The 72,089-nt window shown below is 42.8% G+C and overlaps 1 protein-coding gene and 1 long non-coding RNA gene across 2 annotated transcripts; one reads left to right on the top strand and one right to left on the bottom strand.

Annotated features, from left to right (window-relative positions):
* Positions 1 to 30,255: 30,255 nt before the first annotated feature.
* Positions 30,256 to 44,560, bottom strand: ARRDC4 (arrestin domain containing 4). The gene is made up of 8 exons (XM_042941104.1): positions 44,159 to 44,560; positions 39,398 to 39,464; positions 39,000 to 39,147; positions 36,685 to 36,787; positions 35,469 to 35,725; positions 34,451 to 34,613; positions 33,725 to 33,879; positions 30,256 to 33,075 (listed from the first exon to the last, which is right to left on the bottom strand). Exons 1-8 carry the CDS (start codon positions 44,445 to 44,447, stop codon positions 33,019 to 33,021), a joined length of 1,239 nt encoding a protein of 412 aa, XP_042797038.1. The 5' UTR covers positions 44,448 to 44,560; the 3' UTR covers positions 30,256 to 33,018.
* A 112-nt stretch (positions 44,561 to 44,672) lies between these two features.
* Positions 44,673 to 51,737, top strand: LOC122221670. The gene is made up of 2 exons (XR_006203390.1): positions 44,673 to 44,759; positions 51,099 to 51,737. It is a non-coding gene; the product is annotated as an uncharacterized LOC122221670 (long non-coding RNA).
* Positions 51,738 to 72,089: the final 20,352 nt, after the last annotated feature.

Here is a 72,089-nt window from a genome sequence, read left to right as displayed (position 1 = left end):
AGGAAATAAATTCAGATAAATCAAAGAAAAAGGAGCCAAAGGGAAAAGAGACCTTACCTACGGGGGAACAAAAGTAACAATTACATCTGCCCTCTCAGAAACCGCGCAAGTGAATAAGGAATGCAATATTTAACCTGTCAAGAGGAAAACACCCACCGACTCACAACTTTGTGCCCTGCAAAATTCTCTTTCAAAGTCCAAGGGGAAATAAAGACTCCCTCAGACAAAAATTGAGGGAATTTACTGTCAGTAAACCTGTTTTTCAAGGAAAGTTAGGGAAGTTGTTTAGAGAAAAGAAACGTAATATAGGTCAGGTTTCTGGCGGTAGTCTCTAGGAAAGGGGCAGCAGTCCCCATGTCCAGTCGCGAGGGTAACACGAAGCCCCTACAGCAGCCCAAAAAGCAGGCCAAAGAGATGGACAAGGAAATTCAAACAGAAACAGAAGGTGGGTGGTGCCTGGGTTGCTGAGTTGGTGAAGCGTCTGACTCTTGATTTCCGCTCAGGTCATGATCTTGGGATCCATGAGATGGAACCCCTCATTGGGCTTCATGCTGACAGCACAGAAGCTGCTTGGGATTCTCTCTCTCCTGCTCTCTCTGTCTGCCCTTCTCCTGTTCGTGCTCTCTTTCTCTCTAAATAAATAAATAAATAAACTTTAAGTGGTGCCTGGGTGGCTCAGGCGGTTAAGCACCCAAGTTTTGATTTCAGCTTAGGTCATGATCCCAGGGTCATGGGATTGAGCCCCTGCATTGGGCTCTGTGTTGAACATGGAGCCTGCTTATGATTCTCTCTCTCTCTCTCTCTCTCTCTCTCTCTCTGTCTCTCTCTCTCTCCCTCTCTACCCCTCTCTTCTACTCGCACTGGCACACTCTCTCTGAAAATGAATGAATGAATGAATGAATGAATAAATAAATAAATAAATAAAAACAGCAAGAGGACCAGAAGAAACTCAAGGAGCTAAAAGCAGAGGCCACAGGGAAGGGCCCCCTGGCCACAGTGGAATTTAAAAATCTGGCAAAAAGTCAACTATTCCTTACGCCTGAGGTAATGGTGATCTATATAGTTCTATTCCTGCTTAAACATGTAGATTCCCTGTCATAGCATCTGTTGCTATCTAGAGCTAGAATGAAGTGTTGTCTTAGATCCTCTGGTACATTTAAGAATAGACTTTTGAAGAAAAAAAATCAGTCGATCTCACACAAGAAAGTAATATAGGACAGAAACACAGATCTTAAAGAAAAGCATCAGTGAAGAAATAAATGAAGGTAAAATTCAAAAAAACATGCTTATGTATGCTTATATTTAAGTGAAATGAATGATAGCTATGATTCAAGGCACAGAATGAAGATATTAGAAATATTTTGGTACTATATGTATATATGTATATATAGTACCAAAATATTTCTAATGTATGTATATTTCATTTACATATATATGCGTATGTATTTCTGCATATATATATCTTTGAATTTGCCTATATTTACAATTTTTATTTTAAAGTATTGAAGAAAATCGAGTAACGTATTTCAAAATGAGACTGGCTCCCTCTCAGGCAGACAAGCCAAATAGCTAGTTTTCTATGGGTTCAGTTTACATTTTAACTTTTATATTGAAGGTACTTGATCCCTTATTTTTTTGCAAAATTCACTGCTTGGAAAAATAGTCATTTCTGATTTTTCTCAAAGTGCGTTGGAATCAAACAATAAGGGGAGTGTTATTTTTAAAGAGAGTGGTGTACAGATAATTACAGTGAAATAAAATTAGATGAAAAATATGCCTACAGGGGAAAAAAGGTATTTTTAAGTAATTATATTTGGAAGAATTAATGTAGGGTCTTTATAAACTTCACTGTGGAATTTTTAAGCAGGATTCTGTCACCAGCTCTCTGTTCTCTATTAGCCCTACTGAAAAATTTTACAAGGGACTCAAAGTGACTGGAAATTATATCTCAAACATAAATTCTTGATTTTTAAAGTATAAAATGTTCTAGTTTGGGGCTCTTAATTACACAATCCCATGCCTTCAGACTGTTAATGCAATACCTTAATTTTAAACATGATATAGTTTGGATATATACGAAGGTCCATTTGAGCCCCTCAACTGGGTAGGTATTAAATGTGATACAAAAGAATGTGGTGACCAAGTGTATAGACCTACTGGGTGCAAAAAATGAGCTGCCCCACTAATAGAACTCTAAAATCTAGCTCTCAGTATCCCTGTCTATAAAATGGGAAAAAATAGTTGTGGCTATAAAATACAATTATTGAAAGGATTAGATAATTTAATATGCACAAAACCTATGGAATAGTACTATAGAACAGGACACATAGTAGGCCTTCAGTAAGTCTGCACAATTACAGTTTTTATTCCCACTGGACAGAGGAGGAACCTGAGAATCAGGTTGGTCAAGTGCCAGACCTCAGGTCAAGTCTACGGGGTCTCATCAAATGGTGAGTTTGAAAGTATCACTTGATATGTCCTGCATATGCCTCTTGATTTAAAAACATCAGTAACTTCTGTCAGAAGATCTATAATGTATGTTTACTAATCTTATCGTATGTATTATACAAATAATAAACTGAAACAAGTGAAATATATTATCATCATATGAAAATGGCTGGATGGAGTCTCAAGAAATTTGGGGAGTACTTGGGGCATCCATGTACTTAAAATATAGTCTCTCTGGGGGCAGGAAATTATATTTGGGGGACATGGGAGTCATTTTGGAGCAGCTTCAGCTGCTGAAGAGGGTTATCAAATTTACAGCTTGAGTTTGGAGACAGTGCAACTGAAAATACAGCCTTTGGAATTTCTTTTAGGTTTTTTTTTTAAGGGGCCCACCCTCCCATGTGAGCTGATGTTAAGACACTGCCAGATGCCCATGTGATCGCTGAGCTGAGCCATGTGGAACATGGGCAGAGAAAACAGGCAGTGGTTTCACACACAAGCTTGTATAGGAAGTCACAGGGGATAGACCCCATGGGGGAGCAGGCACAGGTTGGAGGCCCAGCTGTGGGACACCTGGAATTTAGCTACTTAATGATTGAACTGGGCATACTGGGGAGGCTAGCTGGAAATGGTAGTAGCATTAGCTAATACACTGAGGGCTCAACACTGGGGTCCCAACCACCATGCCGTTCCCTTTACATGCATGAACTTCTAATCCTGACAGCAGACCAATGAGGTAAGTGGAATTATCCAGTTATCCCCCTTGAGAAAATAGAGGCTTCAGATGATGGGGCACTTTCTCCAGGTGATACCTGGGGCATGGCAGGGACGGCAGACAAACCAAGTGCGTTAACTTTTCTATCACGCAGTTTCCTTGTCCATAAAATGGGCAAAATGATAGTAACGTTGTAGAGCCGTCATGGGGGTTAAATGAGTTAATAGCTATAAACTCCTACGTGATGGGCAGCACACGTATGATCCCACAGAATGTTAGTTAGTATTACTGAGACATGGTATTTCATGGTGTCTCTATGCTCTGCTTCTCTTGACACTCCACACAGCAGTGAGAAGATATCAGATGCTCAAAAAAGAGAAAATTTGATGGAGTTGCCAAATTCTTTTTTTTTTTTAAGTTTTTTTTCTTTCCAAGATTTTACTTAAATTCCAGTTAGTTAACATACAGCGTAGTATTCGTTTCAGGTGCACAGGACAGTGATTGAGTTTGCAAATTCTATACTGATTTTTTAAGTTAGGCAGAGCCCTAAATTTGAGAGTCCACCATTGAAAATTCCTTACAAGTCTGACATCATTCCCGTCACTTCCTTACTCTGACACCAACACCCAAATGATGAATGGCAAAGCTCAGAGCAGGCATGTGGCTGACAAGCAGGAAATGGCGACTTTGCCACAAGGACAGGAAGATTTCTTCAGGATTCAAAATGGCAGCATGCTTGGTGACTAACCTGGTCCCTCCCGACTCCGTCATGACTGTAATCCCTGGGACTGCTCTCCTCTCTACAGTGCTGGTTGTGCGGCATAGTCAAGGCATGTTGGTGTTCTGTTGGAGGTTACTAAAGAATCATGACAAAGGGAACATGCCTGCTAAGCAGGGGGGGTGTGGGCCATGTGTATAAGGCACCTCTTGATTGAGCAAAACTGATGAGTCAGGTAACTTTTTGTTCAGGTAGACAACCACCATGGTGGTTGTTCTTGTTTTCCCTGAACAAAAGAGGATTTCTTTAGATAAAGTGCCTTATACTCCTTGTTATACGGTGTGCCCATTTCTTTACCAAGTTGATCAAGGGATGGAGTTGTTCTTGGGTCCTATCGATCTGGCTGATACGGCTATTAACACTTATTCCCAGTTACATGTGTGCTTTTCACCAAAATAAATAGATAAATAAAATGTAAAAAAATCAGGTTTTGGGGGAAAAATTGGCTCTCTTTGGTAAGAACAAAGATTAAAAGATGCTATAGGAGGTTTGTGAGCAATTAGGAAAAAAATATATGTATATACATCTATTTACATGAACCCCCTGCTTCTTGGCACAGAGTTCCTAAATCCCTTGGCATTTTCTGGATGATCAGAGTGTCTTTTGTTCTAATGAGGTGACTCTTGGTGGGCTCCCAGATAGCTTCAAGATGGAGTCACCAGAAACACCAGCAGTGACTAGAAGCTTGGAATAGTCAGCCCCACCAACTATCCTCTGGGAAGAGGAGTAGCACTGGAGATTGAGTTAATGATCAATAATGCCTACATGATGAAGCCTCCATAAAAATACGCAAAGTAGAGGATTCGGATAGCTTCTGGTTTGATGAACACATCCGTGTGCTGGGAGTGCCATTTACCCCAACCCCACGGGAACAGAAGTTTCTGCACTCAGGACCCTTCCGGACTTTGTCCTGTGAATTTCTTTATCTGGCTGTTCATCTGTATCCTTTATTATATGCTTTGTAATAAACTGGTAAACATAATGTTTCCCTGAGTTCTGTGAGCCATTCCAGAAAATTAGTGAACCCAAGGAGGGGGGCCTAGGACTTCTGATTTACAGCCAGTTCGTCAGAAGCTGACAACCTAAGACTGTGACTGTGTCTGAAGGGAGAGACATTTTTTTTAATGTTTATTTTATTTTTTTAAATTTATTTTGAGAGAGAAAGCACGAGCAGGGGAGGGGCAGGGAAAGAGGGAGAGAGAGAGAATCCCAAACAGGCTCCACACTGTCAGCGCAGAGACTGATGCGGGGCCTGATCTCATGAACAGAGAGATCATGACCTGAGCCGAAATCAAGAGCCAGACCCTTAACCGACTGAGCCACCTAGGTGCCCCTGAAAGGAGGGACATCTTTATAGGATTGAGCCCTTAACTTGTGGGATCTGACGCTAACTCCAGTGTCAGAACTGAACTGAGTTATAGGATGCCCAGCTGGTGTCAGAGAATTGCTCGACATGTAGGAAAGCCCTCCCTCATTTGGTGACCCGATGGGTCAGAAGCGAAGTGTTCCGAGTACAGTAGTACTGTGAGAGTAAAGAGAAACACACAGCGAGTCTTTTTCCAAAACAGTATTTTAGAGTACTTTTGGGAGCCTAAAATAAAGAAAAGCCAGATGAAAAGAATGGCTCAGGGTAACAGTGCCATGTTCACTCATGAGAGGCCTTGTTACTTATCACTCTTTGAGCATCAGGGTCGATACTGGTCCTCTAAAAATGAGAGGTGGGTTGGCAGATGGAGAAAGAAAGGAGAAAACTTTTTAGAATAATTTTTCCACACACACACACAAAAGAAAAACGCTTCAGGTAACTGATAATCACCCAATCAGAGAGTTCTTTGACTCCTTCTCATTTTATGGAAATATTGTTATGTTTGTGAAACCCAGTTAATCCTCTCCCTATGTCAGCCTTTACCCTGGGTTTAAAATAGACTTTCCTCCCACTTACCCTGGCCATGGATGATGCCTTTGTTGGCTCATTAGTAATAGGCCTTGGGAACAGATTATTCTCTCCTACATACTAGTTGAATCAACCTTTGTGGGTGAGTAATTGACATGGCCCGATTCTGTACAATTATAGGTTACTGAGTGCCATTCATCATGATGCTTGGGTAGTTTCTTCCCCAAGGCAGTGGGTACCCTCACTAATTGGATTCCGTAATCTAGAACACATCCAGATTTATGTGTGAATTCCTGAAATTCAAAGCCCATTGTCAATGGCTTGTATCCAGGTAGACCTGGGTAGATTTGTTACATTTATCACCTCGAATATTCCCATAGTGCCCTGATTTCCTCTTTGCCTCTTTTAAACCTACCTGCTACAATTAAGTCTCAACAACACCCTAAATTGCAAATGTTACCACGCCTGCCTCTGCTCTGACCTGTCTGTCCACCTTGCCAGCTCCATATTTCTTCACCTCATGTGCTATGATTCTGTAATACCAAGCTCTCTGTAGTTCTCCCAAGTTTTCAGACCTTTATTTACCACCCTGCCTCTTCCCAGAATATTCCCTTCATTGGTGATCACCAGGCCAGGCCTTACTCATCATTCAGGTATTAACTCAGGTATGACACTCTCCAGGAAGCTTTCGTTAAACACCGGCATTAGTCCAGTATTGTTCTATCTTAGCACCGATCTCCAGATTATGTGCTCATGCCCATTTTCTGGATGAAACTGTAACATCCTCTTGGGCAGCCCCCTTGTCTTAATGAATTCTGCATACCTAGCACCCAACACAGGACCTGATACTTAGTAGACATTCAGTGAAGGCTTGTTGAACTGAACTGGTTTCTGACTCCCATGGCCCTGGTCATACATTCTGATTACATCCTTGTCAACAAATCTCTCCCCACAGCTTGCACAGCCCATGACCTCATGATGAAGTCAAGTGGGACAGGACCTGGGGTCTAGGTTTAATTTCCCTCTGGAACACCACACCTGTGCTGAGCATAGTTAAAGGAGAGTAACTTTCTGTTCTTTGGGGAGCGTGAGCAAGATATTTGATCTTCGTTTCCTCTAGGTGTCTGGTCAATGACAGATCGTTCTCTGCTGCTCTATTCATATGCTCTGTGGTGACCTGGTGCCTTCTGGCCGTAAGGGGGCACTTGATGTGACTGATTGCAGCACACCCCCAGTGCAGGAGACAATGCCATTCAGAACTTCCACTGGGCCTTGGTGAACAGACTTTGAGTGTGGACAGCAGGAGAAGTCATTCAGAGACTGTGCCTGAGTGAGGGAAGTTGCAATAGGGATCCCTTGTCCCTGTGATTACTCCTCACTGCCCGTTTCTTCTTCTGTCTTGTGCTTTCTGGCTGATGAAAGGGGATGGTGGCACACCCAGTGACTGCTGGGTGTGCAGACCTCACTAGGAAGAGGACATTGGATAGTTTCTGCATGTGAACAGGAAGGCCCCACTATTATCAGCCCAGAGGATGCCCTGGAAAGTCGTAAGGAAGCCATGCCTGTGCCCTCATGACTCTCACACATACATGTACATGCACACACACACACACACACACACACACACACATTTTTATTTTTGGCAACCCAACCCAACCCAACTCCTTGAGCACAAACGATTGGGGTTGGTACTTTCTCATGACTAACCCTTTAGAAAAAGAAGAGAACAGTTTGCATTTTCATCGGCTCCTTCGTTTTAGGAAAGAGGTGAAGACTGTCATAGGTCAGAAAGAATTGGGCATGAGGTTAATCTCCTAAGTGGCTCTTCCATACGGAGTTGTGTGTGTGGCTCTGTCATCTGGAAGCTTCTTTAGTCTTTGAAAGATCGTTAGCTGGGAGAGGAGAGCAGGAGGGGTGGATAGTTTCAGCAGAAATGAAGTCTCTTGGTGGAACTTTGCAGAGTTCTAGAACTAATGGATATTCTTACACTAGTTAATAGGGGAGTTGGTTGGAATAAACCAATATATTATTGGTTTGGATCCTTTGTTCCAAGACTTTCTTTGGGCTCATCCTGGGTATTCCAGGAAAAAGCCAAAGGAAAGTGCTGTTCTGTTTCTCCTCCATTCCGGGGGGGAACTGGACTCAGTGTGGATTTTTCAAATCCACGGTCTCAGACACGAATGACCCTTTGGAACCGGGCCCAGCCATGCCATCATGCTCACACACACACACACACACACACACACACACGGTGCTCAGTGTGGGTGTGCTGTGTCTGTGGTCTGTGACCATTATGAGATTTTTCTTTTCTTTTTTTTTTTAAACAAGGACATGAGTGGGACTCAGCCTGGCAGATGCCATTTGTGGCTTTCATCCATTGGAGACTTCATTGAGAAGGAGAGAACTTACTTCTTAACACAAACATGCCATTTTGAGGAGCTGGTACTTACTTGTCTCCCACTCTTATGATTTCGTTTAAAGACCGCTTTTATCAAGAGTCAGGAAGCTTTAGATTAGAGAGGCATTTTCTGCCATAACAAAATACTAAGAAGCCACTTCCTGTTAGAGCACTCCTTTCTAGGGAGTTTCCCAGACGCCTCCCTTGGGGTTTCATTAAGAGCAACGAGTCTGTGTGTCTGCTTTGCCCAGTGTGGCCCTGGGCTGGGTGTAATTGTGCTGTCTTGCCTAGTCCAACGAAGACAGAGCGGTTGCCCATTAATTTTCTCCTCTACTTCCTAGAGTGAATAGGCTAAAGTGGAAATCAGTGGTGGGGGATTTGGGGCTGGCAGAAATTGGCTTTTAAGTCGCCGCCAACGGTGTGTGTCAAGGCACAAAGGTGATCACCAATCTTCCCCACTGGCTCCAGGCGCTGGGAACTGGCCTCTTTCCCAGAAGATGGGATGGGAAAGTCCCCAGCACTCCAGCCCTGAGGCCGGCACTGAGCCTGTGGGGGGTTCCCAGAAAGCCCCACAGCAGCAGAACTCACAGGGCCGCAGATTCTTAAACTTGAGCTTTCATAGACTGCCCGAGGTGGTGCGGAGCCCAATCGGGTCCTCAAACTGAGTAACGCTGCGGGCGGGGCCAGGGGGAGGGTCAGAAAGCAGCTTCTGCTCAAAGTCAACACACATGCCTTCTGTGCAGACTGGAATCTGGCTCTCTAGAGAATTCCAAGAGAGGGTTGCAAAACTGTGAACGAGGTCCATGGGCCTGCAGAAATTGGTTAATCACTGAAGGCCACAGTGCCCTCTGTGTTTGAATCAGTCATCTTCCGGGTCTTCCTTGCCCTTCTTTTCACCCTTTCTTCTGTTTACTAAATAGCTTCTGTCTTCTCTTGAACTTCATTCTCCTGTTGTCTACTTGGTGGGGGAGAGAGAGGGGAGGAGCCGAAACCGATGTCAGCCGAGCCTCCAGGATTATCCCATTTAATCCTCCCCAAACCATGTGAGGATTCTACACAAAGGGAGAGGAATCAAGCTCAGAGAGGTTAAGTAACTTGTACAAAGTCACACAGCAATTAAAGAACCCAGCATGGCCAAGTTCATGCTTTTCCTATGACGTTCTCCTGCCACTTTACAGGACACCAAAAAACAAGTTCTTTTATTCCAGACCCAGTTTTATATTCCATTAGCTTTAGTAAGAGATCCAGGTGTAGGAACTTTCCAGAGTTTGAAGATTCATCAGATTTAAGGGGGAGTGTTGCTATTTGGGGATCAAACAATTAAAACAAAATTTTTTTAAATGTTTATTTATTTTTGAGAGAGAGACAGAGACACAGAGAAAGAAAGAGAGAGAGAGACTAAGCATGAGTGGGAGAGGGGCAGAGAGAGAGAGGGAGACACAGAATCTGAAGCAGGCTCCAGGCTCTGAGCTGTTGGCACAGAGCCTGATGTGGGGCTTGAACTTGTGGGCTGTGAGACCATGACCTGAGCTGAAGTCGGACACTTAACCGACTGAGCCACCCAGGCACCCTTTAAAAAAATTTTTTTTTTAACGTTTATTTATTTTTGAGACAGAGAGAGACAGAGCATGAACGGGGGAGGGTCAGAGAGAGAGGGAGACACAGAATCGGAAGCAGGCTCCAGGCTCTGAGCTGTCAGCACAGAGCCCGACGCAGAGCTCGAACTCACAGACCGCGAGATCATGACCCGAGCTGAAGTCGGCCGCTTAACCGACTGAGCCACCCAGGCGCCCCCTTTTTTATTTTTTTTAATTTTTTTTTAACGTTTATTTCTTTTTTTTTTTAATTTTTTTTTTAATGTTTATTTTTGAGATAGAGAGAGACAGAGCATGAACGGGGGAGGGTCAGAGAGAGAGGGAGACACAGAATCTGAAGCAGGCTCCAGGCTCTGAGCTGTCAGCACAGAGCCCGACACGGGGCTCGAACTCACAGACCGTGAGATCATGACCTGAGCCGAAGTCGGACACTCAACCGACTGAGCCACCCAGGTGCCCCCCAGGCACCCTTTAAAGGGTTCAAATAATTTTTATTTTCCATGGGCCACAAACAAACAAACACCACTCAGAAATCCTTGTACTTCATTTTCTTTTGATCTTCATCTTTCACTGAGACCTCACTGGCTAGTCATGTCCTCTGAGGTGTCAGGAGTCATTCTCCCAGCAGAAATTCTGTTAGCTGACCTGAGTTACAGGAATGTAGGGCCCTACTTGTGTCCGAGGGGTGGGGGGAGCTGCTCTACTGACGGCCTTCCTGCTTCTCTCTGGGCTCCTCCCCTCTGCTCTCCATTTCCTTTTGCCCACTGCTCTCCACCAAGTTCTTTCCCATCTCAAGAACTTTGCACCTGCTCCTGCCAGGAATGCTCTCCCAGCAAGCCCTCCCACAGCTGGTTTGTCTTCATTCCCGTCTTGGCTGACATGCGATCCTTTTACAGAGGCCTTCCCTGGTCCTCTTCTAAATGAGGCCACCCCTAAAGGGCCACCCTCTCTACCACCCTCTGGTGTATTTCCTTTTAATTACCAGCTATCATTTGCATTTCTTCATGTATTTATTTGCTCATTTATTTGCTCATTTTATCACCTGAAGGAGCCATAAGCTCCACGGTTGTTTTCGTCTCTACAACAACTAGAACAGTACCTGGCAGGTACAAGGTACTCAGTAAATATTTTCTATTGAGTAACTGGGCGCCAGAAGCCAGTGGGGATCACTTTGTGCCAACACATGCAGCCAAAGGGCAGAAATGGCGGGGTTGGGGCAGTTAGATGGGAGCTTGTGAAACCAGAGCACCATTATCGAAAAGCTTGGAAACAAGGTCACTTTTTAAGTGTTTCGTTCCCCCCCCCTCATTTCTTCCACACCTCATCTTCCATCCCATCTGAGATCTGAATCTGACAGGTTTCTCTTTGTCACCTAGACCACGGGATCTTTTTTTTTTTTTTTCTGTGAGTACCGCTGCACCAACAGATTTGTTTTATATTGGAAGCCGTTTCTTTTTTTTTTTTTTTTAACGTTTATTTATTTTTTGAGACAGAGACAGAGCATGAACGGGGGAGGGGCAGAGAGAGAGGGAGACACAGAATCGGAAGCAGGCTCCAGGCTCTGAGCCGTCGGCACAGAACCCGACGCGGGGCTCGAACTCACGGACTGCGAGATCGTGACCTGAGCTGAAGTCAGACGCTTAACCGACTGAGCCACCCAGGCACCCCTGGAATCCGTTTCTAACATAAACCCTGTTTTATCGCCTGCCATTGTGTTGTGTCTGTTTTCTCTGTTAAAGACTTAACCTCTTCCCAAAGATTAGATCCTTGGGAACTTGGTGCAGGTTTCCTGACTCAACACCAATCCCTTCTGCTGGGAAAGTCAAGCTGGTCGCCTTCCACAATGCGACAAGAAGTGACTTAAGCCAGAGTGTGGTCCGGTTACAATGTCTGTGCTGTGTCCCGTGGAGAAAACCAAAGCTGAAAGCCGGTAACAGGTGACAGGAAGACCTGCAGATAGAAACTGACCTGGATTCTGAAAAACAAGCAGAAAAAGGGAAGTCTGGGAACAGGCTGGTGTTCTTCCAAAACCTGCTTATTGTGCGAATTCCTAGAAATAGCGTGATACCCAGAAACAGGCAGGAGCGGCACACCCAAACAGTGACGCTCCAGAGATCTGTAAAGGCATCAGGAAAACAAACTCAGCCCGCGTAGCAAATAGAGGACAAAGCCCAGTCTTGGCAGACTAAGTTCTTCCTGCTTGTTTCGTTGTCGTTGTTGCTGTTCTTGTTGACCTGTTAAACTCTATCAAGAAATCAGAAGTCTAATAGATGTCCTCTATTGAAAAACTTGTCGCTAAGCACCAGTAACAGCAGCAAGTATTTTTTTCCAGTCACCACCTGATAGATGCTTCTTTAGGCTGTGGAGATGCTGTAGTGAAAAGCCAGACATAGCTCTTGTCTTCACGGAGACATTACCTTCATACAGGGGCAGAGGACCTCCAGGTCCTGGGGTCTGTAACTAAGGGTCCTCTCTGTAGGACCACGGTGCTTCCAAAACACTGCAGTTTGAGAAAGGGGGCATAGTGTCTAAAAGTTCTAATACTTACATTGGAATGCATACGCTCATCTCAGTGAAGGATCTCTACAGAGGAATTTTATCTCCCAATGATATCATCAAGTCACAAGGCTCTTTGGTCGAAACATTGGATTAGAATCTTACTAAACAAGATCTCTCAGGGGAATAAGACGTGAACATTCTCTAGCTTCAGACCTTACTGAAAATACCTCTTTTTTTTTTTTCTTGAGCTATGCTAACCTGAAATCGATGCTAAAACTTTTTAGAAGTTTCCTTCTTAGATTTTACGAGTTTGAGAATTAAAAATATATTTTTTTTAAGTTTATTCATTTTGAGAAAGAGAAACAGAGATATTGTGTGCTTGAGTAGAGAAGGGATAGAGAGAGTGGGAGAAAGAGAATCCTAAGCAGGGTCTGAGCTGTCAGCGCAAATCCTGACACAGCACCCTAACTCACGAACTGCAAGGTCATGATCTGAGCCAAGATCATGAGTCAGACGCTTAAAGGATTGAGCCACCCATGCGTCCCAAGTGTAAGAGAATTTTTTCAATGCAAGGTTGAAGAGCCGTATAAATTTTTCTTTAACGGTTTCTATTGCCAGCAACAGCATTTTTAGGTTCCAGAGAGGTATTTACTCGGACACTATAGAGAGAGTGTGACCCAGGAGAGGAGAAAATGGTATATATGATAGAGCAAGCATAGGTGAGGAATGAGAAAACCTGATGTCTAATCCGGTCGTCTCCCTGGTGTGATTCTGGATGGTGCTATCTCTCTGTGTCTTTGCCTGGTCTACAGTGAGAGGTGCTGTCTGAGGGAATGTTCAGAGATCACCAGTTTCTATGAGCCTGTGAAGGGCAAAAATGTCTCACACACACATGAGTTGGTGTTGTCTAAGTGATAAGCAGCAGATCTTTGCCAGACGATCCATTTAATTTGAAAAACACAATGGCTTTGGGGCACCTGGGTGGCTCAGTTGGTTGAGCAGCCGACTCTTGATTTTGGCTCAGGTCATGATCCCAGGGTCTCCTGCGGGATGGAACCCCGCATCGGTCTCCGTGTTGAGCAAGGAGCTTGCTTGGGATTCTCTCTCTCTCTCTTTCTCTGCCTCTCTCCCTGCTAGCTCACTCTCTCCCTTTCTCTCTCAAATAAAAAATAAAATAAAATAATAAAATAAAATAAAATAAAATAAAATGGCTTTAAGAGTGAAAAATACCACAATAACAATAATTGACATTTGCCAAAAGTTTATAATGTGCAGGGCAGTGTTAGTATGGAGTCTTTCCCTTAAATTTCATGACTACCCGGTGGCAAAAGTAGCATTCCGATCTTTCTATTTTCCACACCCAGGGACACTGAGGCTCAGAAAAAGTGATAGCAATGGCCAGAAGTGATAAAACTGGAAATTAGCAGAATTAAGGCTCAAGCCCACGTGTCACGCTGCAGCTGTCTGGTCCTGACTTATGAGCAGCTTGTCTTCTTCCATGGATGGTCTCCGTAAGCCACCGAGGGAGGGGAGGAGGAACTGAAACCATGTCTCTCTCTCTCTAGGTTTCACATGCGGAAGCAGCTTTATGGACCCAGCCCACAAGGAGGGATTTGGTGGAGGCAAGCTGAGGCGTTACCCTGCAGCTGACTCTCAGGTACACATAACCACCACCTACCCGGGACCCGGTGATTTGACAAAGGCACCCAGACATCACCCCAGAGCCCAGGGACTCATCTCGTTGTCTGCCTGTCAACGCCATCGTACTCGGACATTCTGGTGGCCTGACTTAGTTGTCTGTTTATGTCTCGAGGGACATACCTTTGAGATGCAGTTAAGATGTTTTGAAAAATTAGATATTGTTGAACTGGAATGCATTTGGGAAGAGCCCAGAGGAGGGTTCTCTGGATCTGAGCCCTGATGGCAAATGATCAGGTGGGATTAAAGCCCTGAGAAGAGATTCTTTAAAAGAATCAAAAGCCTTAAAACACAGGAATGGCTTTCAGAGATCACCCAGGGCTGCCGTCATTAAAAGGTTGAACTTGTGCTAAATCATTCATTCATTCAGCAAACATTCTCTTAGCTCTGTGCTAGGCTCTAAGGAGGCAAGGATGAAAAAGGGAAGTTGCCTACTTTCATGATCTAATTGGGAGGTATCTCTTATTGGTACACCCTCATTAGTTTTTCTGGGAAACCTTACAAGTTATGTTGCACGGTGTATCTCTTTCTTTGGGATCAGAATATCAAACTCGAGGGTAAGCCAAGGCCTCATCTCTCATTCTAGTCATGGAGTCGCTCTGAACCTCAGTTTTCTCTTCTGTGAATTGGGCACAACCATTTCTTTCTACTTCATCGTATCACTCTGAGGATTAAGTGAGATCCTTTGTATGGACATACAGTTGACCCTTGAACAACATGGGAGTTGGGGACAGTAGAAAGCCTGTGTAGAATTAAACTACTAATAGCCTGCTGTTGACCTTACAGAAAACATAAATAGTCGATACATCTTTTTATGTTATAGGTATCATGTACTGTATTCTTACAATAAAATAAGCTAGAGAAACAAAAATGTTATTAAGAAAATCCTAAGGAAGAGAACATGCATTTATGGTACTATACTGCATTTATTAAGACAAGTCCACGGACAAGTGGCCCTACACAGCTCCAACCTACATTGTTGAAGGATCAACTGTAATTTGCAGATGATTTAATGTAAAAGATGGTGGATAAATTGGGTGTATTTTGGGGGTTCCATGAACAGATTCCCTGCCCCCCCACCTTCCATATTCCAAGTTCTTACTTAGCACCCTTACAGGCAACAGGTTCATTTTTTAAAAAAGTTGATTAACTGAAATCATCCCCTGCTTTTGTTCCTAAAATGAGACAAACTCCATTTTTATTAATTTCTTAGGGTTGCCAAGCCTGGGAATTCATACATCAGCTACAGCTCTTGGGTGATAAGCATTGAGTGTTACTCAAATTTAAAAGGGTGTTTCAGGGCTGAGACAAGGGGATTTTTGATAACTTCATCTGTCAAGAAGCGGGCAAGGGATCTTGAAGATTATGGACACCTTATGGACTTCATGAACACCTTATGGCCACTTCTTCGCACTATTGCCAAAACAGGAACAGGCTTGTGTGAGAAAGCCACAGATGGGCTTGGGTTTCCTAGCAAGCACTGAATGGCTGCCCATGTATTATTATCAAGGGCTGACCCAGTTCCTTAATGCCTACTGTTGGCATTGAGCAGGTCCTATGTTTATAAGCAGCTCAAGGTCAGGAGGGCTTGATCTAACTGGCTTGCATTGTGCCAATGAACACACATATTTGGGAAAGCCTGCCCATGGGTCAAGCTGAGCTGCTTGTCCCAGAGCTGATCTCCTGACCTCTCTGACCCTGAATCCTTATCTGAGTGCTCCTTTTCTCTTTCTCACCCCCTTCGCCAGTCCTCCCCCACTCCTCACCTCTTACCTTGTCTTACCTTGAGTACATGACCCATCCAGTCCCCTCACCCTACTGACTTCAGCACTTTGACCACCAGTTGGTATTTTCCTTCCAAGTAGTCCTCAAAACTGCGAAGTCCAAGTGTCTAGAGTTTATTTTACACTGGCTGAAGTGGTCTAAGGCAGAGTTTCTTAAAGTTCTTGGACTTGCCAGAGGCCCCCTTGTGGCAGGCCTGAGTCAGAAGACCCCTGGGTGTCTGGGAGTCTCTCCTTCTAACACATACCCCCAGGGATTGTGATGAGCAAGTTTAAGCAATAGCTCGGATCCCTGTTGGCATGGTAAGAGTTGATCATAGTGTTATGTTTTACTTCTTCAAGTACATTTGCATTTTATGTTAACAAACTCCAAGGTGCTGCATGATTGGTTGTATGAATGATTTGACCAACAAGTAGTGGCTTTAATGGAGTGATAAGAAATGCCATGCATGTTGAGAAAGAGCTTTGGACGCTGAAAATCCCAGGCTTGTTCCTAAGACCTCAGGTCTTAGGAAACATATTTTGGTGTTCTTGGAGCCACGGGGTGTGTTTTCAATGGTGGCAATTTAGCTACCTTGGAGAGTTTTATGTTCAAGTGTACCTTGTTTATATAAAAAGACAAAAAGACTGAAAGACATCAAAGTGTTTAAACTGAATAACAGCAGGGACCTTCGCACACTTAGCACAGTGTCTGGCAAACAGGAGTTGCTCAATGGAGCACATTGAATGAATGAATAAACAAATGAGTGTCCATCACATTCAGTGACTGTGCCTAGGGCAGTCTATTTGCATATCTGTCTTCCCACCTGATGGGATGTTGTGAAGAACTTAGCTGGAACCATAACAGCTGAGTGTAGACTTTGGTCCACTGTCTATGGGATGGTCATTCAGTATCTGTGGGCATCATGGGTTTCATGTATAAAGGGGAAAGTTGTCCTTGGGACACTGTGTGGGGGCCAGTTGAGACAAAGGATTCAAAAGGCTTTGTCACCTCCTAATTCTTGAACAGATGTGAAGGATTATTACATGTTTCCCATACTTGAATCAGGCCAGTTCTCTTCCCTGTGTGACACTTCTCAGTTACATATTCCAGAGGGGCATCTTTTAGAAAGGATCAGTGCTCAAGATTTGAGAGACACTGGTGTATATTTGCTTCTTTTTTTTTTTCAACATATGGCCATTCAATCTGTTTCAACTCCAGAAAAACTAAAGGTAAACTCTGGTATTAGCAGTAGAAAATGGCCAGAGAGGAAGTTGTGCTTTGTGACCTTGGGCAAATTCCTGGACCTCTCTAGGCCTGGATATCCTTCCCTATCGAATGGGTCAATTTGTTTCAATCATCTGTCCAGTACCTCCTATGTCCTCTTGGAAGCCCCCTGCCAGGAGATAGTGGGTAGGTCTGTTTAATGTGTTGAAGATATCTGGGAAGAGGTCCAAATGTGTAATAGAAGGAAAATGAAGGTTAGGGCCCTTTGACCCCTTTCTACTGTGCCTGTATGGTAATGTAAACAGCCAAGACAAAGAAAGGAGTCTTGAAAGAAAACAATACTAACCTTATCTGTTTGTCCTCTCTGTTAAAGTGACCTTCCCTGGGCCACTTATCCATGTTGTGCATATATTTTCTTCTTTTCTGCTTCATTTATACACTCGTTCAACAAATATTTATTGAGAAGGTCAGGTTCTGCTGGCCTTCTCATCTGAGCAATGGTGTTCCTAAGCTCTGTGCTTTCCCATTGCTAAACTTTCATTTTCTCAAGTAAAAGAGCAGTTGATCTTGTTTTTCTGCTTAGCTCCTCACAAGGACAGACTGTTAAAACCCTCTCAGGCATTACTGCTCCAACAAATAGCTTGCCTTCATTCTCCAGAGGGCTGAGCTCCCTGTGTGCCACCAGCCCATTCTGCTTGGGGTGGCTCTAGCCCTTTGCCCTCTGACTAGAGTACCTCTTTTCACCTATAGCTCTCCTGTGCCCAGGCCCAGCAGGTGAGACTTGGGCTCTACCAACTGGCCTGTTACTGTTGCATGCATGTCCCTCTTGCTTGAACTTGTGAGCTCCTGGGAGGTGGTTTAGTGGGATGGAAAGAGAAAAAGGTTATGCAGATCATGAAACCTGGGTTTTACATGGATCTGGCTTTGAGAACCTTACACAATTTCCTAAGTTCTCCAAACCTTGGTTTCCTTCTGTATGAAAAGATGATGATAATAATCACTTTGCAGAATTATCGTTAGGCTAAAATGAGATAAATGCAAAAATGGTTTGCCCAAAAAATGGGTTGATACTTACCCATGAAATCCCCTCTAGCTAGATGTCTTGATTCCTGTTCTTGTGCATCTAATTTCTACCCAAATTTTAAAGTTGGGTTTTCATCGAATCAATAAGAAAAAAGACATAGTTAATAAAAATGGGCAAAGAGTAAGAATAGGAGATTTCACAGAAGATAAAGCCCAAATGGAGATAAGCATAAGAAGTGTTGCTGGACCTCACTAGTAGTGTGGAAATGAGCACAAAAATAATGGGGAATCACTTCATAAAATGAAACTGGACAAGTATTAAGTATTGGTGAGGATATAGGAAACAAGGAGTCTCAAAAGATACATGTTTCAAATTGATCATGGTATATTCCTACAATGAAATATGGACATACAGTGAACGCAGTGAGCCTGATCTACATGTGTCAACATGGATAAATCCTGAAAACAGAATAAAGAATGCTAAAGAATGGACAAAAGTATAGAAAAGTGTGATAGCACTATTGTATAGCATCAGCATGCACAGACACACTCACACACACACACACACATACAGCCATACCCTATATTGTTTCTGGAGGGGAGACAGAGTTGGATTATGAAAACGTGAACAAGATAGAGTCACACGCGTTGGTACCATGGTCTTCTTTAGGAAGGATTGAAAGGGGAAGGCATCAAAGACCTATAACAGGAGCTTTGACTTTATCCAATATGTTAGATTTCTGTAAGTAGAAATATCTAAAGTAGACAAAGTGAAATTGTGGGTGGTGAAAAACTGGATGGTGAGTAGGAGTGTTTTTACTTTATTCTTATTTTCTAAACTGGAAACACTTTGTGGTTTTAAAAATGAAAAATAATGTAAAATTTTCATGACTGACACAGTGAGTTACTAAATGGAAATTCAGGTTTGCCAAGCACCAGTCTACCCCAAGAATTGACCTATGCCCAGGTGTTTATTTCCTGAAGTTTCCAGCAATAAGCTGAAAAAGAATGAGGTGAGGGCTTTTTAACCCATACAGAATCATACCTGCAGTAATCCTAAAAATCTAGATACATTATTAAGAACATATTTGAAAAGCTTTAATTTTTGCTGCAGATAAACTTCTTCATGTAAGGTGACCATTGTGTTATTTTTTTCCTCATTTTCTACCCAACACTGATAGCATATCACCTCCTGATAATGCCTTGACCTTCAATGATGTGCTGAAGTCATTTATAGAAACATGAAAAACAGTTCTCCCCAAGGTCCTCCCCCAGACCCCACTTATCTTCTAACTGGCAGTGCTATGGGTGCTTGGTAGAATTTGGCCACCAGAGTCCCATGTGGTGGCCACATTAGACCCTCCAGAACTGTCTTGGGAGAATAATAGAGGGTTAGTCTTGGGATTAGTGGGTAGTAGGGGCAGTTCAGGGAAGAGAAGAAGAAGGATCTGGATGTTCAATCTCCCTGGCATCCAATTTAACTCATCTCATCGCTGAAGAGAATGAATGAATGAAATGAATGTTCCCAGATTCATCTAAGGTTTACTGAACAGACATTATGGCCCCATATTTTAATGGGATCTGTACTTTGTGGATGTTACCCACTATTTATCAAAACAACCACTGAGATTGTACTATTATTTCCACTTTTCAGATAAGGAGACCAAGGCCCAGAGAAGTCGCATGACTTGCCTAAGGTTGTATATTTAGAGATCCAGAGTGAAAGCCCAGTCTCTGATTCTGTTGGATGTTGCCTCTCGGCTAATTCTCTGACTTGATCTGTCTTCTTCTGTTAGAGAACAAGCTGTTATTTCTCTTCCCAGGGAATGTTCTTCAGTTACCCATAAACATATATTTTGAGAATCACACTTTCCTCTACAATATCCCACCTGATAACCTCAGTGGACTCAAGAGAAGAGAAATCCCTTTTGATCACTTCCCAAACCATTGCAAGTGGAGTAGGTAACTGACCCTAACTCGTAGTCAAGTTTTATGTCACCCACAAGGAGTGTTTTATTCAGGGACTGGCAGGAGAGAACCATTAGAAGGTTACTTTTGAAAGAGAATGGCAAGTTTCTGTTTGTTCAAGCTTATTATTATGGGTTTAATATTATTAAAAGGGTTATTAAATTAGTTTGTAATATTTTTCAGGTATTTGAGATAAAATGTTTCTTTTTAATGTTTTCCTTCGTTATCTGTTCATCCCTAAGCTGAGTAACTCAGAGAGATGCTTCTCTGAGTCTTGCCTCTGAGTGCCCATCTTGAAGGTATCAGTCATCATAGTTGCGACTGGCAATGTCCAGTCATACAGCCCTTATGTTTAGGGCAAAAAATACCTGGTTGGACCCATGGGAAACAAATTGAGGGCCTCCTGTTTCTTACATTGTTTGAGGGGTTCATGCCCAGGTGGCTGGCTAGACAGGAGAGAATTGAGCTCAGCAGGAAGGACACCAAGGAAGGTAGCTGTACCCAGTTACACATACGGTGAATTAGGAGTCGGTGGGGTTCACCTGAGAATCATTCACAGTCCCCTCATCATGTCTTAGGGGCCTACATGTTCCTACCTCACCATGCTTTTAATGGAAAAATCCAGGGGCAGACTCAAGGGAAGGACAAGGGTTGGGAAAGTTGAAGGTATTTCTCAGACTGACATTGAGTTTCTTGTCACTGAACTAGTATCTTACGTTGCCTTTTGTGCCATAAAAGCCAAATGAGAGGCTTTTAAATTATTTCTGTTGCCTAGGAAAGAGAAATATTATCCATGGTGACAAAATCATCAAATTTTATTATGCACAAGTCAGTGCTATTTATTTCAGAGTTTTGCTTTAAAGGATATCATTTAGAAAAATTGGACAGCTTTTCATTGGCTTGGAAGTTTCTATTGTCAAAACATATTACCAGGAAAGTACAATATGTTGTAAAATTACAAGGAACTGCGATTCAGCCCTATTTTGACTTTATTTATAAAAAACAAATTAATAGCAAATGAATAAAACTTTTAAACCATTATCTGAGTAATAATACTAAACAAAACAACTAATAAAACAGCCGCATTCAAACAGCTGTTTAAGAAAGCCCAATGATATTTCATCCATTGTCAAACTTGGCATTTGGGCAGAATAAAGACCAAAGTAAATATTTATTGATTCATGTGAGAACACTGAAAATTCCTCCTTTATAAGTAGAATAAGCAAATAAACCATGATTTATAAAAACCCTGGCTAACTAAATCAGCTAATGGGTCTATTCAAAAAATTCTTATCATGTAAACTGTGAACTGACAATTATAATTGAAAATTACCAGTTTCTCTATGAATTTAATATACATATAGTTAACCACCTGCTTGACTGTTATACAGAGCCATTTAAACGTGAAAATGGATGTACAAATGTTTGAAGGCTTTTGAACCAAACACATTAATTGCCAGTCTGTGTTAATGGAAACAGGCAGAATGGATGCTTGCCTCTCTCTGTAATAAATATAAAAGTTCCCTGGGCTTCTGAGTCTGTGCTGAGCACAAATGGAAGTCTGTTATGGGAGAAGCTCATTGGTGAGATTGAGCCCCTCAACCCCAACCAAGTAGGTGAAAAGGAGACAGGAAAAGTTACGCCAGCCAGGTTTATTAAAAGTGCCACATTCCTAACATGGTTCTGTCCAAGCTGGGAACTGGTTGCTTCCCGACTCAGCCCCCACCACGGCAGAATGGACAGTGAGAACCGAGATCAAGTACAAAGCAAGCCAGTGGGCACATCAGTGCCCTGTTCCTTCATGTTGACACCCAGGCAAGTGATCCTGTGCTTTCCTTCAATGGCCCAGGAACCCCTGGACCTGCCCTCACCAGGCAGTGACCCATGAGCTCAGAAGTGTTTTCTTCCATGCAAGAGGTATCAGTCCTTTGTTCCCTGTCTCCTTATGGAGTCTTGGTGTCTCAAATAGACATATTCATGGAAACTTGGCATGCACTCCTCTGCCCAGTCTGTCATTCAAGGGGGTCATTGATTGTCTGGGGCAGGTGGCCTCTCTGAGAGCTGGGTGTTAGGTCCCTTCTGCCATCCCACTCCGGCATGCCCTGCTTTTCTGTGACTCTGTCCATCTCAGTGCAAATGGAGGGGCCCCAGCTTGACTCTGAGCCAGAGCTCTCTGATGGATGTAGATACATGGGAGACTGGGGGAACTTCTGGGATGGTAAAGACTCATCCTGAGGTAAGAGGCTGCTGGGGAAGGCAGACCTAGTCCAATCTCAGAGCTTTAGTCCTCAGAAGGGTATGGAGATTCTAAGGAGGGTAGGTCTCCTGACTTTGCCAACAGCACTGTCCCAGAGTTGCCCACCAGGTCTTAGGGAAGGGGAAATCTAGAGTTTCACTGAAAACTTGGCAGTAGGTTGAGGCCCAAGAAGTTGTGTTTGGGGGCTCCTGAAAAAAATAGAATACGGAATATCAGAAATCATTCTCCACTTGGTAAAAATCAACCTCATCTGAATTTTTGAAGTCTTCAGGGTTTGAGAAATGATCTCAGGGGCTAGCGGGGATGGGCTTACTCCTGGGGCCTTCCAGAAAGTTCTTGGGAGTAGAAGAGGGACTTGGCAAGAAGCTGAGATTTTTGAAGAGCAAGTTGGGGTAAGAATGAGTGACACGGGGTTATTATTTTTAATGGGACCCAATTCACCTCCACAGACTGGTGGGACCTGGGAACACCCAGGTGAGGTGAAGTATGAATAGGTATTACATGTCAGCCATTTGAAAACATGTTTCAGAGCCAGCTGGTTGAACCCCATGAGGACATCCTGCTCAACGCTGTTCCTCACCCCAGCTTTGGTCGATTTAATTAGTGCCACCACAGCCTGGCATTCGGCTTTACTTTCCAGCTTGTTTCTCCATGGCCGTTGGATGGTCTCCAAGCACCAACGCTAGTCTCAAAGGATAAAGACTTTTCACCAGTGAAGATATTAAGAAGGACTGTGCCACAGGCTCTGAGGGCAAGTTCAAGAGATGAACTCCAGGCGTCCTTTGGGCAAAGTTGTGTCGTCGTAGTACTTGGTGGTTGTTCCTGGTGTGCACGTGCAGAACATCTGGCCCCGGTAATTACCCAGCATGGTGATTACATGGTAAGAAGGGCCAACCTCCAGCTGGACCCAGGTCATTGTTGAGGGAGCTGTAAGAGGAAGAAAGGGACCCTGTAGCTCTGGGAAAATCAGGTCCTTGTTTCTTTGAAGGTGAGAAAGAGAGAGATAGACACACACACACACACACACACACACACACAGAAACAGAGAGAGAGATGGCAAGAGAAGACAGCAGACTGAGAAGGCACTTCTGTGGCCTCTCACCATGTACATTTGTGCACTGAGCTCAAAGTCTGGGAAGAAATTGGGGGTAGAGATGTGACCTGTGGTCCAGAACCAGTCCCTGGTCCCCGGGGGCCCTGTGAGCTGGTTGCAGGCAGGCTGGGGCCTTCACAACAGAATGAGGAAGAAGAGGTCACTGGGATGGGGCAGGTGGAGACTGGACCACCTGTAGGGCTGGCCTCCATGGGGGTCCCAGTCCAAATCCCAGTGGCCAACGGCCAAAGGGGCCTGAGCATTCCAGGCCTCACGCGTGTGTCCTGGTTCATTTTCAGGGAAATACTTCTCATGGGGGCTCTTGGGTGACAGCGGGAGGATTTTGGTTCTGGAGCCTCAGGGACAAGCGACAGTGACTCGGTGAAGGCCTCCAGCAGCTGTGTTTGGGGCGTGGGGAGCGGAGCAGGATTGCTCCCACTAGGAGGGGCAAGGGTAGGGTGACCAACTGTGCCAGGGGTCCTAGGGCATGGGGAAAATACCGGGCAAACAGGACAGTCTGGTTCCCCTGGATGAGGGCAGGTAATCGCTGAGCAGGGCATCAAGGCCCTGGCTATGTAGGAAGTGAGTCTCCAGCTTTGGGGTTACCTGGGTCTCAATGTTATAAATTCCCTTCATAAAAATCAGATGCAAAAAAAAAAAAAAATCCCACAAAGTACAAAACAAACAGCAACACAGACGATTTCCCCTTAGCGAATTTATCTGATAGACGGGAACCCTCATTTCTCCTGATAGCAGCCACTTCTGATTTATTATTCAGTTTAAAGAGTTTCTTGCACCTTTGTCTTCTCGGGGGATCCTGGCATTGGAGTGGAGGTTCTAGGTCTGAGGTAGGAAGGCAGCTGTCTGGGGAAGGGGTCCCTTCCAGCATCTGGCCTGTCCTAGGTGCGGGTCGCACAGCCAGTGAGAGGCAGTGGCTGAGCAAGGCCGGTTCTCAGGTGCCCGGCTCAGACCAGACTTGGGCTGTATTCGGGTTCATACCTGCTGAGGGACTTTTCATTTTGGAACCAGTCAGGCTAATTCTGAAGGGTCAAAGACATGGTATCTATGGCTGGGAGAGGCTGGAGAAAGAAGCTGGTTCACTTATAAGCTGCCAGGCTCCCATTGACTCAGTTTTTCCCTGGGAGACTTCTGCACTGTGATCCGAGACCCCTAGAAAGCCCCCTGTTCAGTGCGGACACTGTTTAAAACATCTCCCACCGGCAGTGAGCATTATTCTTGTTTCGTTCATCAGAGGATGACTCTGGCACTGGTTGTATTAAAATGGCTTCAAGTACAGGGGTGCCTGGTGGTTCAGTTGGTTAAGCATCCGACTCTTGATTTCAGCTCAGGTTGTGATCTCACGGTTCGGGAGTTCAAGCCCCACATCAGGCTCTGCGCCGACAGCACGGAAGCTGCTTGGTATCCTGTCTCTCGCTCTCTCCCTCTCTGCCTCTCCCCTGCTTGCTCTCTGCATCTCTCTCAGAATACAAATAAAAAATACACAAATTTTAAAAACGGCTTCAAGTACCATGCAATTCATTTTCTTAAAAACATCACCTTTGGGTGGTGTGATCCCACATCCCTCTCTTAGAGGAACAGCTGTTGGGTGTTTGCAGCTCCTGGCTGCGCATGTTTAAGATAAGTTATCTTCTGACTTCATTACCGAAGTTTTTTTGTTTTGTCAGATAAGATAGTAGGACGTATTTGCTGCTACGATTTTCCCAGTATCCAGCATTCTGCGTTTACTTTTAGAGCCTGGTGTTGAGTCAAGGATGGGATAACAAACACTGGGATTTGTCTTAAAATCCACCTCTGTGGAAGCAGGTTCTCTTAAGAGGCTTACAAGGAATTTTTGCCTTTAGCCGTTCCCAAGGAAGGTAAAGGAAACTAGAGACTTTTGCTTCCTATATTAATCCTGTGAATACACATACACAGGCTTCTTAAATTTGTTTTGATTTAGGCAAGACAAAAAAAAATTATAGAAGTGCTTAGGGAATGAAGCTGTTTTTCCATAATCTCAGTTCTCTCGGAACTATTCAAACCGATCTGCAGCCACACCGTCAGAGAGTGAATACTCGGTGTGCTTTCTTGTATGTACTTCTATGGGCTTCTCGAGCTTCCTTAATTATGCCATGAACTCTAAGGGCTCGACCTTCAGGTTTTGCTTTCGACTTCCTGTGCTGCCACGATTCCGGGGGTGTATGAAATATGGAATTGGTTTGTGGAAAGCCTCTTTCACTCCTGTTTACTGCCCTCAAAGTAAGGTCATCCTCTGTGGGCTTCTAGTAGTGGGATGCATTGGTGACGACGGCGTGCCCTCTCTTGAGTCCCCGAGAGCAGAAACAACGCAAGTTTCGACGAGCCGTCTTGCCCGTGGGGCAAAGTCTCCAGTCAAGACACAGAGCATCTGTGTGTATGTGCGTGTGTGCGCCTGTTTGCAGGCCGTATTTTGAAGTAAGCTCATTAACTATAGACCATAAACCTTCATCCTTTACTTGAATGAACTCAGTAAACCAGTCCAGGCAAGTCTGAACATCTGCAGTGAGAGCAAATACAAATCAGCTATCATACAGTGAATGCTTATCACGCAGACTCTCAGATGGATGTTGGCATCTTGGATTAAAAGACAAGATAAGGGGCGCCTGGGTGGCTCAGGTCACGATTTCACGGTTTGTGAGTTCGAGCCCCGTGTCGGGTTCACTGCTGTCAGCGCAGAGCCCCCTTCAGATCCTCTGTCCCCCTCTCTCTGCCCCTCTCCTGCTCGGGCACTCTCTCTCTCTCTCTCTCTCTCTCTCTCTCTCCCCCTCCCCCCCCCCCAAAAAAAACCCAACAAAAAAAAGCAAGACAAAATAAACATGGCATTTTTATGGCAGAAAGTGATTGATTTGCAGCATGCGGCAACTATTTTTATATAAGAAAAACGATAAATTCCTGGCAGCTGCGGCCCCCAGTTTACTCCTTTAATAAGGTTTCCCTGATACCTCCACTGGTGTTGTGCTGTCTGGGGGAAGACTGTTGGTGGAAGAGGTTGGCAGAAAATGGCTTCTCTTCCAGCAACTTCCCGGGGGTGTAGGAACCTGTTGTCTGTTTCCACCGTTTGTAACAGAACTCACATCCTTCCTTGACTAAAAGAGACTCAGGTCTGAAGGCAAGTAGTGTAGACAAAAGGGTGAGCGGTAAGCGTGTCTGTGTGCGTGCCTATGTACACGCGCGTGAGTGTATTTCTATGCATGCGGTGGGTGGGGGAGACCACTGGCAAGTAGGAGGGAAGTGCCTATATTTTGACTTGTTTTCACCGGCAGGTGCTGCCTAAAACGTGTCTCCTCCTGTCCATGCGAGACATCTTGGGTTTTTGAAAATGTGAGCAGGGGTGAAATCTCCCCTCGGCCACAGAAACAGCTCGAGGTGGATTCCACTATGTTGACATCCTGGAAACTGGCACCGGTCACCACTTTTCTATCTGCCTTCACCCCTTTCGCTTTGGATTTGTTTTGCTGTTTCCTTCCCTCACTGACAGATTCGTGTCTTGTTTTAGGGAAAAGCTCGTTCGCTTAGTATGCAATGGCTTCTGGAAGCGTTCTTCTGTCTAGAAAAATCTGATCGTCTTAACAAGGAAGTCTATGTTTTATAGTATTGGATCATTAGGAATAAGTATGGGGCACCTGGGTGGCTCAGTCGGTTAAGCGTCTGACTCTTGATTTCGGCTCAGGTCATGGTCTCACGGTTGGTGATTTCCAGAACCCGCGTGGGGCTCCGTGCTGACAGTGCGGAGTCTGCTTGGGATTCTCTCTCTCAAAACAAATAAATAAGCTTAAAAAAAAAAAAAAAGAGTAAGTGTGCATTTTACAGGTAAGTTTTTCTCAGCTTCCAAGTGGGGTTTTCATCTCAGGTATTAAAAAGTAGGACTAGAAAGAAAATAAAGCAGAGACAGGAAAAAAATTTAAAAATAAACCCACAAGATTTAATAGTAATAATAATAATAATAATAAACTATGCAAGGCAAATACCGTTTCTTTCCTGCGTAATCCGTATTAAAACTTATCAGCTGCTGATAGGCTATCAGTCCAAGATATTTTCTCCTTGGCTTATATTTTCATCACAGGCACCTCTTGTTCATGTTTAGTATAATAGCTTAGTTCATTTCCATCTAAAAGTTAATTACTTCAAGTACTTTGGCAAGCTAAAAGTGAAGCCCTAAAAGTGTGGGTAAACCTGTATTTCTGTACATAAAAGGCAGTTTCTCAAAATCAAAACCAAAGCATTTACAAATATATTATGTACACGTTACACATTTTCTTTGTAAATTGCAAAATGAAATTTTATTTTTCTCATTAATTTGTTTGATGTTTATTCACTTTTGAGAGACAGCGTGTGAGCGGAGTAGGTGCAGAGAAAAAGAGAGAGACAAGAGGATCCTCAGCGGGTTCCAAGCTGAAGGCAGAGAGAGCGATGCAGGGCTCGAATTCACAAACCCTGAGATCAGGACCTGAGCAGAAGTCTCACACTCAAACAAATGAGCCACTCAGGCGTCCCCCAGAATGAAACTTTAAATAATAGCCAACTTGTTTCAAAATGTCTCAGCTGAGGGGCACCTGGGTGGCTTAGTGGGCCAAGTGTCTGCCTTTGGCTCAGGTCATGATCTCATGGTCTGTGAGTTCCAGCCCTGCGTCAGGCTCTGTGCTGACAGCTCAGAGCCTGGAGCCTGTTCAGATTCTGTGTCTCCCTCTCTCTCTCTGCCCCATCCCCCGCTCGCTCTTGTGTGCTGTCAAAAATAAATAAACATTAAAAAAAAAATCAAAATGTCTCAGCTGAAACATACAGGCACAAACTATCAATGCTTCTTGCATGAATTTTTTTTAAGTTTATTTGAGAGAGAGGTGCATGCATGAGTGGGGGAAGGGGCAGAGACAGAGAGAGAGAGAGAATCCCAAACAGGCTCCATGCTGCCAGTGCAGAGCCCTACACGGGTCTTGAACTCATGAACCCTGAGGTCATGACCTAAGCCAAAGCCAAGAATCAGGCGCTTAACAGACTGAGCCACCCAGGCGCCCCCTCCCGCCTCCCCCAGCTTGTGTGGATCTCAAGGGTGATATCCTGCGTGAACAAGCCAATGGAAAAGGTACATACAGAATGATTCCATGTCTCTAGCATTCTCAAAATGATAGAGATGGAGAAAAAGATCCATCAGGGATGAAGGAAGGGGACAGCAGATCCATCACGGACAAGGGCTGCACAGGGGCAGCCTGAGGGTCTCTTTGCAGCCATGGAGTTTTTCTCTGCAGTGATGGTGGTGATGCTATGGACCTAGACACGATACAATGTCACGGAATACACACAAAAACACCTGCAAGAACAATGACTACATTCAAAACCTGGCCAGATCCAAGCAAGCCCTGAATTCTAGTTAATTGTGTGGAATGTGTCAATGTCAATTCTCCAGTCTGGGTAATATATTGTTGTTATGTAAGAGGTTACCTTTGGGGGAGACTGGGTGATGGGGACACAGGATCTCTCTGTACTATGATTGCAACTTGTGGCTCTGTAATTATTTCAAAATATCAAGTTACAAACAAATGCCACTGCTGAAGGAAAGGTTTAAGCTACTAATTAAACATACTTAGGAAGCAATTTAGTCAAGGACTCGTGTCCTTTCAGGAGGCAGGGCTTTTACATAGGTACACAGAAGATTCTTTTTTTTTTTAATTTTCTTACCTTTTTTAAAAAAAAAATTTGAGAGACAGAGACAGAGCACGAGCAGGAGAGGGGCAGAGAGAGAGGGAGACACAGAATCCGAAGCAGGCTCCAGGCTCTGAGCTGTCAGCACAGAGCTTGATGCAGGGCTTGAACCCCCGAACCATGAGATCCTGACCTGAGCTGAAGTCAGATGCTTAAGGGACTCAGTCACTCAGGTTCCCCTGATTCTTGATTAGCATATGGTTAGTATCCGGTTCTGTGAGTGAGTCTTAACCCGTGTAACTTGAAGCAATTACTGTTTTTGTGACTTCTATTAGAGTAGTAGAATCAGGAAATTTTAGAATGAGCAGAGATCTTACAGAAAAATGTAGGTCAGACTTTCAGGTCACACCTCTGGGTTTTGGTATCCTCATTTGTAATATGAGGGTTTTGTCCCAGATTCTTTGTGATTGTCTGCCTAGTTCTAAATTTTGGAACCCACCATTTTACCGAAGGCACTGCAGAAACTTCAACGGTGAACTTACAAATTTTGTCTCAGTATTTACTGCAGGAGACAAATGTCTCGATTTATGTTGATTGCAAATGAGGATCCACAAACGACCTATTTATTATTTAACAAGATTATAAACACTTGGGAGAGTAGATTACCTGGGCTTTACCACCTAGCTAAGTTTGAGAATTTTCCAGGAGAGAGGGTCTGGGAGCTTTCTTGAGATGATATGCCACTGTATATTCCCTGTACAAAATGCACGGTTTTTACCCATTTGAAAGGGGAGGTTTGCTTGGGTCAGTGCCTTCCAATCCGTCCACCAGCAGCCCACCAGATTCCACTGGGGAAACACGTGGCCCGTAAAACATGAAAACTCCAGAAGCTTTAAAAAATAGCCATTATCATTTGGGAACAAATGAAGGTAGTACTCCCTCAACAACCAAAATAGTTTAGGCTTATTTACTCTAAATGTCAACCACATTTCTTCACAGAATGCTAAAAACGGATTACCTGGGGGAAACGGAGCCCGCTGTAAAACCAGGCTCAGGATCCCCCCAGGCTGTCCGGCCCGGTGACCATACGCGTTTACAAAAGGATCTTAATTTACAGCAATTACACTTTGTCTTGTGGTATTGACTCTCCCCCCTATGTCTGTAACAATTCAGGTCAGAATCTTATAAAAATAAAGCAAAACAAAACAAAAAACAACCCAGCACCTCACAGCATTAGTGTCATCGTTTTATTAACAAAAGGAACCCATGGGGTTCAAACCAGAGTACAAAATACAATCTTTATTTTTTTTTTTCCTGTGGGTTAAACTGTTACATTTTTAATAATAAAAATAAAAAAGCTTTCATAGTTAACTTATCAAAAACAAAACCCCTGCCTATTGAGTTTCTTATTGTGCAAAACAAAAACATCAAAATTAAAGTTCTGCCCACGGAAGGATTTTGTGTGCCCGAAGATGCACATTTGCAATGTCACAATGTTTGCTTCAAAAAGAAAATTCTAAGGCCACGGTTTCTCTGCAAACTAAACAACAGAATAAACAAGCAATAGCAGCTGCATTTTTATCTTCATTCCCAAGAACTCCGTTTCAATGTAGACTTCTCCACATTCGGAAAATAATGTCTTGATTATAGAAAGGTACGCAGTTTCAACCTACTGCTTAAGGTCAGATGGGCGGATACCAACTCGATAAGGCGAATCATCCCTTTCGGCTACTCCGTTAAGTGCTAGACATCAGCTGTGCTTTCATTTTGGGAGCACGTTTCATGATTTCTCTAATACAGGTGACAAAACAATCCTAGTGAAGGAGCGTGCGAAGCAGTTGGGAGTCAACTACTTGGCTTTTCCACGTGGGGCCAAACAGCTCGACTTTCTCTTCCTTCATACCTTTCGCTTCGTGTCTTTCACTGTGTTTTGGTATCACTGTGTTTTGGTATCGTGACAAGGCGTGTAAACTACAACTCAGAAGTCAAGAAACGGCTGAAGGTGGCCTTTTTTTGTTTTTTAAAGTAAAAGCAAAATTGTTCAGACAGCACTTAAGTACACGTTACCTGCTTAAAAACACACCAAGAATAAAGCAAAACAAGAACAAAACAAAACACCCCACAACACACTAAAAACCAAAGCAGGGAATGAACGGGGTGTGACGATTTCGGTACCACCATTATCAGTATAACAGTTGTGTGTTGTGATTTTACACAGTGGCTTACGGTGAGAAAAACCTGCTGCAGGTGCTCACGTGATTCCAAAGAGAGGTATGTCCGGAAGGGCGAAAACTCTGCATCTACCTCATGCTTGTAGAAAAATCCCTGATCGGAGGGACGACTAACTCTAAATACAAAACTTAACCTTAGAAAAAGAGCTTTTACACTCGTGACTGAATGTAGGCTGACGGAAAGAAAAGAGGACTCGTTCCGGTGAATGAAGTGTGGTGTTCTGCATGGAAGCACCAGGGTTTCTGGGTCGAACCCGTAGGACGTGGAGAAAACCAAAGTATTTGGCTGGTCCAAAATCTCTCCCGCGGGAATCCCTACCTCCCTTCCATGCGGTGTCCGGGGGTGCTCTCGGCTCACGAAACTAACAGATCAAAGGACAAGCAAGTGAGCACGTGACCAGGAAGAAGAGGGGAACAGGGGACAGGAAGAACACTGCTCAGACTTTCAGCAGCAACACAATCTTGTCGGTCAGAATATCCTGAGGTTAAATGATAATAAAATATTGCACCAAGACAATAAAGAAAAAAAATCACAGTTTAAATAGAATTACTAAAGAGTTGGAATAATAACGTACAGCGTGGCGACTGCCGTCAGTAGACTGAAGTCTCTAGGCAGAAATTAAGTTTTTGTTTTTGTTTTTTAAATGGTACCCTCAAAATTTGTACCCTCTTTTGATTCTGCATTTATTTTGAAACACCCTTTGGTATACATCTATTAACTTTCATCTAATGCTAACCTTATAGATTTTTCCCTCGGTCCACCTGCGGATTTAGCGATCGGCGAGATAAGATTGGGACTGCCAATTAGCAGGAACTCCACGGAAGGCTTATCATGCCTGGTGTTTTAAAAGGATTCTGATAACCCCACTAGAGGTAGGTTAAGAGAGGCTTTTGTTGTTTTGGTTTTTTTCTGTGTAGTTATCGAGGTATCCTGAGGATGCAACCTTTTTTTTCCCCCTTTCTTTTTCTACTATGATCTTAGGTAAATAAGACATGGGAAAAATCAAACACATACCCTAACAGAGTACTTGAAGGGGGTAAAAAGTACAGCCTTCCACAAAATGTGTTCTTGAACTGAAATTCATCTTTCCCCTCTGAACGGACATGCCTTGCAAGGAACTCTTTCTTGGTTTCATAATACTGTACAGCCGATTTACAATATGAAACTATATTCCTTCATTAGGACCTCATAAAAAGATTCTCTCAAGAACTTCAGTTCTATGGGACCTGGGGAGAAATCATGAAGACCCCGACGTGTTGAGGGTCACTTCATATTTAGAGTGGACCTTTTTCCTATTCATACACACCTCTGTGCTGCTACCTTCTTCAAGATCAAGGCTCCCAACGAGTCCATATTTCCTTAAAGCTTAGGGTAACTTCTGTTCCACCTGGAGAAACCTGTTTAAAGGTATGTTCGTCTAGTGTTTCCACCACGCACATGGATTCTGTTCTCTTGGGTCAAGCGCAGACACCCTTCACTTACTCTCTCACCACCAGGACTTCCATTACGTTCTGTGACTTGTCACATCTTCATTGGATCATTTAAAGGGGACACATGACCCTATCATACATTTGTGCAATGCATTCTTGTCAGCCCACTGGAAAGTTCATGCATCCTTCAATTTCTATCACCTTCAATCTTGATGTTCGTGTATGTCCTTCCCCTAATATCTTCTCTCCCTCTTTCCATAAAGGCAGCGGGGGGAAGAACCAACATTCTAATCGGATGATGAACACAGTGATTTCTGGAATTTTTTTCAGAGAATGAAGGACACAGGCTGGGTCTCTTCTACATCAGCAGGGTGAGGATCAACCTGAAAAAACAGACCAAGACACTAAGACTACTATCCCAGCCCTCTCCAAAGGGTCTTGGTATCTGTTTCTTTTTTTTTTTTTTTTTTTTTTTTTTTTTTTTTTTAATTTTTTTTTTTCAACGTTTTTTATTTATTTTTGGGACAGAGAGAGACAGAGCATGAACGGGGGAGGGGCAGAGAGAGAGGGAGACACAGAATCGGAAACAGGCTCCAGGCTCCGAGCCATCAGCCCAGAGCCCGACGCGGGGCTCGAACTCACGGACCGCGAGATCGTGACCTGGCTGAAGTCGGACGCTTAACCGACTGCGCCACCCAGGCGCCCCTTGGTATCTGTTTCTAATTATTGGTGGTTGTAAGCTGAGCTGCTCAAAGACTATCAGTAATAAGTCCCAGTGGGCCACTTAAATTCTCCGTGTTCTATGGCCACATAAAACATTTTAAAGGCAATCCACGGTGCGTGACGTGCCTGTTGTAGTTTACAAGGCAACCGTTACAGAATGAGGTGATTGGATCAGGGCTAATCTCTAACGTTACCCGAGAAATTTTTTAACTATGTATCCCCTGCTCATTAGGAATCAGCAGCAGATACTTACGGAGGATTATTTACAAACAGCAAGGCAGAAGTCTCATCTTCTTTTGCTTTGCTTACCTCTGAATAGAGAGGGGGAGGCTGGAAGCGGAATTGCTGTACGCAGGCAAACATAGGGCAGCATGCTTCACCCTCACAGTCAGGGGGCTGAGGGTAAGGAGGGACGTGTCGAGAGAATTCTTCCTCGGACACCACGTCTGCATAATTGGGTGGCGCTAAAACAAAAACGGAGTTGGATCTCAGAAGTCCATGCAAAGTCAATTGCGTTGATCTCCCGAACTCTTACCAAAACCAGAAATATAGCTAAATGTGAAAACAATGATTTTTTTTTTAATCCCCGCTCTAGTAAGCGAGTTTTTGTGCTTATTGCAACAAGACATATTTAATCAATTCTGCTTTTGTGAAATCACTACGAACACTGATTATGTTCTATTTCGAGCGATGGATGTTACAGTGCAGGCAAAACAGATCACGTAGACGTGGCTGCAGAAAACACACGCACTCTACGCGTACTTGGACCATTTTCTCATTGTCTTACTCCTAATGAATGGGAGTCGGGAGTAGAAGACTTGATTCCTGGCTCTGCCATCAGCAGCTTTGCGTCCTGGATAAGCCAAGCTCTCCACGTCCCTTCCAGGAACACCGTTTTCTAGTTTTTAGTACCCGGAAGAGTCGGGGCTGCTGTTAACAGCAGTAGTAATGGTCATCTGAGCACTTCTGTCCTGACCCCGCCTGCTCTTACTCTACGTGTGAACTTCGCGCTCAAAGCTCCTCAAACTGTCGTACCTTCCGGCTGCTCTGGCAGCGTCAGCGTCAGCCAGCTCATGTCCATGCTGAACCGGCTGGCGGTGCTGGAGTTTCTGCTCCCAAAACCGTTATATGGGATTGTGCCAATCACTAAGGGCAGCTCGAGCATCAGTTTTTTAGCACCAGGAATGTGAATATACACCTAATATGCCAAACACACAAACAAACAAAAACAACGACAGCAAAAAAGAGAGACAGAGAGAAAGGCAAAATATAGGTTAAACCTCATAGTAGATGGACCAGTTTATTTTTTCACACAAACAAATCTCTCTGTTGCCTGCCACCGCTCCCGCATACAACTGTAAATCATCCTGACCAAATGCAATAGACAACAAACCAAATGAACGGCGCACGAAATAGAGAATGCTCTGTGATGGGGAACCGTAGCCTTAACATCCTTCAGCATAAGGGAGCATGCCCTACACACAGGAATTGTGGAAAATGAAGTAGGTGCTTTCAACATAACCAGCCCCCTGCATGCACCTTAACTCTTTCATGTGACTTAATTAAATGCCTCAGGGGGATAGGTTTGGATTACAAAGGCCAGTCTTCGTCACTCCAGCCTGTCGGAATGCTGGTGTAAAGTGACATTTTGTCAGCCGCTAAAAGTACATGCTCGTGGGGACACGGCATCAGTTACTGCTCCATTCTACATAGTTTTCATTTTAAAAAAGCACTCTGGAACACGGGGGAAGGGAAGCAAAAATAAGATAAAAACACAGAGGGAGACAAACCATAAGAGGCCCTTAAATACAGAGAACAAACTGAGGGCTGCTGGTGGGGTGCGGGGGGGTGGGTGGGCTAAAGGGGTGATGGGCATGAAGGAGGGCACTTGCTGGGATGAGCCCTGGGTGTCATATGTAGGTGATGGATCACTAACTTCTACTCCTGAAACCAATACTACACTATGTGTTAATTAACTTGGCTTTAAATTAAAAAGTAAAAAGTAAATACACTTTAAAAAATATATATATATAAAAATAAGCTTCCTGCTTACAGCTAAGGAATAGTCTACTCTGATAATGCAGCAATCCAGGATGGACGGAGTAACAGGCGGAATTTTTAGAGTCTTCCCGTGCCATGTGTCAGTGCCCCCAGAGGCGATGTGGTTTCCTCGCACGTTGGCGACCATGTGCCGGACGGTCTTTGTCTTCCCGCTGGCCAAATACGTCTGCGTTTGGAAAATGGCAGCTTTGGGAACGATGAGGCGGGAGGAACAATTCTCTATCTCCGCATAGATTGGAATAGCTTCTCCTGAAAAGGAAACAAAAACACCTTCAGCGACGTTTCAGAAAGCCCTCCCCGCGGTGAACTAGAGCCATTACCAATTAAAGCTGCAAGGTCACAAAGTCACTTTCACAAGAGGAGACCTCTGACGGGAGGCTTGAACTGTAAATCCGCGTCATGAGGAATCGCCGCAGCTCACGGCAGGTGCCGCTTTCTAATTACGGCATTCTTTGCTTGTCTAATGTAGCAGTATCAGGTTACCAATTCTAAAGACATGTGACTGGCTAATATCTATAAAAATTAAGACACACCAAGAAATGGCCCAGTGGTGTATAAAGTACGAAAGATCACTGACGGACTCACTAGTGCCTATCAAATCAAAACCCGGCCAACAGGAGAACAAAGACTTTGTTTTTAAGGAACTGGTGTTCAGGCACAGGTAAGACAGTGGATGGAGCAGCAAGTTTTACATCCGCATTACATGTCCACCGTGACACCATCCCGTACCACGTTGGGTTCCAGTTGGCCGAGCCCTGGAGCGGGGGCCAACGCCGCTGTACGGGAGCGGACCCTTCACAAACGGTCACGCCGGTGGCAGTCTGACTGTTCAGACTGTTCATGGTCTACATCGCAGCCCCCTATACTTGGGGGCTTTCACACAACAGTGCTCTTCTGGGCAACACCGCCCTGGACACTCTGCCGAACATCGAGTCAAATGCTGGCATTTTCCCAGGCTTCTAATTTTAGACTTTGTCACTAAAGCGAAAGCACTGAAGTCAAAAATGCCAGGAGTTGGATGGGAATCTACTCATCCACTCAAAAAAACTTAAATATCAAGTACTTATGTGAAAAACAGAAAACCGTACTATTCACATTTTAAAATGGTATACAGTTCGTAAATTACAAAACACACTATTAAAAATCACTTGCAATTAGCTAATAAAATGAATGACTCTTCCACATGGACTTTCAAACGTTGTACTTACCATTACAGTATCCCTTCCTTTCAATTTTGGCACTCAGTGAGACTGGACCAGAAGTGAAAAACCAACAGCCAACCATTTTCTCTTGAGTTTTCAATACAGGGGTCTTGAAAATTTCAAATAATAACATGACTTTAATAAAACTAGCAGAAAATTCACAGAACTTAAAATCGTGTCATTCTTTATTAAATAACTGTGAAGAAAGGCCTTCCGAAAAACAAATCAACACTTTTATCCTCATGTGACAGACTAGGCAAAATACTTAAGTAAAACACAAAGCATAAAAAAAAATTCTCTTTTTAGGAAAACTAAGGTGAATTCTCAGACTCACATTAGGTGACACCATCCTGTTTTACCCTGTAAATCATTATGTTTCTGGAAAATGATTTAACATCCCTTAAAGTAGTAATCAAAAATTGTAGTCATAACTATTAACATGACAGAGATACTTTTTCTTTCCTTTTTTAATTTTTTAATGTTTTTTTATTTTTGAGAGAGGGAGAGACAGTGTGAGAGTGGGGGAGGGGCAGAGAGAGAGGGAGACACAGAATCTGAAGCAGGCTCCAGGCTCTGAGCTGTCGGCACAGAGCCTGATGTGGGGCTTGAAGCCACCAGCAGCGAGATCATGACCAGGGCCGGAATCAGATGCTCAACCGACTGAACTTCCCCGGGCGCCCTGATACTTTTTCTTTTAAAAACCTTACGTGTGTATTAGGGAAAAGGAGAAATGGTATAAAAATCAATAATCAGAACATTGTACTTGTTTTGGCATCTAAACTGTAGAACAAGCAAACAGTCTCATTTCCTGAATTCAAAAGTACATTAGTAGGCAGAAATTTCAAGTGCCCTTAACTTCGAATGTTTTGGGTTTTAGTGTAACGGCAGCAAGATAAACCCAATGTCATGGATCCACAGGGTTACTGAACATACCGCCCTGCTCTCTACTCCACAGCATCGATGGAAATGACTCAAGATTTAAGATGGTCAGTTGGAAAGATGCACAAACCAAAAGCTCATTGTAAAACCCAAAGCTGCAACATTTTTTACTTATAAAAGAATATTAAAGGATTACTAGTTTCTCTTTCTGGCAAAAAAAAAATAAAATCTCTTTAAATCATTTGCCACCATGGTCCCATGAATAGCTTAGAAGTAGCTAACTTCCCAATTTCAAGTAGTTTTTAAAAATACAAGACAGTATTGTCAATTTGCAAAAAAAAAAAAAAAAAAAAAAAAAAAGAAAAGTGGTTAGTGGATGGTAAGTTTCAGCTGTAACTAGCTGTGAGCCGGGTCAGCTGCGTGCTGGCTGTTCTAGAATTCTGGCCACAAGGGGCCATGTGACCAGGGCATAACTGTTATATTTTCACACTCTAAAAGTGAACAAACCGTAAAGTCTATTCAGTTTTCGTATGAAAACAGAGCAAAACACCTTTTAACTCCTGTTTTTTTTCCCTTTAAAAACATTGGCCAGAAAAAGAAACCCCCGATAATAAACATACATGTTTGGAACATCAGTATCATGATGGAAAGTTTAAATTATCCTAGTATTTTCTAGGAAGTTAAAAAAAAAAAAAAATCATTCATTCATATTTAAATGAAGAACCATTAGGTCCTCATAGCTATCATGAAAGTACAAGGTATAATTTTATATTATTTTGATAATATGGGTTTAGATAAAAAAATCTAGCTCATTAGCTCCCATCTTGCCTATTCTGTTGTTACTTATAGCCTAATCTTTCTTATCAGCCTACAGTATTTCTGGTGATTATTAGAAGTTCAATGCTTTAATGTGGCCAAATCTGTCATAAGGAAATGATAAGTGAAAGGCTCCCCACAGCAGCTGCGTGCACTTACTTAATGTTAGAAAATGGCATGCAAAATGGAAGGATACATAGCATAATGGCCTGAGCTTCAATAACAGGCTGAGCATGATTAATACTCTTCCATAATTACTGTTCCTCAACCTGCTATTATTGAAGAGTTTAGAATACCACAGCCCTGTGAATGTGGCGGCTCTGGTAAAAGTAACCACTCTCTGTGTGTGCATTATTATTATTAAGCCTTATTAATGCATTTCAAGCCTGTATAACTTTTTTGGCAAAAGAAGCCCCGAACAACGGAGACATAATCAATAGAATTAACACACACAATTTGTAATTTGCCCGGCCTAGAATCACACATTTAGAGTGAATGCCCATGGGTTACGAGATTCTATCAGAAAGTGACAGGACAGACGACCACTAAACTGGCTCAATGTACATAGCACAATTGAAAGCAAGGAGGGAGGGAGGGAAGGGGGAAGAGAAGAAGGAAGGACTTACTAATAATGCTGGTGTGTTGACATCGATGTGACTAATAACCTGAAGTTCCCGCTTCACACTCTGATCAGGTACCTTGGGTCGTTCCAAAACTGCTCTCACGCAGTACTGAATACTTCCGTATTTCCCGCTGAATGAGGTTACTAAAGGTCTGAAACAAGCCAAAGACATTAACTTATAAGTTCATCTTTCAGTTACACACAATTGGAAAAAACCCTTAAAATGATGGTTTTGGCTTAAAAAAAGAAAGAAAAAAAAAAAAACAAAAAACAAGAGTGTGAACAAGGTAAGCCTATCCTGGGGTAATGCAAGATAAGCGGGTGTAACGGTACGTGGTACCCACACATCCGGCAGGGCATGCTGCGGAGAAAGAAAATCATGAAAATAATAGTTTCACTTACTCAGATGGAAGCTGAAAGCTAAATGGAAATTCATGTTTTCCAGGCTGTAATAAGAGGATGCCTTCACCTAAAAAAGAAAATACATTTTAACTAAGGTTAGTATTAGATCAAGAATTTTCACAACCTAAATCATATTCTTTTTAAAGGAGGTTTTCCTGGCTATAACATCCAGTGTACTCCATAAGGTACAGTACGCTGAGATTTAGAGAATTAAAATCTGAATCAGCCTACTAATTTTAATCAATTTCAAACCACACACACACACACACACACACACACACACACACATCTTCTATCTTCAAAGAGACCAATCACACAAGTAATTACCATAAAGTGTCAGAGCCTAGAGTTCCCATATACATACATAGGTGAACACGAGTGCATGTATGTACATGTATACATATACATAAACATTTGCTCACCCTACTCATAGAGTAGCACAAGTATACTAACATAATATTATTACTAACACACATCAATACTAGTATGGTAGCATATGGTACACTATTATGCTAACATGAGATATCAGTATTCAATTGCATTTAAAACTGATTTAACAAAAAATACATCTATTTATTTTGGGTATGGCATAAAAATCAGATTCTGTATTCCTTGGACAAAAACGGAAAAAGGGGGTGAAGAATTTCCTTGGAGAATTACGAATATCGAGTATACGAAAGAGCCAAACCAACAGGACAACTTATTAGGTAAGAGTCCTGCATTTGCACGTAAGCGCTACTGATTAATAGGTGGCTAGTTCAAGTTCAGCCGGGTGGGCCAAGCACAAGCATGCCTCCTTTCTCCTGCTCTGGGTCTGGGTCGGCCAGCTCCACTGCATCCCACACAGAGGCTTATCCCTGCTTGTCAGAAGGCCAAGACACAGGGTGGATGGACCCTGCAAGGCCAGAGGCGCTGCTGGAGCTCCGATGAACACACAATCTGCATCACTCAGATCCAAAGCCAACTCCGGGGCTGCCATTTGGTTAGATAGCTCTGCAGAGATCCTTATAAACCTTCCCCGCCTTTTCTGTTCATCTGTTCAAATTTAGGACTAAATTCCCTCATCAAGGGTGGCCTGATTAAGACGAAGAAAGGGCAGGGCAGATGAGAACTCTGAGATTTGCCGGTCAGTTGATACTAAAAACAAAAATTTCTACTGTATCCATTAAAAAAAAAATTAAAGGGCTAGTGATTTTTTTTCCACTTAATTACTAGAAACAATTCAGTTAACATTTCAACCTTGTCTTTTTAGAAAACAGGAATGCATTATTGGCCCATTTAGTCTTCCAAATGTCCCCAGTGTTCAGTGTGTAATATATGAGGGGCAGAATAAGTATAGTATCTTCCACGGAAAGTCATTCAAATAGAAATATGAGACAGAGTGGGTGACTTGGAGGCAAAGTGAGCAAGGATAGGAACATGAGGCTATGTTAAAACAACAGTGACTGAGACAGTCCCCAAGGCTCATGTGTGCTCAGAGACACCCTAGAAGCCTCAGCAGTGTCCCAGCAGTGCTCCAGCACTGGACGCTAGGGAAGCCTCTCCCAATTTACTGCCATCAAAGTAAAAGGCTCAAGGCAATCCCTGTGCTCCTGACGGGGGTAGACTACAGTTCAAATGTATCATCATTAGATTACTGGATATGACAATTCAAGTACTTTACAATGTTCAGAAATGGAGATTTCATTTGAGTTCAAAATTTATAATGCTTAGATGTCAGGCACTGTGGATGCAAAGATGAGTGATGGCAATTGTCAAACAGACCAGGGGAGGGAAGGAGGCCACAGACACACATACACCCAAGTAATGACCACAGAGTGCCCGAACTTGGAAAGGGGATGATGCCTGTCCCGGACCTGAGGGTTGTTGGCACGGAGATGAGCAGGGCAGGGTTTTAGACGAAGGGAACAGCATGAGGCCGAGCACAATGGGCATGTGTGGAGAACAGAATTACCCAGGATATTGAGAGGTTAAGAGATAAAGTTCTCTCATCATAGACAAAACAAATCCACACAGGAAGCATGTAACATTTAAAATGAAGACTTTCAATCACCTCCATGCATAAATAGAACAAAAATTGAGAAGGTTGAGAAATATAGGTTATAGTTTTTGGAATCAAATCTTAGTTTTCTTCCTCTTATTTATTATTATTATTATTTTTTTTATTAAAAAGGTTCACAAGCTGAATCATGTGCCCATTTATGCTTCTGTTGTCTTGGCTCATTATGTGTGCCTCATACAGTGAAGGCTACAATTTCACAGAGAGGTGTTCCATTCACCAATGTTCTTATAGCCCAACCAACCTCCTAATTCAGGGCACCCAGGAGCCATGGGAGCTATAATATCATTACAGGGACTTGGGTTCAGGAAGGATGAGGGACTCCCACAAGGACAGACTGCTGGTTGGTGACCAACTGAAACCAACTCTCTGGTCTGTCTTTTCTACCACAATTCCTCAATTAAAAAAAAAAAATGACGAGTATCAATCACAATGGCAGCAAGCTGTTAGATTAGATTTAACAATGCCAAACAGTTATCTGGGGAGATTTCCTGAAAACAGATCTCATAGGCACATTTCCCCCAAATCTAGATTTGTAAAAAATCTCTTCAGGTGATTGGAATTCACCTAGGTCTTGGAATTAAATGACCCTGAGAATCTATGACCCTGTATAGTTGCTAACCTCTTCCAAGCTACAGATGTTATTGTTATTTTTTCTCAATGAGATCACCTTAAAAAGACTATGATTTTTAGGGGCTCCTGCCTGGCTCAGTTGGTGCGGCAACTGACACTTGATCTCAGAGTTGTGAGTTCAAGCCCATGTTGGGCATGGAGCCTACTAAAAAAAATTCAACAAAACAGATTATGATTTTTATTTTTAAGTATTTATTTCTTTTTAAGAGAGAGAGAGAGAAAGAGAGAGAATGGATGGGGGAGAGACAGAGACAGGGGAACAGAGGATCTGAAGTGGGCCCTGTGCTGACAGCAGCGAACCTGATGTGAGGCTCGAACTCAGGAACTGTGATATCATGACCTGAGAAGAAGTCGGTTGCTTAATTGACTGAGCCACCCAGGCACCCAACAGATTATGATTTTTAAATGAAACATAATCTTTGCAAATATTTGTTATGATAAAAGAAGCAAAAAAATGTTCAGGTTGTCTAGACTTAGCCGTTCTATTCCACCAGAATGAAAAAGCAAGATCTAACTCGTGAATCAAAACACTATTAGCCCAGGTTTTACCAAAGCAATTCTTAAATTCCAGGTCTAACTGCTATTAATGTTGTATCTATTTACTCAGTAGTTATGGGCACAAAGATATAGAGTCCAAAGTCCTGGACAAAAACCACTTCTCTCTTCATGACCCTTGACGCCAGTCAGCCATCTTGAAAATCTGCCCTGTCTCTGACCATTGGGGGAGGCGTGCGTGGGCAGATCCCGGAAACCATACCCACGAAAGGGTCACCCAACACAATGCACTTGTGAATCCAAAAGAAGGCTTTGGTTCCAGATATGTTTTTTCCTTGCTACAATATTTGGGATCACTGGATTCTCACATACTTGGAGGATTTAACTGGGAACAGTCTACTTCTCCATAGCAAGACAAGGCAAAACTGCACCTGCTATTCGTTTTGTAGAAGACACAGCAAGGGGCAAAGCAGTGATACACTGCATTGGACTCTTCAAGGGAGGGGAGTTTATACCATTATCTCATTTTATATATAAAAGCTGAAGCTGAGAAGGCAGAAGAGTGAAATGGTGTAAAGTAACTTCCACCAACTGCATGAAGACCAAGATTCCCTGTTCCGAGTATTTTCATGATTAAGAAAAGCAACTTTTGCATATTTATTATAATTACAAAAAATCTTAACATTTACATATAATATAAAGAATGAGGAAACATATATAATGGGTTACCACTTCTGGAAAAATCTACACTATTAACTGGACTCCACAAGACTGGACAAGAAAGGTAATTCTTCCTCCAGAAACTCTTACCATGCTCAGATCCCACTGTCTCCAAAGGCCTAAGGGGGTTGGGGGGGGGGGGGGTTGTGGAAAGGGATGTTGCAATGGAAACAAAAGGAAGCAAAGAATAAAAGACAAAGAATATGAGGCAGAGGCAGAACTCTTAAGTTACCCTGCTTCCAGAAGAGGGAAGCCAAGTAAGATGCTCACGAAACACTTCCTTTGAATTCCTACCTACCGCTCACGAACTACTTCCCCTCTTCCCAGGACTGAGGTTTTGCTAATTCATCATGAACCAGACACGAGCGTCTACGTCCAGAATGGGAACGGGAGGCCCATAAACCAGTGGGCACCACAGCATGGCCCCTCAAAGACGGATTCCACCCTCCATTCCTCAGGCCAGAAGGGACAGGACCTAGATCCCCAGAACCTAGATTTCTGTCTGCTCATCACAGGTTCCCATAGCAACGGTTCACTCCGGGGACCGTCCTGGACCGTCCCGGGACGCCGGGCGCGGTGAGGCCCGGGGGCGAGGAGCCAACTAGAGGTGCGCACCCACCACGCGGCATCGCCCCGGTGCTTTGAACTTGGGGGGCACGGGCATTGTTACCCGCCCGTCACCGGCGAGCAAACTGAGGCTCCGGCCACCGGGTGGGCGGACCCCAGCCGCGGATCCCGCCCCCGCCCCCCGGCTGGTGGGCTTCCGCCGGCGCGCGCCCTCCCGGTTCCTGGCAGCCCCTCTGAGGAGCCTCCCGTGGCCCGGCCGGGACTCCGGGGTCGTCGCCCTCGCTCACCGGCCGGGGGCTCGCGCAGGCTCAGGCGCACGTTCAGGTACTCCACCTCCGACGCGGCGGCGGGGGCGGCGGCGCCGGGGCTCGGGCCCCAGGCGGCGGTGGCTCGGCCGTGGGCCTCCAGGCGCAGCGCCCGCAGGGCCACCGGCTCGGCCGCCTCCAGCAGCACGTGTCCCGCCACCGTCTCGCCGCTCGAGTAGCAGCCCTTGCGCTCATCCTCGAACACCAGACCCAGGCTCTTCACGCGGCCCTCGGAGCCCACGGCCGCCGCGGACCCTGCCTCGCCGCCCATCCCGCCGGGCGATGCGGCCGCGCCGGGGAGGTCGGCAGCTGTCCGGAGCCGGCGTGGCGAGCAGAGCGGCGCCGCTGTCACGGGCGCCCGCGGCACGCCGAGAGCCCCGCAGCCGCTGTGCGGTGCCCGGTGGAGCCCTAGCGCGCCGTGGGGCCTATCGCTTTAACAAACCCAGGTGGGACTGGTAAGGGGCCGGGACAGCCCACCCCCGGCGCGCGCCCATAGGCCGGCTGTGAGCCCCGCCTGGTGCGGATTGGTTGTGAATGGCCACCGAGTCATATCATAGGCTCTCCCACGCACCGGATGGCGCAGGTAGGCAGTGCGTGATCAAGCAGTGGTGACCAATCGGGATACGCAGGCGTACACGTGCACAGGCCGCTTATTGGCTGGAGCAAGGCACAGTCCTGGGGCAGTGACCAATAGTAAGGCGGTGCGCCCATGTGGACAGATAGTGGGAAACAATATTTGTTAGGGAGGGGGCGGAACCGGGAATCTCCGGCTCGCAGAGAGTCAGTCGTTCCCATGGTTACGAACGGGGGCGGGGTTTCTGGCAGCAAGGGGGAGTGTTTGCAGAAGTCGTAGGGTTCGCTCTGGAATATGAAGTTGCGGCTCCAACTGGCGTGTATTTATGATTTAATCTGGATTTAATACTCGTGGGGGAAAGACGTGCCCTGGAAAATGGAACTCAGCAATAATTCTCTTGTGAGCTTTGGGGGGAGGGGCTGCCTGGAAATTTAGTGGCTAACTTGGCAACTACTAACCTCCAGGTTTTGGAGCCCCGCCTGTCCCGGGTTTTGGAATTCCCAGCCCGAGAAAGAGCCTGTAAACTGGAAGAATGCGGGCTGTAGAAAGAAGGGTGTAGTTCTCAACCTGGTACAACCCCTAAGGAGTTCTGGGCTCACGGCCTTTCTAAGCAGGGAATAGCCAGAACACTGATTCTTCCTGCTATAAGTAAGATCATGAATCAGGTTGTTTCTATATAATATATGCTACCCAAGTTTCTGCTCCACCCGAAAGGATTTCCTCCTGACCTCCGTGTCACAGCCCAGACAATTTCTAGTTGCTTTGATGACTTGTTCTCCACATCTACGGCTCCTTTCGCCTGTCCTCGTTTCAGTTTGTCCTTTAATGCTCCATTCCTTCTCTAGTCTCAATTTTGTTTTACCATCTAGCTTAGCTGACACTATCTGGCCATTTTCTAACCCTTTTAAGTTCTTCTCTTACTAAATTTCCAAGTTTGTGAGCTGTTATCACAGATTGATCTTGTACTGAGATTTAAAACCTTTCCTGAAGTAGCACTTCCTTCCTCCCTCACTCCCTCCCTTCCTCTGTTTCTCTTTCTCTTTCTCCTTCTCTTTCTCTTTCTTTTTCTTTCTTTCTTTCTTTTTCCTCTCTCCCTCCTTTTTCTTCTCTTCTCTTTTCTTTCTTCCCTCCTTCCCTCCCTTTTTAACTTCCTTCTTTCCTTTCTTCCAAAAGAAAGGTTGCTTTACTGCTTTCTTTGAGCTTAAATTGTAATGTGGAACTTTACTAAGGCTTTGCAATTTCAAAGTGTCTTTATCACTTCTCAAAGAAAGCAGGAAAGGACACAAATCTCTGTATAAAGTTCTGAAATAGCTGTTATTTTCTGATCATTTTATGTAGAAGAGTCCTCAACATGCAATTATTTGGCCGCTTTTCTTTATAACACAGCCTGACCTTATATACTTATTTGCATATTGTTTATCACCCCTGTTTGAAGCACAGAACTTGTTCTCCTCATTGTTGTACCTCTAGCACCTAACAGAGTTTAGGACACAATCAGCACGCAATAAATGTTTGTTGACTTGATTGAATGAATGAATCCTAACTCATACAGTATTTTTTGGCTCTGCAATAAATGTATAGTACTCTGCCTCTTACTCTAGTCGTCTTCATCCTCTCTAGGCAGAGAAGCCATCTCTCTCCCTTCCAAAATAAGTGGCTGAGAAAGGGGGAAAGAATAGGGCCCTAACAGTTCTCAAAAGGCAGAAGTGCACGTATGACATTCTGTGCTGAAAAAGATCAGGCTCCCTTTGCTCATTTGTCAGTTAATAATACTTTGAGTACAGGTAGCAGAATGCATGGCCAAACATTGGCTTAAACAATAAGTATATTTCTTGTGTACTAGACCAGAAGTCCAGTAGCAGGAGCTCTCAAGGTTGGTTCATCAGACCCCTCTTATCTTTCTCCACTGCCATATTCAGCTCCCTTCCTGGTGGCAGTGGTTACCACAGCTCTAAGTATCCCAAGGCAGAATTTCAAAAGTAAAGTGAGGGAGTCCACACTGGAGAAAAAAAAAAAAAAAGTAGGTTTTTTTTTTTCCCTTCTCATCCTCTCTCTCTTCTCTTGGAAAAAAAAATCTATTTCCTAGATGCCCCAATAGACCCTCTTACATGTTGGCGAAAACTGACTCATCAACTCACAAAAGGAAATGAGATTTTTACAATTCACTCAGACCAGTGATTTTTCTCTGGGGTTAAACAGAATCAGAGCTCTGTTAGCAAATGGCTGTTGAGTGGGCGGTCAGAGCCATTTGACTGGCTTCAGTGGGCCTGGCCATGTTTGTGGTAGAGTAGAGCCACCTCAGCCAAACCTTAAAAAAGGAAGGTATTAAAACAAGAAATATTCTACAACTAGGCAGATGGTAATGCATTTGGTAACCCACCTCATTCACAGATAAAATTCCATTTTTGTTGCGCATATGTTATTATGACTATTCGAGTTCAGCTAACATTAATATAGCAGCATATAGCATATTAAAAAGTAAAAAATCCAATCTGATAGTCTCTGTCATTTAATTTATGTGTTTAGACCATTTACATGCAATGTAATCTTTGATATTGTTGGTTTTAGATGTATCATCTTATTATTTGCTTGATTTGTGCCTCTCTTGTGTGCATGTGTGTTTCTCTGTTCCTGCTTTCCTGCTTTCTTTTTAATTATTTGAATGTCTTTTAGTAATCCATTTAAATTTATCTATCAATTTTCAGACTCTAACTCTTTGTAGTATTTTTTAAGCAGTTTCTCTAGGGATTACCATGCCCCTTTATGTCATAGTTGGCATTTATATTACATCCACATATACTGATAACTCTACTAGACAATGTTTACATTTTTGCTTCAGATAGTTATACATATTTTAAACAATGCAAGACAAAAATAGTCTATTACAATTACCCAAATAGTTATCATTTCTGTTGCTCTTTCTTTTTTTTTTTTAATGTTTACTTATTTTTGAGAGAGAGGGAGTCAGAGCATGGGCTGGGGAGGGGTAGAGAGAAAGAAGAAGACACAGAATCCAAAGCAGGCTCCAGGCTCTGAGCTGTCAAGGCAGAGCCCGACATGGGGTTTGAATCCACAAACTGTGAGATCGTGGCCTGAACTGAAGCCAGAAGCTCAACCAGCTGAGCCACCCAGGCTCCCCTGTAGCACTTTCTTTATTCTGAAGTTCTAAACTCTCTAGGAACATCCTACGTTGAAGAATTTTCTTTAACATTTGTTTTAGAGAAGGCCTGTTAGGAATGAGTTTCATTATGACATTATTACTGAAAGACGTGCGTGCTGCGTATTGAATCCTGAGTTGGAAGTTCTTTTCTTTTCACATTTTACAGATGTTATTCCATTGTCTTTTGAGAAGTTTGGTTTCTAATGAGAAACCAAGCAGTCATTGAGTTGTTTTTCCTATATATATATGATGGGTTATTTTTTCTGTCTGCTTTCAATATTTTTTCTTTATCTTTTCTTTTCATAAATTTGATGAGTTGGTTTCCTTTGAGTTGATTTTGTGTGGAGTTCTTACGGCTGTATATTCATGTCTTGAACCAAATTTATGTTTTCTGCCATTATGTCTTCAGATTTTTTTTCTGTACCAATCTCTTTGTCCCTTTCTTTTGGGACTTAAATATCATGAATACTAGATATTTCCGATACTGTCCCATGAGACCTTGAGACTCTGAGTTTTCACTTTCTTTTCCCTCTCTGTTGGAGAAATTGGGTAAATTCTATTGATCTGTTTGGAAGTTCACTGACTCTTTTCTTTTTTCTTTTTTTAAATGTTTATTTATTTTTGAGACAGAGAGAGACAGCATGAACAGGGGAGGGGCAGAGAGAGAGAGGGAGACACAGAATTGGAAGCAGGCTCCAGGCTCTGAGCCATCAGCCCAGAGCCCGACGCGGGGCTCGAACTCACGGACAGCGAGATCGTGACCTGAGCTGAAGTCAGACGCTTAACCGACTGAGCCACCCAGGCGCCCCACACTGACTCTTTTCTTTGTCACCTTCATTGTGTTTTTGATATCATCCAATGAATTTTTTATTTCAGATATCCTATTTTTCAGTTTCTGTTTCTATGTAAAGATTATCTTTCCATTCATAATGAGTGTCTACCTTTATCTCTTTGAGTATGACTATAATAGTTGTTTAAAGGTCTTTGAAAAAAAAATTGGTACCTGGGTAATCTTGAGCTTGACATCTGATTGTCTACTTCCTTGAGAATCAGTCACACTTTCCAGTTTTCTGTATGTTTAGGAACTTTAGATTATATCTTAGACATTTTGAATATTACATTATGTTATTTAAAAAAAAATTAACATTTGTTTATTTATTTATTTTCGAGAGGCAGAGAGAGACAGAGCACAAACAGGGGAGGGGCAGAGAGAGAGGGAGACACAGAATCTAAAGCAGGCTCCAGGCTCTGAGCTGTCAGCACAGAACCCAACACAGGGCTTGAACCCATGAACCATGAGATCATGGAGCCAAAGTTGAATGCTCAACTGACTGAGCCACTCAGGTGCCCCACATATTACGTTGTGTTAAAATCCTCTGGAGACTGTCCGCCATTTTCATTTAATGGGCAGTGAACCCGGGTATGTTCAGCCTCTTCTGGACTCACCTTCTGTGGGCAGATTTTCCAATGTCAGTTAATTTCTCAAACCCTTTGCTCTCCAGCCGTGGGTCTTTTCTCCATGTGAGCAACTCAGAATGAGCCCAGAACTTGTGTCAGGTCATGCACAGAATTAAGGGCTACTCTTCTCCACTTCTTTCCTCTCCATCGTTTGTCCCATTTTCTATGGCTTCTGGGGGCCCCTTTCCTCTGGAGAGAAATTTACTGTTTCTCTAGAAGTGTTAGCCACACATGCTGCTAAGTAGTTTTCTGCAATTGGAATTACTCTCAAGGCAAAGCAGTGAGGAAAAAAACGAGAAAAAACATGGGGATTTCCCTAAACTCCAGACCTCAGGGTGCTCTTTTCCCATTTTCTGTAGCCAGAAAGCCAAGTTTTCTCCTTAGGTTTTAGATGGTGCCAATATGACTAACTTATTGTAGCCCCAGCACCAGAGCCTGCTCTTAGGGTAGAGCAGAAGAAAACAGAGAAAAAAAAAAAAGAAAAAAGAAACAAATGTATGTGAATCCATACTGATGTAAGTAAATGTTTACATAAATAAATAAATGGAGGAGAAAAGACAAATCTTCCTTATGGAAGAATTCCCAGTAAGTGATGTAGATTCTCTTCGTTCTCTCCTTGATTTTGCACCAGACTTAGCGATTTGTCTCCAATCCAGAAAACACTATTTCAGCCAGATGGACATCATCAGTTATAAATTATGTTGATAGCGTGTCCCTCTGATAGGATATCCCGAAAGCAGCACATCACTTCTTTTGATATTCTTTACCCTAACCCATAACTCCAGTCTAAGCATGAGCAAAAGACCGGCACCCTCAGTTTGAGGGACATTTTCCAAAACACCTGACACGTACTGCTCAGAACTCACAAGGCCATAAAAAGAAGAAAAGACTAAGAGACTTTCAGACATGAGACTAAATGCAGTATGGTTCCCTGGATTGTATCTTGGGACAGAAGGACATTAGTGGAAAAAACAGTGAATCCAAATAAAGTGTGGAGTTTAGTAATAGTAATAGACAGGTAATGATAAATGGTAACTGTACCCATTAATAGTTTCTTAGTTTTAAAAAATGGACCATGGTAATGTAAGATGTTAACAAGGACCAAGTTCAGACCCAAGGTATTCTCTGTTCATGACAGTGCCCTTCATTATGGTTAAAGGGCAAAGGGAAAGGAAGGAAGGGAAGAGGATGGAAGAGAAGGGAAGAAGAAAAGTGATTATTTTATTTTTTAAAAAAATTTTTAATGTTTGTGTGTGTGTGAGAGAGAGAGAGAGACAGATAGAGTGTGAGCAGGGGAGGGGCAGAGAGAGAGGGAGACACAGAATCCAAAGCAGGCTCCAGCCCCTGAGCTGTCAGCACAGAGCCCGACGCAGGGCTTGAACTCATGAACCGTGAGATCATGACCTGAGCCGAAGTCAGACGCTTAACCAACTGAGCCACCCAGGCGCCCCGAAAAGTGATTATTTTAATAAGAGGAAAGAACAGATGTTCACCATGCCCCATTTGGGGTCCCTACCATCACAGTATGCTCGCTGTTGACACAGAGGTGCCCCTCTCTGGGTTAGCAGTACCTTCCTGGAAATGGGTAGCACTGTATCTGGAGCACCTTGTCTATCCCCAGGCCTAAAGTGATGTTCCAACTTCTTCCAAAACTGATTTGTGGCAGCTGCCGAGGAAATAACTGAAATGAGCTTTTTTTTTTTTTTCTTTTTTCTTTTTTTAACTTGAAGGAAAGTTTGAAGGGAGAAAACGTATGTGAGAAAAGAGAACTGAGGACGGGAAACAAGAGAAAACAAAATACAACCAAAAAAAGAAATACTGGGGACAAATTTGCTTGACGCTCCCATTTGATGGAGAGGCAGGACTCTTTTGCTAAAGATACCTTATTCTGAATAGCAGAAAGGTCTGCCTTCTTCCTGCATGGCTCACACATGCATAATGCAGGTGAATTGTGACAGCAACAGAAGAAGCACGTCAAGGAAGTGTTTCCTGAGACTGAACTGATAGATTACGGTTCCATTACTGAAACCGAACAGGCAAACATGAGAACAAGACACACAAGATAAGTAACAATTAAGGATCTTAAATAAATATGATGAGATCCGTATTGAACGCCGAGTCAATGGGAAGAGCTGGTCTGTGACCAAACATCATCTGTTCTACGTAATTGCCCTTTACCATTCTGTTGCCCCACAAGCGTCTGCCCTGATGGATATTGCCACTTGGTAACTGACTAGGATGGATTCCACAAAACACCTTCTTGCAACTATTTGGGGGCTCATGAGGAATTCTAATTGGATTAAATAATAAAATCAATGGAAATCGTAAAGCTTTCCTATAGTGTAAATTATAAAAAGTTTAAAAAATCACTTTATGAGTCAAGTCCGTTTCCCAGTGGATTCACACAGAGAGCATGTGAGGGTAGGAGCGCCCCGTGCTCCTGTTTTGGTCCCATTCAGACCCTTCTTCTCTGGTCTGAAGCCCTACCCACAAGTTCCCAGCTTAGTATTTACATTTGCAAGCCTATGTAGCATTTATATAGCTCTATATGTTTGTTCTCCACACGTATGCACGAATGCGTAAAATCACACTGTAGTCATGGGCTCTGCTCCTGGGTTTTCTTCACTTCAGCATATGCTGAAGCCTGTTTTATCAGGACGTAAAGGTCTGCCTCGTAGGTTTTATGAATAACAGAGGATTTCATGGTGTGACTACGCCATTGTTTGTATCATCACAGCTCACTAATAGGCATTTGTGTTCCTTCAGATTCGGAGCTGTTAGTAATAGTTTTACACACACCCTTCTGTAAGCCTCTGCACAATTATTTCCCCTAGAAAGAAACCCTACAGTGTGATTGCTGGGTCAAAGGATATGTCACTCACTAGATACTGCCAAATTGCCCTCCAAAAAGATTATACCCTCATCATCCGTGTGTGGGATCACTTTCGTCTTGCCAACATTGGATAAAACCAGCCCAAGATGTTTGCCTATCAGTTGGGTGGAAAGTAGTATTTCATTGGGGTTTAAATGTACCTTTATAAGAATATGAGTGAGATTGAACATATTTTCATAGGGCATGCTATTCTATAAAATGGTAGTTCATCTTTCTTGCTCTTTTGAAGGTCCTCCCTTTACCAGGATTATGAAGACTTCACCTGTATTTTCTCCTTTTGTTACATTTTTTTTTTTTTTTTACCTTAAGCTCTTTACCTTTGAGTATCTTGTGGAGAAAAGTAATCGTTTTTTCCCTCAAAGAGATAGCTAATTCCTCCAGCATAATGTATTGTTATTTATTTCCTTTTCCTACTATATGGAATATTCATTTTTATCACATAGTGAATTGACATAACTTTATCAGCCTTTTTAAAAAAAATTATTCTCCTTTGTATTGCCCTGTTGTCTGTTCATACTCCTAAACATTTTTGTTTATTTCAGGTTTTTCTATAGTAAGTTTTGATAACTAGCAAGTGGGGCAAATATCACTTCGTTCTGTCCTTTACACATTATATTTTAGCTTAAAACACTTTTTTTAAGTTCGTTTATTTTGAGAGAGAGAGAGAAAGAGCATGCACGTGTGAGTGGGGGTGGGGGGCAGAGAGAGAGGAGAGAGAGAATTACAAGCAGGCTCCGCATGCTGTCATGCAAAGCCCCATGTGGGGCTCGAATCCACAAACTGAGATCATGACCTGAGCTGAAATCAAGAGTCAGATGCTTAACTGACTGAGCCACCCAGTCGTCCTATTTTGGCTATTTTGTACACATTTTATCTTCCTGGAGAAATTTTAGGACTAACTTGTCAGGTTTTCGTCAAAAAACTTGGACATTTGATTGGAATAACATTGGGAAAAGATTGAATTTATCAGTTAAGTTGTAAAGGATTAGCATTTATAAATATTGAGTTTTCACATGCAAGTGCTTATGTGTTCTTCAATAAAATTGTATCTCTTTCTTCCTCTGGTCTCTCCTATTTCTGGTGAGGTTGATTTTTATGTATTTTCCCTGCTATTTTGACATAAATGGGATTTTTTTTTCCCTCCTGGACATTTTCAGATTGGTTCCTGCTAGTGTATAGGAAGGCTGTGTCTATCTTCTCCTGGACCTCAGCGCTCAGCGGGCTGTCTCCATCTGTTAGATTACAGAGCTTATGAAGCCTTCCAAGGTTTTTTCAAAGGTCAGGTTGGTCACAGGAAAATTGGGTAAATAAGGCATAATGGTATAAAAATGATAAATTCTTTCACATATTCCAGGTGTCAATTTCCCTGTGTCGTTCGGACCACATGGGTTTCCAAGGGGAACACAGTATCGGGTGAGGCAGGGAAACCTTCCAGCTTCCCACGTCACATGTCAAGATAGTGGGCCCCTTGACCTTTGGCATTGGCTCCACGGCCCCACAAGAAGTGGGGCTTCTTGTGTGCTGGACATTCGGAGGCACGTGGAGAGCTGATCTCTGCCTCATGTGAAGGCCACAGGGGCAGAAAAAAGACTAGGGCTTTTGTTCTTAGGTCAAACCATACTACCAGCACTGGCTCTATAAAATTGAGGAAGGGACTCCGTTCTCTGGGCTTCAGATGTTAATGCCTTCCTTGCTGTACATCTCTCGTGTTAAACGGACCATTCTGTGCCCAGTAAATGGTTGCCCTCGTTGTTGTTCTTGAGGTGATGGTGGTGGAGATGGGCTTTGAGTCTGACAGGCCTGGTTTTGAGCCCTGGCTCTGCCACTTCCTGATGGCATGAGCAGGGACAAGGTCTTTGGATTTCTTAAGCTCCAGTTTCCTCAGAGTCGGTTGGTCTCGTCACAGCGTAAGGATTCGGTGAGAAGACGTATGTGGTAGTTCTCTGTGAGCTGCCACATTTCACGTAACCGTAGCCGGTAATGTCATTTCTGTCATTTTTCCACCTTTGGGCAAGAAAAAAAGTTCTCGCAGAGATGTTAAGAAGAATTGTATTTTTTTAGCTCACTTTAAAAAAAAAAAAAACATTTGGAAGTATAATCGTTAAAGGGAGCTTCAAATATCACTTGTGTCCTGTGAAGAATTTTAGGGTTTTGAATGACTGGATTTGTATAAGTTTTAAACATGTTCTCAACCGGGCCGTTTTCCATAAATACATGGAATGAGGATCCCAGGTAATGATCCGAACCATTCGCTCAAAACCTAACGTCTAACTTCTCTCACAAAGCTGAGCATCGGAGGACACTGCTTTTCGAAGGCATAATGAGGCCAGTTTACAACCTTGTACCTCGAGCCACACCATCATGGATTTTTTGGGGAAACAGTGGTGTCTCAGTTCCATTGGGCCCAATATACTTTCAGTGTCATTAGCAGAGTCAAAATACTCCATTGCATTTATTCATTGAACTTAGGCTAGCATAGAGAGAGGTAGTTCGATTATTGTAAATAGAGAAATCAATTGATTACCACAAATTTTGAGTTGGGGTCAGAAGTTCTTTAAAACTGGACACAGTGGGTTGTGGTGTGAGAACTAACATTTCATGGAAGGAGACCTATTGCCCAGGCTCTGTTTTTATAGATTCTGCATCCAAACAGTGGCTGATTTACACATTCTAGAGGACAGGCCAGATGCTAACCAGCCACCAAGATGTGGCCACCATGTATCTATCTGTCCCCGAAAAAAACTGAAGAGTGTTTTGTGAATGTTTCTAGGGTGCCTGAGGGGCTCAGTCTTTTGGGTGTCTGACTTCGGCTTGGGTCATGATCTCACGGTTCATGGGTTTGAGCCCCACGTCGGGCTCTGTGCTGATGGCTCAGAGATTGGAGCCTGCTTCAGATTCTGTGTCTCCCTCTCTCTCTGCTCCTCCCCTGCACTCTGTCTCTCTCTCAAGTATAAATAAACATTAAAAAAATTTTTCTTTTAGAAGTAATGAATGTTTCCAGGTGGCAGTTTAAGACTGCCAATTACATAATGCATCAGATTTGTTGTCAATATCCACAAGATTTCAATTTACTATTCAATGATTTTCAAAGAAGTAACTTACTTTAAGCATTGACTGGAAAAAATCCACCTCTTCAAATGCATATGGAAATGATATGCCCATATGGATCAGAGGTTGATTTACAGGCAGGCAGCTTGGAGATACTGACTCTTGTTTACTAAACACCAAGTGGCTCACCTGGTTTTTCACACCCACAAGTGGTGAAAGGCACTGTGAGTGAGGTCAGAGGCATGTCCCCACCCTGAGAAAGACCTTTGTCCTTGATGGAAAGGTGGCAGAGGTGAAGATTCCCAGTTTATTAGCAGGAGTTTATTAAACTTGGGTTTTATTAATGTCCCTCCCCCCAACCCCCAAGGTTTCATGCTTAGGACACAGAATTGTATTCACGGGAGAGATATGAATAGACGATATTCATCTCATAATGCCCAGACTTGGGCACACCTGCTTTCTGTACAGAGGAGAAGCTGAGAGGGACAGTGGAAAGTAGAGTAGTGATCACTGCCTAGCCCAGACCCAGTTCAGGGCAGAAGCACCCCAGAGCAGTGGCTCTGAGCCTGGGTTCTGAGAGCTTTTAAATAACCTGGAGAGCTTTAAACAATACAGATGCTTGGGCTCCACTCTGATCGACTGAATCCCAGCCTCTGATCTGGGCACTAGTGTTTATTACGAGCTCTCTAGCTACTTTCCAACTTAAATAGCATGTCTGGAGTGAGGACCATTCATTGTCTCAAAGACGAGTTAGTTCTCATCGATCCCAACCAATGGAAAACAAAGCAACCTGGTAATCCTTATGTATTTAGACATTGGTGCTGTGAAGGTTTAAAGTTATAGATTAAAAAAAAAAAAAGGCATGGACGGTGTGGGTTCTTCACCTGAAGTCCGTGAGATCCTAGGGGTTTCTTAACCCCCTGATATTGTGTGCCAAGCTTTGAGCATATGTCGGTCTCTGTATTCGAGGCATGGAGAGACTTGGAGAAAGGGTTCATGCTTTTCAGAGGCTTCCCAAAGGGAAGCCACAGATGGGTAATATTTTAGGAGCTGCGGAGGGAAAAAGCACCTTCATGAAATTCATGCCCACACAGACACACACACACCACACAAGTTTGAAGAAAGAAAACCTGCAGGTGGGAGGGTCCTGAGTGCTTCCGCAAACTTTCACTTTTCTCCCATTGTTCCCCGCTCTCTAACTGCCCTGGTGATCAGTTCCTGGTGCCTACAGCTGTTCCCACCTAACGATTCTTGGCCCCGAGAACTCACTTCCCTGAGCGAGTTCGATCTTCTCAAAACTACAAACGAAGAAGTAGAGTAAATAATCAAGATGAGCAAACAAGGAAGGAAATAATAGGTCAGATGGAGAGTCTCTTTCTCTCTTTTTAAGAGACATTTCAGATGGAGAGTCTTTTAATTCTTACTATGCTCATGCTCCAGATTTCTGTTCCACTTCCCATACATCTTAACTGGCTTCCCCCCAGTCCTCCATTTCCACTTGGCCGGGACCCTCTTACTCCTGGCTACATGGGAACGTTCTCATGAGCCAAAAGTCTCTGGCAGATCGGTGAGACACGGTGATAGTTTCTGAAATGTGAGACATGCTTCATGCCTTGGGCAGCTTTCCACTTCAGTCTGTTTTCCAAGCAAAAATGGTTTGAGCTCACCCGCCGATTCCTACCGGTTGATAAGGGATTCTTAGCGCAACTTCCTAAACTGAAAGATGCACATGAATCCCATGGCTTTCTGGCCGAAGCGCAGATTCTGATTCCCTCTGAGAAACCCGTGCGAGTAGACAGAGCCTCGAGGCTTCTGTTGGGAAGGACTCTGAGGTGGGGACACTTTGGCCATGTCTGCCAGAGGGCTGGGGATCTGACAGAGTGGATGGCACCTTCCGGTTCAGGTTATCAGCCCTGCGCCCACCTAGAACATTCTGTAGTTGCCACAGATAATGCCATCCCAGCGGGGCTCTGTGCTTCCCCTCTCATTGCTGAGCTCATTCCTTCCTTTAGCTCAGGAAGATGGCATTATCCCTACAAGCAAGGAACAGCTCACCTTACATCGCAGCCAGAGAGCCGATCTCAGCAGCTCTTTGCAAGCTCACTCCCTTCTGCTGATTGGACGGGTTTGGGGAGTTTCTGCTGCCCCGCAGCCCTCGAGGTATGACCAGAGCCTCGGTGTTCCACGAGCGTCAGTCTGCAGCCCTTTCAGCTGTCCCATTTCTTGCCCCCATCCAGTGTCCCGTTTCATGCCCCCATCCAGGCACCTGCTCTCGTTCTCCGCTGGGTGTGGAGCCTAGGCCTGAACCCTAGATGCCTTCTTGCCTCCCTTCTCCTGAGGCCTGCTTCTGATGCCGCTTGTCCAGCCCAGATGGAGTGTGAGGGGGCAATGCAGACTGCACATGAACATAGACACTGGGACACGACATCTTGCCCCATTTTCCCAGACGGTTGCCCCTGGGGCCGATGCCAATCCTGTCTGCACCAGCCTTCGTTCTGCTGCTTTGACTCGGTGAGTCAAACGTCCCTGGGTCTTGCTGTTCCAACCCTGGAAGCTGCTGGTGTGTTAAAGGATTGCTATTGCTAGTAGTAGGAGTAATAATTAAAACAAAAAAACAAAAAAGCCAACCAGTAGCAATTAGCATCGATTGAGTGCTTCCTATGTTGTAAGCTCTGGACTAAGCGTATCACATTTGTTGTTGCATTTAATTCTCAACAAAACCCTATGAGATAGTTTCTGGTTTTTGGCACAGTTACCCCAGTAGGGAAACCGAGGCCTCAGACGGTTAATTAACGTGTGTCCAAGGTCACTCAGAGAGTGAGAGGTGGAGTGAGATTGGAGCTCACCGTTTTCAGACTGAGGGCTGTGCCTCTAACCACGAGGACACGTTGCCTCCACTGCCAAGTGCCAAGCCTGTCCCTGATTGACAACTGCTAGACTGTCAACCTGAAAAAAAAAAACAAAAACCCTCCCCCCACCACCTGACCAAACAAAAAAAACACTAATGAGTTTCTTTTCGAAGCTGCCGAACTTCATCTGATCCTGCAGCATTTGATTCTGCGTCTGAGGCGTCTGATTCTGCAACGTTTGTGCTCTGGGCTTTGCATAAGCAAAGTTCTCAAAAGTTCGTGGGCACGCTTTCTGCATATAGATGACTGCTCACGGTTTAAATACCCGAGAAGGGATTCGATACCTTCTGTCGTCCCCGATGGGTTGTAGGGAATTAGTAAGGAAACATGACCAGCCGTCAATGGAAATCATTAAGTGTTTCATGCCCAGAGTGGTTATAAAACTGTGCTTGCAGTCGATGAGATAATGGAACAGCGGCCTGAAGCCACCATATGTCAATGGAAGGCAGGAGCTATGAGACAGTTGGCCTTCATAGCCTGAATACGAATATTTGGTCCAGTTGCCAAAAACTTTGGCCTCTCCTGGCACGCGATGGCCCTGGCATACAGCGGCACTGCCACATGGATTCAGCCTTTGCAGAAAATAACATTCCAGAATAGCTTCTCTGGCATTAGTCGCTGCTGCTTTGCATTTGTATTACGTTTGTCCTGAAGGATGTTTCAGGAGTTCTTAAAAGAGTTTTCTGAATGCTGGTAAGCGTCTGAGGGGGCCCTCAGTGCTCTGTTTATGGCATCTCCTGGCTCGTACTTTTGCAAGGGACTCCTGGGCTCGTGAGGGGCACTTCCTAAGGAAGCCATGCAGTCCTGCGTCCAGTGCTGCCACGGCCACCGACAGCCGTTCGCCGGCGGGGTTCTTTGGTGGTAGGCGACAGAAATCAACTCCGGATAATATCAGTAGGAAAGGACGGGTGTCTACTGGAAAGCATGTGGTGGCTTACACAACGAAAACCGGAGGAACCAGACAAAGGACAGGACAGGATGTGGACAAGCTCGAGAAATCCAGACACCAGAGATTCATGTTCTGCCTTTCCAAGTCGTTCACTGTTAGGATGAAACTATTCATTCTTCCTCTGGAGTCAGCCAGTCAAGATTCCTGGGGCAGGGAGCGTTTGGCCAGCCTTACTTCAGTCAAGAGCCCACTTTTGGGGGGGCGCCTAGGTGGCTCAGTCGGTTAAGCATCCAACTCTTGATCTCGGCTCAGGTCATGATCTCACGGTTCGGGAGTTTGAGTCCCGCGAAAGGCTCTGCTCTGACGGTGTGGAGCCTGCTTGGAATTCTCTCTGCCCCTCTGCTGCTCATGCTCTCTCTCCCCAAATAAATAAATAGTAATAGTAAAAAAAAAAAACAAAAAACTTAAAAAGAAAAAAAAAAGAGTCCACTTTTGGGACTAAGTAGGGGAAACACCTTGACTGACAATTCTGTTATGGCAGCTGATTGCCAAACTGACCTCAGTGGTCCCCCTCCTAGTATTCATGAACCGCTCCCCCCCCCCTTTTTTAAGTAGGCTCTATGCCCAATGTGGGGCTTGAACTCATGGCCCCGAGATCAAGAATCGCCTTTTCTTTTTTTTTTAATTTTTTTTTTTAACGTTTATTTATTTTTGAGACAGAGAGAGACAGAGCATGAACGGGGGAGGGGCAGAGAGAGAGAGGGAGACACAGAATCCGAAGCAGGCTCCAGGCTCTGAGCCATCAGCCCAGAGCCCGACGCGGGGCTCGAACTCACGGACCGTGGGATCGTGACCTGAGCTGAAGTCGGACACTCAACCGACTGAGCCACCCAGGTGCCCCAAGAATCGCCTTTTCTACTGACTGAGCCAATTAGGCATACCCAGCCCCTTTAATGTGACTTTCAATGTTCCATCGAGGGGAGGTGTTTGTGTACCCACCCTTGAACCTGGGCTGGCCCAGTGACTTGCTTTAGCCCACAGTGGGTGGCTGCCATTTCTGAAGCTAGGCTCAGAGGGGTCAGAAGCTTCTGCTCTCTTTCTTGGAATCTTGTCAGTCCCTGAGAGCAAGTCCTGGCTAGCATGATGAGAGAGGAGAGGCGTGGAGTTGAAGGGAGTTGTCCCAGCTGAGGTCACCTTAGCCGGCCTATCCCTTATCTACTACTATGCATCAGATTATTCCCCAAACGAGTGGCTTAAAACAACAATGGAAGTTGACCACCTCACACAGCTTCCGAAGTCAGGAATCCAGCTGCACCTTAGATGGGAGGTTCTGGAGTAAGACCTTTCATGAGGTTTCAGATAAGGTGTAGGCTGAGCCCGTACTCCTCTGAGACTGGAGGATTCACTTCCAAGGTGACTTCCCCACATGGCTGGCCAGTTGGTGCTGTTTGTTGGCTGGAGGCCTTACTTCCCAGGAAGGCCTCTCTCCACAGAGAGATGGCTGCCCCCTCGCCCTCCCCACCCCAGAGTAAGCAATCCAAGAGGGCAAGCTGGAAGTGGCAGTGCCTTTTCGAACCCAGTCTCAGAAGCCTCATACCTTACATTCTACTTATTAGACATGAGTCACTAAGTTTGGCCCATGTTCGAAGGAAGGGGAATTACGTTTCGCCTTTTGAAAGGAAGAATGCAAAAGAATTTTCAGACACATCCTAAAGCTACCACAAAGGGTCAGCCTCCAGTAACCCCTCCAGCTGACTACAGATATCCGCCTAGGTGAGCCCCCAGGATCAGCCGGGCCAGCCCACATCAGCAGAACTTCCTAGCTAACTTGCAGTCCCATGAGCTAAATAAATGCACGTTTTAAATCACTAGGTTTTGGCATGGTTTGGGATAGAGCAAGAGTTAATTAATATACCTACTGGGACCGGGTGCAGTGAGCAAAGGCTGATTCTCCCAAGGAGGGTCAGGATGCTATCAGACACAGGGGTCTGCTAACATACCTGTCTTTAATGGCACAGATCGATGTCAGGCAGTGAAATAATCACAGTGGTAGACGCATTTCAAGGTCCAGAGTTCTCACAGATTAGAAGCTCCTGGAACATAAATGTCATGTTTACCTTGCCAAGAAGAGCACAGTCAGTGACTGCCTCTTGATGAAGGAAGAGAATGGTTGATCCTGGGGGCCTTTGCTCCGAGTTACCATCTAAGCACGGTTTTCAAAGCTCAATGGGAATTTCTGAATTACTCAGCAGTCATTACTGAATTATTCAGAGGGCTTTGAATATGCAGTGCCTCAAAGGTGTGGAGTAGTGTGACATGATTTAGAAAGTAGTAGTGTGGGGGTCCTAGAACCTAAGGTCCAAGGAAACACTGGTGGAAAACCAGTATAAGGAGGTAGGAAAGGGACAGAACATGAAAAGCTTTACACGCGGTTGGTCACTCATCTTTGTGTTCTAGGACAATGATAGTTGATGCATGCTGTCTGGGTGTAATTATTAACAGGGCTCCCTTTCACTGTCAAAAAAGCCCTGGTTTGGACAAATAAATTACGTGGTCAGCGTAATCCTGTGCTGTGATGAGAAGAACCAGTGTCCACAGTTTAATCAATGACTAGGCTTTCACTCTGCAATGAAACCATGAAAAAAACATAACTTTTTTGAGATGAGAATAAAGAGAAAAATAAGAATGAAGGGAATTATTTCTGGTGAGTGATTGCCAAGGCAAGACTTTCAAAAAAGTCTTTTTTAACCTTGTTTTCCGCAGGATTATATTTTAATGTTTTATATAGCTTCCTGTAAGAAATGCAAACTTAATATTCGATATGAACTGACAATTTGCTTTTACTATGTGTACCAAGTAAGGACTTTTATGACATACCATTGTTTGAAATAGTGGTATAAAATAAATATATATTTTTTTCTGATCAGAGAAAACAGTCATGGAAGAAACTTCATTGTTTTTCTTTTTCTACATAAGATTTAATTACAAAAATAATGCTCTCGATAATGACCCATGAGATACAGAGATTTATAATAAGAATTATTATTCAATTCCTCCTGACAGTCAATCATTCCTTCTGAGTTAGCTCATGGACTTTCTTACCTACAAAATTATCAAAACATTATCATATTTTATTGAAATATTCTATAATTTTATTTATAATATTGTTATGTTTGGGCACTCAAACATAGGTAAAATTTTGGATATGATGTGAGATCAGACTCTAATTTGGGGCACCTGGGTGGCTCAGTCAGTTGAGCATCTATCTGACTTTGGTTCAGGTCATGATCTCAGGGTTAATGAGTTCAAGCCCCACATTGGGCTCACTGCTGTCAGCCCAGAGCCTGCTTTGGATCCTGTCCCTTTCTCTCTGCCCCTCCCCCACTTGCACTCTCTCCAAAAAAAAAAAAAAAAGATAAATAAAAATTATCTATAATATAATAATCTAATTTATTGGGTTTTTTATTAGACACTTTTAATCATTAATTTAAAATGCCTATTAATATTACCATACATATATGCTTAGTTTGGGGATTTATCTTGTGTCCCATTAATCTATGTACATAGTTTTACATTTATAAACCACCATTTCAATTTCTATGGCTGCATATTATGTTTTAATATTTGATATCACAAAGCCTTCCTCATTGTCCTTGTTTGTCAAAAAATCCTTATTGGTTTCATGCACTTTTTTTTTTTCTTTCCAATGATTTTAGAATTAGGTCTTCAAGTTCCTGTTTTAAAAATTTCTGTCTGGGGGCTTCTGAGCGGCTCAGTCAGTGAAGCATCTGACTTTGGCTCAGGTCATGATCTCAAGGTTTGTGAGTTTGAGCCCCGAGTTGGGCTCTGTGCTGACAGCTCAGAGTCTGGAGCCTGCTTTGGGTGCTGTGTCTCCCTCTCTCTCTGCCCCTCCCCTGCACGCACTCTGTTTCTCTCTCTCTCTCTCTCTCTCAAAAATAAATAAACATTAAAAAAAAGATTAAAAAAAATTCATGTCCACCACAGGGGATTTTTAGGACAATGAAACTATTCTGTAGGATAATGTTCTGGTGGACATTATACATCATGATATTATGAATTCATGAAAACCAAGACAAAAATAAACTGTACGATACAAAAAGTAAACCTCAATGTAAACTATGGACTTCATTTAATAATGATGTGTCTATGGGTATTGAGGAGGGCACCTTTTGGGATGAGCACTGGGTGTTGTATGGAAACCAATTTGACAATAAATTTCATATATTGAAAAAAAATTGTAACTTGCCTGGGCTTCAAAAAAAAAAAAAAAAGAAAAATCAAAGTAGCTGAAAAAAAAATAACAATGATGTATCGATATTGGTTAATCACTTGTAGTGATGGTAATGCCATGCAAGATGGTAATAATAAGGGAAACTGAGGGCACAGGAAAGGGGGTATATGGGAACTCTACTTAGTATTCCATTTTTCTGCGAATTTAAAATTTCTCTAAAATATGAAGTGTATTAATGCAAAACAAATTCTGTTGGGATTTTTGTTGGGGACTACACTGATTAATTTGTGGAGAATTGGTGTCTTTAAAATATCAAGTCTTGGAATCCTGGTCTTCTTTGACGTCCTTCATTAATGTTTTGTTGTTTTCTTCAAGTATGTTTTCCACTTTTTCATTTTATTTCTTCTTAGGTATTTTATGAGTTTGTTGCAATAGTGAAAAATAGATCAGGATCTTATGTCTACTAAATATCCCTATTGGCTGTCTCTCTGACTTAAGAAAGATGATGATTTTTTAAGTGTAACTGAAAGTAGTTTATTATATATATTATGTTATTAATTTACTTCATTAATCACTAATTCTACATTATTCCAAAATCAAAACTCTTTTAAAATAGTTACCATGAATATGTTTTTGTTTTTTGAGAGAAGAGAGAGAGAGACGGGGAGAGAGTGGGCCTGCACAGACAAGCAGGGGAGGAGCAGAGGGAGAGAGAAAGAGAGAGAGAGAGAGAGAGAGAGAGGGAGAGAGAGACAAAGAGAGAGAGAGAGAATCTTAAGCAGACTCCTTACCCAGTGCTGAGCCCCCTGTGGGTCTCGATCTTGCAAACCGTGAGATCAAGACCTGAGCCAAAATCAAGAGTCAGACACTTAACCAACTGAGCCACCTGTGTGCTCCATGAATTTTCTTTTTGTGTCTTATCTTTAATGTTGCATGAAACACGTGTGTAGGCATATGTACTAAAGACCAAAATAATTTCTACATTGACTGCAAAGAACTTTTAAGCCTCTCTTTCCAGGAACTTTAAGTAAAGGTTTTTAACTCTGAAAACAGCAGTTTTGCAACGAGCTACAAGAGAATTTACAGTATTTGTCAACAATGGTATTGCTTATGTACTTCCTTTCAGTCCACAGTTGCTAAATAGAATTCGATGACACTTCTGGCATTTATGATTCAATTCAAAGTGTCTGTGCTACATACACAACTAAGTGATTATATAACAATGCTTTTGAATGTGTCTGAGGAATTCTTTTTCAAAAACTTTTTTTAACGTTTATTTGCTTTTGAGAGAGAGACAGAGCACAAGCAGGGGAGCAGAAGAGAGAGAAGGAGACACAGAATCCTAAGCAGGATCTGGGCTCTGAGCTGTCAGCACAGAGACCGACATGGGGCTTGATCTCATGACCGGTGAGATCATGACCTGAGCCAAAGTCAGACACTTAACCGACTGAGCCACCCAGGGGCCCCATGAATGTGTCTGAGGAATTTCAACACACTTCCTGAATGGTAAAGGAATTTTCTCATATATGCAGGTAGGTTAGTTATATACTTAGATGACATTTTCCATCTTTACATCAAAGATTTTAATTTCTCATCTTCATCTTGGTCAGATGTTTTTACGGTTATTATTTAGCCATGAGTTTCCTATATAATTTTTACACTTATAGTAATTAAATTTTTTTTGAAGTTTATTCATTTTTGAGAGACAGAGAGAGACAGAGTGTGAGTGGGAGAGGGGCAGAGAGAGAGAGAGAGAGGGAGACATGGAATTTGAAGCAGGCTCCAGGCTCTGAGCTGTCAGCACCGAGCCCGACGTGGGGCTAGAACTCATGAACCGTGAGATCACGACCTGAGCCGATGTATGGCTTGCTTAACTGACAAAGCTACCCAGGCGCCCCTACACGTTATAGTAATTTAAAGTGTATCTTAAATGTCGATTTTGACATTATCCCTAAGTTTCAGAGTAATAGTAAAGCAGAAAATAAAGATATAAGGGCAGATCAAATATAATCCAATATGATTACATTTTTATCCCTTTTACTAGCTTATTGGTTTATAAAATACATCTTTACTTACCACAATCCATTTTCAACTGATATATACCAATTAATTTATAGCTGAAGAAACTTAAGCTAATACACTTCCTTTTATCTGTTGCCTTTGTGTTATTGTTCTTATATATTTTACTTTTATACATGTTATAAACACTACCCTACATTGTTATCATTTTTACTTTAAATAATCAATTATTCTGGTGCCTGGCTGGTTCAGTCAATAGAGCATGTGACTCTTGATCTCAGGGTCATGAGTTCAAGCCTGATGTTGGGTATGGGGCCTACTTAACTAAAAAAATAATAAATAAATAAATAAATAAATAAAAATCTTTTAAAGAAAGAAAAACATTTGTTTAACCATGTAGTCATAGTTTATAGTGTTTTCATTCCTTTGTGTAGATCTGGAATCATTTCCCTCCTGCCAGAAGGCTCTCCTTTGGCATATTTTATAGTAAAGTTCTGCTGGTCATAAGTTCTTTAGCTGTCCTAAGCCCAAGAAATTTCTTATTTTGACTTTGGTGTTTGAAAGATATTTTTACTTGGGGTGCTTGGGTGGCTCAATCAGGTAAGTGTCCAACTCTTGATTTCAGCTCAGGTCATGATCTCACAGTTTGTGAGTTCGAGCCCCGCCTTGGGCTCTGCACTGACAATGCAGAGCCTGCTTGGGATTCTCTCTTTTTCCTCTCTCTCTGCCCCACCCCTGCTCATGCTCTCTCTCTCTCTCTCAAAATAAAGACATGAAAAAAATAAAAAAAAAAAGAAAGGTATTTTCGCTGGATTCAAACTCTAGGTTGCTAGTGTTTTCGTTCATTACTTTATAGATGTTGCACCACTATAAAGTGGTTATTGCTTGCATTGTTTCCAAAGAGAAATATGTTATCACCAGTACCTTTGTGCCTCTGTATGTCACAGTGTCCCTCCGATTAAGATTTTTCTCTTCGTCAGCGGTTTTGAAGAGTTGACTATGTGTAGGGTTCACTGAGCTTCTTGGATCAATGAGTGTAGAGTTTATGTCAAATTTGCAAACTCTTCAACCATTATTCTTTTCAAACATTGTTTTTCTATCCCATCCTCACTGTCCTTCTGGGACTATAATTACCAGATTGAAATTGGCCCAGGGCTTGCTGAGGCTCTGTTCACGTTTGAATCCTTTTTTACTTCGTTTCATTTTGCAGAGTTTCATTCTTTTTTTAATCGTCTTCATGTTCACTAATCTTTTCCACTGCAATGCTTAACCTGTGATTAATGCCATCTACTACATTTCTCATCTCTTGAGCTGTGATTGGAATCTTTATATCTTCTGCATCTGTGTTGTTTTTTGAGCATATGGAATACAGGTTTAGTAAATAGTTTAATGTCTTTGTCTGCTAATTGTAATATCCATGTGAGTTCTGTGTTGGTTTCAGTTAAGTTTTTTCCATATTATAAGTTGTACTTTTTTTTTTCACCCCATTTTGCATGCATGGCAATTTTAATTGGATCTCAGACATTATTATCAATTTTACATTTTTTGAGTGCTGGATATTTTTGTAGTCCAATAGATCTTCTTGAACTTTGTTCTGGGATGCAGTTATTTGGAAAGCGTTGGACTGCTTCACATCTTTATGATTTGTTAGGAGGGACTGAGGTGGTGCTCAGTCTATGGCTAATTATTCCTCATTTCAGAGGCAAAGCCGTCTGAATCCTCTTCCCAATGCTGTGTGAATCAGGAGGTTTTCTGGTTTGGCCAGTGTCAACAGGCATTTTTTTCCAGTCTTAGGTGAATCAGTCCCCTATTACCTCTAATACTTTGCACACATGCACTGATTACTACTCAGCTGAATCCTTGAGGGAGAGCCTCTGCAGATCCCCATAGTTTTATCTCTGTCCTGCTTTCTTCAATCTATTATACTATCCTATAGACACAAGCCATCCTGGTCTCCCCAGACTCTTAATTCTGTCTCTTCAAATCAGGAAGTCTACCTGTTTCCTCCTTGGCTGCTTTTCCGGGCTGTATGAATTAGAACTCTCTTCAGGGGGCACCTGGGTGGCTCAGTCAGTTAAGTGTCTGACTTTTGATTTGGGTTCAGGCCATGATCTCATGGTTGGTGGGTTTGAGTCCCACACTGGGCTCTGTGCTGACAGTGTGGAGCCTGCCTGGGATTTTCTCTCTCCCCCTCTCTCTTCCCCTCCCCCACATGTTCTCTCTCCCTCCCCGCCCCCCCCCCCGCCAAACTAAATAAATAAACTTTAAAAAGAAAAAGAAACTGTCTTCAGGCAGAAAGCTGCAAAAATCACAGTGCTTTCATTGCTAGTAAGCGTGTAAATTTGTGCAAGCATTTTGTAAAACAATTTATCATTGTTTTTTAAAACTGAAGATGTATATCATGTACAACCTAGGGATATACTCACAGCACTGAAATGTGTTCAAGAGTATTCATAGCAGCAATGTTTATAATAGCAAAGTTTTAAAAAATGAGCAAGGTTCTATTGATAGGAAAATGAATGAATTGTGGTATATCCATACCATAGAATCCTGTGTAGCAATGCAAATGAGTTTAGGACAGCTTCATGTATCTCAGTATGGATAAGTCTCACCATAGTGTTAAGTGAAAAAAGCAAGTTGCTGTAAAAACACCGCATAATACCATTTGTATGATGCTCAGAGGCGTATAAAATATAAAATGTATTGTCTAGGGATTCATACACTTTGATGGCAAACAAGAAATGATACATAAAAATTTTGGAAGACGAGTTGCCCCTGAGAAACAGTGGGAGAGAGGGAAAGGAGCTGGCAGAGAGAGGAAGAGGGTATGAGATATTAGGTTGGGGGCATCAAGTATTGCTGATGTTCTGTTAACTTTTGTGGAAGGTTTACAAGTATTTTACAACTATTTTTAAACATTATACCTTTATGTTATTTATTTTTTTAGCCTGTCTGAAGTATTTCATGACAATAATATGTTACATAAATTTTGCATTCACTCTAGCTATATAGGTAACAGAATTTTAATTGTTTAAGCTAATCTTATTCAGCCTTCTAAAAGAGCTCTCCTCAAAACTATAATTTATTCAAATGCATTATAAACTAATTGGATTTGAAGATGGTGTTTGGAGGTCTCCAGTTCTTGAAAATGATTGTGTCTGTTGAAAAGGTACCTTGTGAACAACCAATTAAAATATTTAATTGAAAATATTAAACTTACATTGGCAGAAAGTATAAACAATATAAACACAATCAACTTCTTTTAAAATATCTGTTTGGAATAATTAACATGTCTTTTGAAAATGAAAATTACAATCTCTATTAGTTTAAAGATAAATTCCTAGCAGTAATATTAAAATGCAGTTATAATTCAAACTGTGTTTTAATCATTAATTTTGTTTTTAACTGTAGCTTTACATTAAAATAGAAAAAATATATAATAGCTTCCATGTTTCTAGAACTGACAAAATGCCATAAAGTATATTCATATACTTAAACAGATTTGGTGTGTGTTTGTGTGTGTGTGTATTTTGTGTGTATTTTCCATATAACATTCTCCCAAAGCTAACATCGTAAGGGGGAAAACAGTATCATTGTGAATCCAAGAAGTCATGGCTTTGAGTTGAGAGGAAGAATTGAACTTTCTTTCATGTTACGCATGTTCCATCCCAGGGCCTTTGTCTTTGTCATTGCCTTTGTCTAGAATGTTCTCTTTCCCCAGGATTCCTCATACTGTCCTCATGTTATTCAGATCTCTGTTCCACCTTGTCAGTGAGAGTCCCCCTCTTGTCATGCATCTAAAATATTACCTTTCCTAGGGGCACCTGGGTGGCTCAGTCAGTTAAGTGTCCGACTTTGGCTCAGGTCATGATCTCATGGTTTGTGGGTTCAAGCCCCACATCGAGTTCTGTGCTGACAGCTCGGAGCCTGGAGCCTGCTTCAGATTCTGTGTCTCCCTCTCTCTCTGCCCCTCCCCTGCTTGCCCTCTGTCTCTCTCTCTCTGTCTCAAAAATAAATAAACATTAAAAAATTTAAAAAAATTACCTTTCCTACCCCTAATGGTTCATATCCCCTTATCTGCCTTTATTTCTTTTTCCATAGCACTTATTAGTCTAACATACTGTTTATTTTACTTAATTTTTTTCCCCACTGCTTGTCTCCAAAATAGAATTTAACTTTCTCAAGGACAAGGATTTTAGTCTTATTTATTTATATTTATGCACATATGTATGTATCACCAATACCTTAATAAATATTTGTCAAATGAACAAAAGAGGAGTGAATGCCGTTATCAAAGTAAGAACTATCCATCATTAGAAGACCAATAGTTTTGGTTAAAGTAAACTCAAGTAGCTGGACGAAAGTCAACTTAGGTATTTTCTATAAGCTCACTGGAATCAAAATTACTAGAAATAATGCAAAATAAGCTAATTTCATTGTCAAGCATTAAGGAGATATATTGTCACAAAAGTCTCCAGTGTTAAGTCTTATATATCACGGTGTTACATTGGTAAATGTTGGATGTATTTTGTTGTTAGATAAAGAAATAAGCAAATATACATCTTTGAAGGTTTAGAGGTGGTATGAACAATTTTCCGAAGCCATGTAAAAGTTGCCTTCCACTGAAAAAAAAAAAATGTGATAATTTGGCCAATTCAAATAAGAGTTAAATTATAGGTAAGATAGCTTACATCTTTAAAAGGAAGACGTCTGTTGATGGTATTGGAAATAAATAAAGTATCTTTACTCTGTAAATAATTAGTACTCTAGTTAGGATGATTGTATTTGACCAGGAAAACTCTTTTCAACTTGAAGTGCATGTACCTACTTGTCTATGGCCCTGCTCTGTAATGTAGGACTAGGCTTCTGCAACTCACATTGCTTTCCTGCCAGCTGCCTTCCTGTTAGGTTTTTGTCAACTGGGTCCTGGAGACAGCCTGCAAAGCTGATGGAGGGAGATCTGACCGGGCTCCTTTATTTTTGTTCCTGTGGCTTTTGTATCTGGTTCCTTTTCCTGCCACAGTAGTTCGGTTGATTGAAGTTTGCATTTTTTTTTTTTTCTCGTATGTGCAGAATCAGCTTCATGGCAATTTTGGATTCACAGCTGACTAACACCTTCTTCTGAGATGTTCAGGTCCAGGCGTACAAGACCCCTCTTCTGAGCTCTTTCTTGCAATTCCTCCTCTGGGATACCTTCGAGTTCTTTCTTTGCCCCATTCAGTTGCTTAGTTAACAACCTCTTACTTGGTTAAGATTTGTTTCGTATATTACATTCTTTAAAGTAACTGTCATGATTCTGTCTTCTGACTGGTCCCTCACTGATCTCTCATCCATTCCTACTCCCTGTACAAGATACCAACCGTCAGCAGGTTGTTCTGAATTCTTCAGCGTATTTTACTTTGCTTTTAGAATTGTGCATACATGCGAATACACATGCGCACACACACACACACACACACACACACACATACACACACACCATGCAATCTATACAGTCTTTCTGATAGGTGTGTAGAAGTAGCTTATTGTTTTAATTTTCATTTCCCTAATGACATATGGTGTAGAACATTTTTCCGTATGCTCCTTTACCATCTCTATGTGTTCTTTCGTTCAGTTTTAAAGGTATCTGGCCCATGTTTTAATCGGGCTGTTTGTGTTCTTATTGTTGAGTATTAAGTATATTTTGAGTATTTGTATATTTTGAAAAATCCTTTATCAGATGTGTCTTGTATAAATATTTTCTCCCAGCATGTGACTTGTCCTCTCATTCTCTGAAACACTCTTTCATAGAGCAGTTGTGCCTTTGGTACTACATCTAAAAAGTAATCACCATACCCAAGGTCATCTAGATTTTCTCATATGTGTTTTTCCTAGGAGTTTTATAGTTTTATGTTTTATATTTAAGTCTATGATCTGGGGCACCTGGGTGGCTCAGACGGTTAGGCATCTGACTTCAGCTCAGGTCACAGTCTCGCAGTTCATGAGTTCAAGCCTTGCATCAGGCTCTGTGCTGACAGCTCAGAGCCTGGAGCCTGCTTCGGATTCTCTCTCTCTGCCCCTCCCCCACTCACATGCTCCCTCTCTTTGTCTCTCTTTCAAAAATAAACATTAAAAAAATAAAAGAGAAAAAGTTAAATCTATGATCTATTTGAAGTTAATTTTGGTGAAGGGTGTAAAGTTAGTGTCTAGATTCTTCTTTTTTTAATGTGAATGTCCAGCTGTTCCATCCCCATTTGTTGAAAAGACTATCTTTTCCTCCATTGTGTTGCCTCTGCTTCCTTGATAAAGATCAGTTCAGTATATTTCTGGGCTCTCCATTCTGTTCCATTGATGTATTTGTCTGTTCTTTTGCCAATACCCCACTATCTTGATTACACTAGATTTCTAGTAAATCCTGAAGTCAGGTAGTCTTAGATCTCCAACTTTGTTCTTCTATATTAAGATGGCTATTCTGGGTCTTTTGCTTCTCCATATAAACTTTAGAATCAGTTTGTCAATATCTACAAAATAATTTGCTGAAATTTAGATTGGGATTGTGTTGAATCTATAATTTGAATTGGGAAGAGTGAACATCTTGACAATATTGAGTCTTTTTATCCACAAATCTAGAATATCTTTCCATTTATTTAGGTATTCTTTGATTTTGTTCACCCGAGTTTTGTAATTTTCCTAATATAGTTCTTGTACATATTTTGTTAGATTTTCGACTAA

This window comes from Panthera leo, chromosome B3, assembly GCF_018350215.1.
Source record: "Panthera leo isolate Ple1 chromosome B3, P.leo_Ple1_pat1.1, whole genome shotgun sequence".
NCBI classification, from domain to species: Eukaryota; Metazoa; Chordata; class Mammalia; order Carnivora; family Felidae; genus Panthera; species Panthera leo.
Note: the sequence above shows the minus strand (reverse complement) of the source record. Positions and strands in the feature narration are given on the sequence as shown.

Excerpts from the sequence above, each read along its gene's own strand:
- ARRDC4 (XM_042941104.1), bottom strand. The coding sequence starts at position 44,447 with ATGGGCGGCGAGGCAGGGTCCGCGGCGGCCGTGGGCTCCGAGGGCCGC. Across the intron at positions 39,465-44,158 it reads CCTGCGCGAGCCCCCGGCCG|GTGAAGGCATCCTCTTATTA; the intron begins GTGAGCGAGGGC and ends TTTCTTTTTTAG. Across the intron at positions 39,148-39,397 it reads AGCTTTCAGCTTCCATCTGA|ACCTTTAGTAACCTCATTCA; the intron begins GTAAGTGAAACT and ends GGCTTGTTTCAG.